The 72,089-nt window shown below is 38.5% G+C and overlaps 3 protein-coding genes across 4 annotated transcripts; 1 reads left to right on the forward strand and 2 right to left on the reverse strand.

Annotated features, from left to right (window-relative positions):
- Positions 1 to 14,019: 14,019 nt before the first annotated feature.
- On the forward strand, positions 14,020 to 17,238 carry LOC104089474 (AT-hook motif nuclear-localized protein 25-like). The gene is made up of 2 exons (XM_009594415.4): positions 14,020 to 15,516; positions 16,281 to 17,238. The coding sequence occupies exons 1-2, from the start codon at positions 14,908 to 14,910 to the stop codon at positions 16,500 to 16,502; spliced, it is 831 nt and encodes a 276-aa protein (XP_009592710.1). The 5' UTR covers positions 14,020 to 14,907; the 3' UTR covers positions 16,503 to 17,238.
- A 5,708-nt stretch (positions 17,239 to 22,946) lies between these two features.
- Positions 22,947 to 36,052, reverse strand: LOC104089351 (AT-rich interactive domain-containing protein 5-like). Of its 2 annotated transcripts, XM_009594245.4 has the most exons (14): positions 35,698 to 36,052; positions 34,353 to 35,314; positions 34,102 to 34,256; positions 33,976 to 34,015; positions 32,843 to 32,895; positions 31,671 to 31,716; positions 30,717 to 30,806; positions 29,073 to 29,174; positions 28,910 to 28,961; positions 28,597 to 28,669; positions 26,600 to 26,666; positions 26,469 to 26,519; positions 24,000 to 24,092; positions 22,947 to 23,420 (listed from the first exon to the last, which is right to left on the reverse strand). In XM_009594245.4, exons 2-14 carry the CDS (start codon positions 35,304 to 35,306, stop codon positions 23,325 to 23,327), a joined length of 1,872 nt encoding a protein of 623 aa, XP_009592540.1. In that variant the 5' UTR covers positions 35,307 to 35,314; positions 35,698 to 36,052; the 3' UTR covers positions 22,947 to 23,324. The 2 variants fall into 2 exon arrangements, with proteins under 2 accessions (XP_009592540.1, XP_009592615.1); XM_009594320.4 differs by lacking the exons at positions 22,947 to 23,420; positions 24,000 to 24,092 and adding an exon at positions 24,453 to 24,594.
- A 4,034-nt stretch (positions 36,053 to 40,086) lies between these two features.
- Positions 40,087 to 41,073, reverse strand: LOC108943991 (uncharacterized). The gene is made up of 3 exons (XM_018768627.1): positions 40,837 to 41,073; positions 40,719 to 40,743; positions 40,087 to 40,598 (listed from the first exon to the last, which is right to left on the reverse strand). Exons 1-3 carry the CDS (start codon positions 41,071 to 41,073, stop codon positions 40,087 to 40,089), a joined length of 774 nt encoding a protein of 257 aa, XP_018624143.1.
- Positions 41,074 to 72,089: the final 31,016 nt, after the last annotated feature.

The following is a 72,089-nucleotide window of genomic DNA, read 5'->3' on the forward strand; positions in this document are numbered from 1 at the left end:
TGAACAGTCATAACAAACATTCTGAAGAGTTGCAGCTCTTCGTTTAAACTCTACATGTTGGCTATAAATAGCAGATCATTCTCTCAGATTTTCCTTACGAAAATTTTGAATTCTCCTCTTCCTTTCTGCATTGTTTTCTTATAAAACAAACAGTAAGTGTGATTTGCTACTGTTCTTTGAGTCCGTTGATCACTGGAGTTTGAAGTACCGCTACACCAGTGATGGTAATCCGCTCTATCTTGGGAGGAAATAATTCACAACCTCGGGTACTAGGAGGGGATTAAGTTACTTAAGGAAACACTATGAATTCAGTGGGCTCAGATTAATTTCTACTTCTTCTACATTTCTGTTTATACGTTGTTTTCTTTTCTAGAATTATTTTACAAATACAGTATAGTTAACAGAGGTACCCCGTAAACCAGGAATTTTTTTTTTTTTTATATATATATAGATAGATAGATAGATAAATTTATTATCGCCTTAAATATTTATAAATTTTTTTATGAATTCAGTAACTAAAACAAGATATGATTAATTTAATGGCAAATTTAAAACCCTTAAACTTGACATGTTTCAGTTTATTTGTACTGAGAGGAAGCTGGTTATATTATGGTTGTGGAATTCTTTAATAATTCATTCCAATATTATAGTTGGCGAAAGGTCGAATGTACACTTCGTAATATTATTATAGTTGGGGAAAGGTCGAAGGTACAGTTCTCATTAGTGATGTAGGATTAGTTTATATTTTTCGGAATATTTATGTACATTTCTTATAAGTGAAACAAAAGTTAAGTGACTAATGGTAGGTTTCGACGTTTCGTGATTGGTTTGGAACTCAAAATATCAGTCAGTTCTTTTAAAAATACGGGCACTACATCCTTCTCTGTCCACCTAATCAGATCGTACTCTTTAACTTTTGTTTAAAATAAACCAAACATCATAAGCCATGACGATATTAACATTAGTATAAATCTTTAGTAAAAGATTACCTCTCTTTCTATCCATTAATTAATGTACTTATAGCTTCTAGTTTATTCTTGTTTCTTTATCCCTTGTTCTAAACAAAAATTAAAACCGTATATTCGTCTGAGGAGTACTTTCATAAATATTTTATCACTTCAACTTCAAATACCAGTATTTGATAATTTGAGAATATTATATCCTGTTACCTAGCTAGCCAATATTTTGTAACATAATGACGTCTGCGAAGGCTCAAGTTCGTTTTCAACGGGGTGGATGCTCCTTTTTTCTGCTTATAATAGAGATTTTAATTTGAATTTCAAATCAATGATATAAAAATTTTATTTTTGTGATAGTTGTTAGTCCCACCAATATTGCAGTATTTGTAAATAATAATTCTGGAAAATATTAGTTATCGTAATGAAACAATAATTAATTCGAGCCCACTGAATTCACAGTGTTTCCTTAAGGAATTTAATCCCCTCCTAGTACCCAAGGTTATGGATTATTTCCTCCCAAGATAGAACGAATCACACACTGGTGTAGCGGTACTTCAAACCCCAGTGTTTCAGCGAACACAAAGTTCGGTAGCAAATCACACTTACAGTTGCTTTGTTTGAAGTTAAAACAATGCAGAACAAAGGAGTAGAAACTCAGAAAATCGTATGGAAATGCTAAGAGAAAGGACTGCAATGTATAGCCAAAGTTGAGCATTTTCAGTTTGGTATTTTTTTTCTTCAACAGCTGCTGCACATATTTATAGCAGTCAGCTTTGAAGATGAACGACCCTCCACCTTCCATGGTGGAGCATGCACTAGCTTGTTTGTGGAGCAAGCACTTGGCCATGGTGGGAAGAGCATTAGGCGGCTGCTATTGCAGCTGGTGGTCAATACACGGATTGGAACATATCCGTTATAAATGCGGATAATCTTACGTTAATATTTACTATTAACAAATAAATTTGGTCCAAAAAATTAATCAATCAATCGATCATTTGACCAAATCCGAAGCCGAAGCCGAAGCCGAAGCCGAAGCCGAAGCCGAGCCGAGCCGAGCAGAGCGAGCGACGACGACGACGGTGCGAGGCTTGCTTTCTTCTTAACTCTTTAAGAGCTACAAGAAGAGCAATTATATATATACCCACCAAAAATCATTTCCTCTTCCAATATGGGACAATGTCTCATTGTCAAGAGAGGGAAACTTAAAATTTTACTCAAAAATTTTATTTTTCCCTCCATTTCCCATTCACCCTCATTTTAAGACTATTTCATCTTAAATAACAAAAATCTCAATAATCTCCCACATAAATGGGGAATGGCTATATCACGGAAGTATGCATGGAAAAACTGTGTGATTTGCAAGCAAGGATTAATCTCATCTGGATAAGTAGGTTTCCCTTTGAACTTTCCGTAGTGAACTTATGTCGGATATACTCGGTCAATCGGTAGATTTGATATCTTTGAACCGTCGATCTTTGGTGTATACCTAGACAACCATAAGTCACACAATCAACCCTTAACCGTCTTTGGTTCTCATTGTTGTGTTCGTTTCAGCCATGAACACCGCCTGGTTTCATAAGTGCGTAGAGAACTGGCCTTACAAAGTTCTCCTTGAAGCGGCTAACACTTCACACTTACATAGGTGATTCCTAAACGTGTCATCCTGTAGATACACTATTTGATATACCCCGTATCAAATTTAAAAATTATTAAAAAATCTTAATGCTTTATCCTTGGTACTGAACATTGTCTCATCACAAGAACAGACTAAAATTTTATTTAACAATGTTGAACCATCATTAATGACTTTGTTTGATCTCCTTGAACCTAGATCTTGGGATCTCCAGTCTTCTAGGTAGAGTTACCGCCACAATGACTTGTTCTCGGCCATAGCCCCATTCCCCTTGATCATTTCTCAACTACCTCTCTAGTTAGGCCTTTTATAAGTGGATCTGACACATTATCACTTGACTTTACATAGTCAATCGTGATAATTCCTCTAGAGAGTAATTGCCTAACGGTTTTATGTCTTCGTCGTATATGACGAGATTTACCGTTATACATAACGCTCCCAGCCCTTCCAATTGCCGCTTGACTATCACAATGTATGCATATTGGTGCCAACGGTTTGGGCCAAAATGGAATGTCTTCCAAGAAATTCCGGAGCCATTCAACTTCTTCACCGGCTTTATCTAAGGCTATGAATTCAGCCTCCATTGTAGAGCGGGCAATACATGTTTGTTTGGACGACTTCCAAGATACCGCTCCTCCACCAATAGTGAATACATATCCACTCATGGACTTAGAATCAGTTGAATCGGTGATCCAATTTGCATCACAGTATCCCTCATTCACCGCAAAAAATTTACTGTAGTGCAAGTCAAAGTTCTGGGTATGTTCTAAATATCCCAAAACTCGTTTCATTGCCATCCAATGAGATTGGCCTGGATTGCTCGTATATCGACTCAGTTTACTTATAGCACAAGCTATATCTGGTTGTGTACAATTCATGATATACATTAAGCATCCCAACACACGAGCATAATCCAATTGTGATATGCTTTGGCCTTTATTCTTTGCTAATGCAAGATTCACGTCAATTGGAGTCATTACAACTTTAAAGCTCAAGTGCTTGAATTTTTCAAGTACTGTCTTAATATAATGAGATTGTGACAATGCCAGACTTTGAGGAGTCTTATGGATCTTAATTCCGAGAATTAAATCAGCAACTCCCAAGTCTTTCATATCAAACTTGCTATTGAGCATACGCTTAGTAGCATTTATGTTGGCAATGTCATTACTCATTATCAGCATATCATCCACATATAGGCAAACAATGACTATGTGATTTGGAACATTTTTAATGTACACACATTTATCACATTCATTTATCTTAAAACCATTTGACAACATTGTTTGGTCAAATTTCGCATGCCATTGTTTGGGTGCTTGTTTTAGTCCGTAAAGAGACTTAACAAGTCTACATACCTTCTTTTCTTTACCTGGAACCACAAACCCTTCAGGTTATTCCATGTAAATTTCTTCCTCCAACTCTCCATTTAAGAAGGCCGTCTTAACATCCATTTGATGAATTTCAAGACCATACACTGCAGCTAATGCTACTAACATCCGTATGGACGTAATTCTTGTAACTGGAGAGTATGTATCAAAGTAGTCTAGACCTTCTCGTTGTCTATACCCTTTGACTACGAGTCTTGCCTTGAATTTATCAATAGTGCCATCATCTTTGTTTTTTCTCTTAAAAATCCATTTAGAACCCAAAGGTTTATTTCTAGGAGGAAGATCAACCAATTAACAAATAAATTTGGTACAAAAAATTAATCAATCGATCATTTGACCGAAGCCGAAGCCGAGCCGAGCGACGACGACGGCGGCGCAAGGCTTGCTTTCTTCTTAACTCTTTAAGAGTTACAAGAAGGGCAATTATATATACCCACCAAAAATTTTTTCCTCTTCCAATATGGGACAATGTCTCATTGTCAAGAGGGGAAAACTTAAAATTTTACTCAAAAATTTTATTTTTCCCTTCATTTCTCATTCACTCAATTCTAAGACTATTTCATCTTAAATAACAAAAATCTCATCAATATTATTGTATTATATATATTTTGTAGTGTGAGAAAAAGCGTATAATTAAGTGGCAAAACCTTACATCTGATCGTGTTTGTTTGTAGCTTCTTTTATTGTGCACAAAAGCCACAGACGACGCCGATGACAATGAAGAATATTCAACATTGACAGCTAAAAATGGAGGCGCCCCCCCTCATGTTAATTGTCTGCATGCTTATCTGCTGACTGCTGGTACCATGAATTCTTCCCATTTCCAGTTAGTACATTTTTCCCGGTTGGGGGGGGGGGGGGGCGGCTACCCACAATAACTTTTTCTCATAGGTTTATATTTTTCTCTTTTTTTTAAAACAAAATTGGAGATGTAAGAGAATCCCGTATGTATCCATTCATTTTCGCCTGCGCTAGGGCCATTTCCTTGCACGTACGCTTGTTTGCGTTTTAGTGTTGTACATTTCCATTTCTTGACAAATGACAAGCCGTTTGAAATACCCACTGTCTTCTAACTCTCATATAGTCAAAATTAGAGAATGCGTCTGTCCCCATTTTCTCATGAGTTAAGTAAATCCTTTTTCTCATATATATATATATATATATATATATATATATATATATATATATATATATATATATTAAGTGATGAAGAATAAATATGTGCATTTTGTTATTACTACAAGTTAACTCATGTACAAAAAGGGTGGTATCATCTAGCTTTAATTTGAAAGGTTTTCTTGCTATTAATGTTGAGACTTGGTAAGGAGAATGCTTTGAAGATTCTTGTTGCTTTTATAATAAGTGTATTTGGAATATAAATTACTTACGAGGATCGATAAGCTTTGCCTCCGAACTGCTAGATTTTCGGTACTAAAGATTAACTTGCACTCTACAATTCAAGAAATTTTTCAACACAGATATTCTAAAGCTCTTTTTATTCTTTCCATTTCCAGCACTACGAAACTACTTTTCTTTTTTCCTATAAAAGGGTGTGTGTACAATTTCGAGTATAGACCAAGTTCCGATGTCCCGACAGACTCCACGTGGTCTGACAACTGACACCACGTCACATGCACGGTCGCCTTCTCCCTTGCTTTGACCGTTTGACCGCACGTGACTGGTGCTTCATACGTGTTCGCTATCTTCTGCTACGTTCTCAATTTGCAAATGCATGCCAGAAAAATAATAACATACCCAATATAATCTTATATTATAATCTGAAAAGGTTAGTGTGTATGTAAACTTTGACCCTATCTTATAGAGTTAGTGAAACTATTTTCAACATCAGTCAAGTATGGTGGCACGAGACGAGAGAGACTTAATTAAAGAGAGAGAGATCGAGAGCAACCCTTTTTCCACACCACTGAATGATTTACTAGTAAAGAAAAATGGCAATGTCACTATGTTAATAAGCTTTTAATGGCTAAAACGATCATTTTCCCTAATTAATTACTGTTGCGTGCGTTACCCAAAGCATATATACATGCGCGCTTAACCCAAGATACTGTTACAATTTATGTTACGTTGAAAACTAATAAAACTCTATGCTTTGCTTAAATTTAGTCATAGATTCGACCAATAGGGAAGCCAGATTTAATGAGGAGATTCAAAATATAAGGAAGTAACCTTGTGAAGAAGCTAATGAAATTCAATGTCTATTATATATATATATATATATATATATATATATATATATATATATATATATAACAATCCAGTAAAATTTTATTAATGGGGTTTGGGGAGAGTAGTATGTACGCAGGCCTTACCTCTACCCCGAAGGAGTAGAAAGACTGTTTCCGAAAGACCCTCGGCTCAAAAATAAATAAATAAATAAATACAAAAGGACAAAAAGGAGACAATATTAGTATCACAATAATAATCATAGGATAAATAGAAACATCATGAAATCCAGAAGAAGGATACAAAGCAAAGGGAGACAATATTAGTAAATATTAGTATCACCACAACAATCATAAGAACAATAAGAACACCATGAAATCTAGAAGAAAGATGCAAAGAAAAAGCGATAACTAGTAAATAGGGCATGCACTGAAAAGAGAAATAGTAAGTCACAACATTGTCACTAGCTATCTTAGACAAAAACCCTACATGGCTAGTCCCACAATGGTACGAAGTAAGGCACGACTCAACTACCTCCTAACCTACAACCCTAATACTCGACTTCCACGTCTATATATATATATATATATATATATATATATATATATATATATATATATATATATATATATTATACTAATTTTTTGATGAATGGATTGGATGAATCCGGCCCCTCTGGGTTCAAAATGACTTTTTATGAAAATTGAGTTAAGTTGAACTCATTGCCGTAATGACTGATAACTATGCCATGCATTAATTAGTCCATTAAGATGGGTACCCCGCGCTTTCCTCATAACTCCAACTTAAACAAAGAAAAGAAAAGGAGTAATAGGCAACTAGTTCTGCTTTAATTTGTGGAAACTACTCAGTGCTCCCTAACTATCAACAGTAGATTATGTTTGCCCAAAAATCCAATACAAACGTAGCTAGTTACAAGAGGATTACAAGAGAACGAAGAATGTTTATTTCATCTAAGATGACAAACATAAAAGTAATTTTAATACTGCCCAAGAGTAACTCGCTAATACGACATTGATATCAAGAATGATTACTCAAATTATAAAAAATAGAATAATAAACAATTCACTGTATTCTAGTTATTAACGCATTTATATTTGTGCTCTTTGTTTTATATTGGACTAGTCTTTATCAATGTACTTAATATGAAACCTGCAATAATGCTAGATAATAATGAGGATAACCCATCTAAAATTAAACTGGACATTAGCAAGTAATATACCTTTTAGACATATTTAACTACTAAGTATATATTTATTTCAATAGCATTAGCCAAGTTACATCAATTAGTTCTCCATATACAATACATAGCTAACCCATCTACAATTAAAATGGACGTTATGGTCATGTTTATTCAAAATTAAAAGTTGAGATTTATATAAGGGAAGAAAGAGCGCATAAAAGCCAAATTGAGCGAGTCCGACAAACACAATTGTCTTGTCTCGTTTGGCTATCTATATTGTCATAAGAAAGAATATATATGCACTATGACGTTTTTTTATTGACGAAAGGGGATTCTACATGGTCTCCGTTGTGGAATTATTAGGTGGCATATATATTAATTAAATAAAGACTACCCGTTGAAGAAACAATTTAAAACAAACATAACTAACGAGAAATTTTAAACTATACTACTCCACGAACTTCACATATGATAATCAAGGGGAGTCAATAATTGAAAAATATACAAATATTTTGCTTCTAGCCTATTTACCCAATAGAGTATAATTTGTAAGGATTTTTATACAAATAGTCAGACAAATTCATTATTTACCTTTTCTAGCCGATATACATAAATTATGCACTGATTATTCATAACTATACATATATTATATGAATTATATTATAAAATAAAGACTGTAAAATAAAGACAAGTATAGAAAGAAACTGATATATTATTCAATTTCAAACTAATGTATTATATGAACTGAAAACTCTTCTATTTATAGAAGAAAGGAAGTTGTTGTGTAAGCTGCTTGTAAGCTGCTACTGCAAGCTGTTGTGTAAGCTGCTATTGCAAGCTACTGTGTAAGCTGCTTGTAATCTGCTATTGTACCAGATATGGATAATCTTCTACCGGTGGTAATATTTATCCATAATGGAGTACCAAAAGGATAAGCTTTTTTAGGAGGCTTATTTCCAATAAAGTACTAAATAGATAAACATATTTACGGCGGAGTCTCATATGGATAAACTTCTTCACGAAGCTTCTTTCTAACGGAGTACTAAATGAACATCCATAATATAATATATTTATAACATTCCCCATTGAATGTTCATTAAAAGATAATGTGCCTCATTAAAACCTTACTAGGAAAAATCTCGTGGGAAAAAAATCCTAGTGAAGGAAAAAGAGTACACATATTTAGTAATACGCATTGCAAGCTGCCTCATTAAAAACCTTATAAGGAAAACCCTGTGGGAAAAAAACTTAGTAAGGAAAAAAAAGAGTACATCGCGTATTTTACTCCCCCTGATGAAAACCGTGTTTAAAATATTTAAGTCTCTGCATTCCAATCTTGTATACCATCTTCTCAAAAGTTGAAGTTGGCAAAGATTTAGTGAATAAATCTGTCAAATTATCACTTGAACGGCTTTGTTGCACATCATTGTCACCATTTTTCTGAAGATCGCGTGTGTAGAATAATTTTGGTGAAATGTGCTTCGTTCTATCTCCTTTTATAAATCTTCCCTTAATTGGGCTATACATGCAGCATTGTCTTCGTATAAAATTGTCGGTCTTTTCTCATATTCCAAACCACATTTTTCTCGAATAAAATAAATTATTGATCTCAACCATACGCATTCCCTACTTGCTTCATGAATAGCTATTATCTTAGCATGATTTGAAGAAGTAGCAACAATAGATTGCTTTGTGGAGCGTCATGATATGACAGTACCTCCACATATAAACACATACCCGGTTTGAGATCTAGCTTTACGGGGATCAAATAAATAACCTGCATCTACATAACAAACAAGATATGCACTATCTTTGTTAGCATAAAACAAACCCATATCAAGAGTTCCCTTTAAATATCACAATATATGCTTAATCTCGTTCCAATGTCTCCGTGTAGGAGAACTATATCTTGCTAGTAAATTAACAGAAAATGCTATGTCATGCCTTGTAGCATTAACAAGATACATTAGTGCACCAATTGCACGGAGATAGGGTACTTCGGGACCAAGGAGTTCCTCATCCTCTTCTGGAGGTCGGAACAAATCCTTATTCACTTCAAGTGATCGAACAACCATTGGTGTACTCAATGAGTGTGCTTTGTTCATGTAAAAGCGTATTAGGACCCTTTTTATATAGGCAGATTGATGGATAAAGATCTCGTCTGCTAAATGTTCAATTTGCAGACCAAGACAAATTTATGTTTTCCAAGATCTTTCATCTCAAATTCTTTCTTAAGATATTCAATTGCCTTTTGGAGCTCTTCCAGAGTTCTAACAAGATTTATGTCATCAAAATAAACAGCAAGTATAATAAAATCTGAAGTCATTTTCTTTATAAAAATACATGAAAAAATAACATCATTTATGTAACCCTCTTTCAGCAAATATTCACTGAGGCGATTATACCACATGCGCCCAGATTGCTTTAAACCGTACAGAGACTTTGTAATATGATTGAGTATATTTTCCGAGATTTTGAATATGCTTCAGGCATTTTAAACCCTTCAAGATTTTTCATGTAAATTTCATTATCAAGTGACCCGTACAAATAAGCTGTAACCACATCCATTTGATGTATTTCAAGCCTTTCACGTAAGGCTAAACTGATGAGATATCGAAAAGTTATGGCATCCATAACGAGTGAATATGTTTCTTCATAATCGACTCCAGGTCGTTGTGAGAATCCTTGTGCGACAAGGCGAGCCTTGTATCTTTCAACTTCATTTTTGTCATTCCTTTTTCGCACAAAAATACATTTATGACCAACTGGCTTTATGCAAGCAGGTGTTTGGACTACTTGTCCACAGACCTCTCTTTTAGCAAGTGACTTCAATTCCGATTGAATTGACCCTTGCCATTTTGCCATTCAAATCTTTGTCGACATTCTTCGACAGATCGGGGTTCAAGATTCTCACTATCTTGCATAATGTTAAGTGCAACATTATATGCAAAAATATTATCCACCGCTATTTCAGATCGATTTAAATTAATTCCATCACCAGTAGAACTTATTAAAAGTTCCTCACTCACTTGAGTCTCGGGTTCATTGATTTCTTCAGGAATCTAAGAACTAATCAGATCTTGGGTCTCTTCAGGAGATCCCTTCGTAGTATCATTTTGATCATTTGTCGATTTTCGTTTTCTAGGATTTCGACTATTAGAATCCAAAGGCCTACCACGCTTCAGGCATGCTTTAGGTTCACTAGCTCTCGTGCTAGTAGATGGTCATGCTGGGACATCAATTCGGATATGCACATTCTTTGCAGGAATATGTGACTTAGTTATCCTTTTCAAATCAGTAAATGCGTCTGGTATTTGATTTGCTATATTATATAAATGGATGATCTTCTGGACCTTTTGATTACATATAGGGGTAAGTGGATCAAAATGAGATAACGATGAAACTTTTCACATAATTTCTCTTTTGATTTCCTTTTTCTCTCCCCCTAATTGTGATAAATTTGTTTCATCAAATTGATAATCTGCAAATCGAGCAGTAAATAAATCTCCCGTCAATGGTTCAAGATACCGAATAATAGAGGGTGATTCAAACCCAATATATATTCATAACCTTCTCTGTTGGCCATCTAACTTCGTTGTGGTGGTGCTACTGGCACATATACAGCACATCCAAAAATTCGTAGATGGGCAATATCTAGTTCATGACCAAAAACTAATTATGACAGAGAATATTTATTACAACGTGTCGGTTTGAGATAGATAAGTGATGTTGCATGCAAGATAGAATGGCCCCAAACAGTAGTGGGCAATTTTGTTTTCATAAGTAATGGTCTTGCTATCAATTGCAGGCATTTAATAAATGACTCTGCAAGGCCATTTTGAGTTTGAACATAAGCTACAGGATGTTCAACTTTTATCCCAACTGATAGACAATAATCATCAAAAGCTTGAAATAAGAATTCTCCAGCATTATCAAGGCGAATAGCCTTTATAGGATAATCTGGGAATTGTGCCCTTAATCGAATTATTTGGGCTAATAGCTTTGCAAACGCCAGGTTGTGAGATGATATTAGTCACACATGAGACCATCTTGAAGATGCATCTATTAGGATCATAAAATATCTAAACAACCCATTTGGTGGGTGAATAGGTCCACATATATCCCCATGTATACGTTCTAAAAAGGCTGGAGATTCAATGCCAACCTTCATTGGTGATGGTCTAGTGATCATTTTGCCTTGATAACAAGCATCGCAAGAAAATTCATTATTTGTAAGAATCTTCAGGTTCTTTCATGGATGCCCACTCGAATTTTCAGTAATTCGTCTCATCATTATTGATCCAGGATGGCCCAAATGACCATGCCAAAGCACAAAAAACATTTGAATCAATAAAATTCTGGTTTACGATAGAGTGTGCTTCAATTGTACTAATCTTTGAATAGTATAAGCGAGAAGATAGAGTTGGCAACTTTTCTACAATGCACTTCTGGCCAGAAACATTCTTTGTAATACAAAGATATTCCATATTCATTTCATCTATCGTCTCAACATGATACCCATTTCGGCGGATATCTATAAAACTCAACAAGTTTCTTCGGGACTTGGAGGAGAATAATGCATTATCTAGAATAAGTTTTGTTCCCTTAGAAATATAGTGGCTCTTCCGGAGCCTTCAATCAAACTTATATTATCAAAAATTGTTGAAACATTTGCTTTTTTCCTATGCAAATAAGAAAAGTATTTCTGATCTTTGAATATGGCATGAGTTGTACCACTATCAATTACACAAGTAGCTTCATGTTTGGTCTTTGATCCAAACATAATTTGAGGATTATCCATATTCTTCAAAATGACATAAACAAAATAAATATGATAGTAAACATCATTATCAAAGCATAACTTTTATGTATGTACAACAATTACATAACTATACTATCTATTACAAACAACAAAAATTAAAATATTTACATTTCTACAGATTCATCACCGATCACATGACTTGTTTCTCCTTCGGGGAGTGCAAAGTAATCAGCTACATCCAAATGCATGAAGTCTAAATTATCTTCAGAAATAAAATTTGCTTCAGCATTTTTCTCCGTCTTCTTCAGGGAGGCTTGATACAACTCAACCAGGTGCTTTGGCGTACGACAGGTAAGTGACCAGTTCCCTTTTCCTCCACATCTATAGCACGCATTTTGCTGCCTTTGCTGCTTGCACCGCTTCATGCTTTTGTTCCTTCCTTTTTCACTGCTGGTGGTAAGGAGGGTTCTTTGGTACATTATTATTACCATGATTAGAATTTCTTCCCCGACCACGGTCATGGCCATGGCCACGACCTCTTCCACGCTTAGCTTGGTGGAAGTTCGTCTCATTTACTTCAGGGAATGGACAAGAACCAGTAGGCCGACTTTCATGATTTTTCATTAATAGCCCATTATGTTGCTCGGCTACAAGAAGATGTGAGATAAGTTCAGAATACTTTTTGAATCCCATCTCTCGATATTGCTGTTGCAGGAGCATATTCGAGGCATGAATAATGGTGAAAGTTTTCTCCAACATATCATGATCAGTAATATTATCACCACATAATTTCAATTGGGAAATCATTCTGAACATAGCAGAATTATACTCACTGATAGATTTAAAATCTTGTAGCCTTAGATGAGTCCAATCATAACGTGTCTGTGGAAGAACGACCATCTTCAGGTGGTCATATCTATCTTTCAAATTATTTCACAGTATGACTGTATCTTTAATAGTGAGATATTCTATTTTCAAGTCTTCATCAAGGTGATGACGTATGAATATCATTGCTTTGGCACAATCTTGGTTTGATGCTTGATTTTTGTCCATGATGGTGTGTGCCAGACCCATCGCATCAAGATGAATTTCAGCATCAAACACCCAAGACATGTACCTTTTGCCCGATATATCTAGGGCTACAAACTCAAGTTTATAAAGATTTGACATTATTTAGAAAAAGAAAGTCCGTACCTCTGATACTTTCAAAGTATTTGCTCGAGATGGCAGAGTCTCGTGTTGATAACGTGTTATAAAATAAAGACTGTAAAGTAAAGACAAGTATAGAGAGAAACTAATATATTATTCAATTTCAAACTAATGTAAATAATGAAGTGAAAACTCTTCTATTTATAGAAGAAAAGAAGTTGTTGTGTAAGCTGCTACTGCAAGTTGCTGTGTAAGCTGCTTGTAAGCTGCTACTACAAGCTGCTGTGTAAGCTGTTATTGTTCCAGATATAAATAATCTTCTACCGGTGGTAATATTTATCCATAACGTAGTACCGAAAGGTTAAACTTCTTCAGAAGACTTATTTCAATAAAGTACTAAATAGGTAAACATATTTAAGGCGGAGTCACATATGGATAAGTTTCTTTAGGAAGCTTTTTTCTAACGGAGTATTAAATGAACATCCATAATATAATATATTTATAATAGATTATACTTATATTATACATTTGATGACTATTTTATTAGTTTAAATTGTTGGATGGATCAGATGATTATTTAGGTTAATTCTTCTCATTTTTAAACAAAAATAATTTTCTTCGTTGGACATAACTCCGCTCCTAACGGTAGTAAATATTAAGTTAACAAGCTTTAGAATGAAAAGTATGATACCTACATAATTAGGGAAAGAAAATGAAGAAGATACTTTTTACACAGCTATCATTCTGAATACACTTATGACTTCACCTCAGCTGGACAACTTAAATGGTAGTGATCTTATAATGTGTAGACTCTCTCATTGAAAAAGACAAAGCCACTGATTTGACTGCGGCCGCAGAGATCCTATTCCAATATACCCACTTGCCTTATTTGCCTGTATACACTGTGTTCATTGTTTCTTCTTCCGCTTTTTGCTACTTGCTGCTGCTTTTCTCTACAACTTGGCCTTTGTTTTCTTCCACATATTAGCATTTAGCCCCTTGAATTGGCAACGGCGATGAGCAGAAAATAATCAGAAGTATTATCCTTGGAAAGAGCACTGTACTAGTGGTGCTGTTTTTTCTTATTTTTGTAACTCCTGATTGGATGTCTTACGCAGCTTCTAGAGTTGTTGGCAATTAGACCCATCTAACTTTCTACTTATGAATAGCTCAAGCACAAGGGCTGCTAAAGCGGGATTATTTAAGTTGAAAGGTTGTTAGTCCGATCGGTGATAATTATTTGCAGGTTTTCTAAATCGACCAACAATAAAGAAAATCTGCACAAATGGTGGACTGCAACTAAGTGGATCCGATCAGGTCGAAATATGGAGTTGAGGTCATTAGAGTCATTAAGCAGAAACATGTACTTTTCGGCATCTGAAGAACCCTAATTCACCTCTGGTAAAACTCTATGTAAATTGATTTTTTACCATATTGACGACGATTCATCAAAGGCTGGTAGATAGTCGATATACAACTGTTTTTAGTCATTTTCACTGCCAATCACTGCGGTTGCAATATACTACTACTCATCCTATTTGTCAAGGGAAAAATTGACTTAGGAAGTATAGTAGTATTTCTTTTATTCCCACTTGTGCTAGCTAGCTAGTACAGAATATTATTACTACTAGATGGATTTTAATTATACTTTGGGACTCGGGGGCGGTGATTCAAAGGAGGCATCTGACAGTGATGCTGGTGGAAGCTCCGGTGGCGGCGGAGCAGCCGGGACTTCCAACCGCCGCCCTCGAGGCCGTCCACCTGGATCCAAAAATAAGCCCAAGCCTCCAATTATTGTTACAAGAGACACCCCTAATGCACTCCGATCTCATGTGCTTGAAGTTTCCGCGGGTGCAGATGTAATGGAAAGTGTGTCCAATTACGCTAGGCGAAGGGGGAGAGGTGTTTGTATTCTCAGTGGTAGCGGCACAGTCAATAACGTCAACATTCGTCAACCTGCTTCCCCTGCTGGGAGTACTGTAATTACACTTCACGGCCGTTTTGAGATACTTTCACTATCTGGGACTATTCTTCCTCCGCCCGCACCGCCCGGGTCGAGTGGACTCTCTATATTTTTGTCAGGTGGACAAGGCCAAGTTGTTGGAGGATCTATCGTTGGGCCTTTGATGGCATCAGGTCCTGTTGTATTGATGGCTGCTTCCTTTGCTAATGCGGTGTTTGAACGGCTGCCGTTGGAGGAAGAGGAGGGGGTTGCTGCTGCTGCTGCTGCTACTACACAGGTACTCTTATAGCAGGTTGTTTGACTTATTTTTCAGAGGTAACTAGTTCCATTTATTATGGATTATTACTTGTAATTTTAAATGATTTAATAATGTAAAATTCAGGTCCGTAGAATTTGAAGTCTTATATATAGATACTAGATTTAATTTTGTCTCGTGGAAATAGTCTCTCTACTCCTCCGAAGCAGGGGTAAGGTCTGCGTACACACTAACTTTCCAGACCCCCCACTTTGTGAAATTTCAATGGGTTGTTGTTGTTGTATATATAGATACTAGGTGCATGTTTGGTTTTATCCATACGACTTTTAGGATATCTTGTGCATGAATTTTATGTTATTTGAGGTAAGTCAAACCTCTCGATAACAACTTCATTACATCCTCATTTGTTCCGATATTTTTTGCTGTTATAGTGAAATGTTGTTATAGAGGATATATATATATATATTATAACATAACATAAAAATCGATTCTGAAAAAAATATGATTTTTGTAGTGAATTGTTATTATATAGGGATGCTGTTATAGAGAGGTCTGACTCTACATTATTATAGTATTTTATACTAGTATTTTCTAGGTGTATTTTTATGTGACCAGGTTCATAGCGTCAAAGTATATATTTTGTAGATATAAGTCTGAAAGTCTCTTTTTGACGCATGATAACACCCCCTTGTAATGTTAATAATGTAAGAATGAAGTTTGCTTCATGTTTACTACCTTTTCCAATATTCTCAAAGAGCGTGCTTAGTTTAAATTTAATTAAACAGGTACATGAGCAGCCAGCTGCATCACAGTCATCAGGAGTAACCGGTGGTGGAGAGGGTGGACATCTAGTTGGAACTGGCGCCGAAGGTGGTGGTACTGGTGGTGGTGGTGCAGGAGGAGGTATGTCGTTTGGGAATGCACCACATAGTAATTACTCATTCTCACCTGAGTTGCTTGGATGGAGTGGCAATGCTGCACCTGCAAGTGGAAGGCCCCCGTTTTAGTATATGAATATTTGCATTAATTGCAAACAATGATGAGAGAGTTAATTAACCTAATTAGTATCCGGATGATTTTCAAGAATGTTACTCATTACATAGATATCATATGATTATCTCAAAATGCTTGAAGAGTTGATCATATTGTTGGTGCTGAAATTGGAGGGTGATGATCTGAATTGCATAGTTGTGGTTCACAAGTACAGTAAAATTTCAGTTTTACTAACAGTACAAGCAGCAATAGCAAGAGGCCATTATTGTGAAAGTTGTGAGGAGAGATTTGCAATTCAAGGGCGCTAACTTTGTATTGAAACTTGAAAGGATGCGTGATACTTGAGCAGTGAGATGAGCATTATTCCAAGAAATTGATCTCAAAGGTGAGTAGCTAAGCTTGCATTTTATGTACATAGTGTTTGTACAAGTATAGGTCACGATGCTTGCATTAGGGTATGCTGCCTACATTACACCCCATATATTGCGGTGTGGCCCTTCCCCGAATCCTGCGTAAACACGGAATGCGTTGCGCACCCGGCTGCCCTTTAGTGTTTGTACAAGTACAGCACGTAACACTGCGCATCTTGGCTGTCTTATCTTGTGCCATTTACCATTGATTTCTTTATCTATTACTGTATTACTTTGCTTATTAGCTTTGTTTTGTTGTAATCTTAGCTAACTAGGTAAGCGTTAATGCTGCACATTACTACTACAAGATATATTTCAGTCTCAACTTCTTTTATTTACATATTGTGTTTCTCATTTGATTCTACCATTTGTGAGAATACCTCTTTGTTCTTGAACAAGATCTGAAGATGTGTGTTATTTGCCGCCTCCGGCGATCATCGCTTTTCATTAGTCACAAAGTTTGAAGGCAATAGGCTATCATGTTGTACCTTTTGTGCTTGGGTTGGTTCTCAATCAAATTAACCAAAGTTGAAAAAGAGACCAATAAAAAAAACTCCTACAGTCCTGCTTATTTAGAAATACACTAAATACCATGTCAATTAGAGGACCTATGATGAGATTTCTGAAAACAGGAATCTGTATTAGTAGGATTGAAGAGGTTACATTGCTTCATTTTTGTATGATTAATTTAATTTAGTCATAGATAGGTGTACTATCACTGTGAGTTCCGAAAGAAATTTAAGTAAAAAAGGCTAGTCAAAACTGAACATCGAGGATTCACGCGACTGCATGTATGTATCATATTCGAAACAAGCGTGGAAAATTGCAGTCTGTAACATCAGGTACAGAACTAGTAACTTCCATTCCTTTAAGGAATAATTATGGTGTTAAAGCATAATTTGGAAATCGGGCGAAATTTAAGTTTTATAATCCTAAAATACCAAAAAATGAGGAACAATCATGGCGAGGCGAGACGATAACTATTGTTCCCTAGGTCGTATATGATGGACCGGTAAAATTTTAAGTGATCTGGGTCCGGTCGTTCGGACTCATGCAGATGGCGTGGACTGCACATGAAAATCTAGGAATCGAGTGAAATTTCAGTTTTTTGGCCTTAAAACGCCAAAAACGAGGAACGGTTATGGCGAGGCGATGACTGTTGTTCCTTAGGTCGCTTCGCCATGATCGTTCCTCGTTTTTTGGCGTTTTAGGGCGACCGGCCGCGAATCTCCTAAAATGTTGCGGGCCATAAAAATGACCTAATGAATAATAGGCATCGCTTCTCCATGGCCGTTCCTCGTTTTTTGGCATTTTAGGGCCATAAAATAGGAATTTAGGATGATTCCCAGATTTTCGTGCGCTATAGTCCACGCCATCTACGTGAATTCGGGCTAACGTTTCCGAATCTCCTAAACTTTTTCGGACATATCTAAAAAGGCCTAATGAAAAATAGTCATCGGTGCACCATGGATATTTCTCGTTTTTTGGCGTATAAGAGCCAAACACTATGAATTCGGGACGATTCCCAGATTTTTGTGTGCTATAACCCGCACCATCTGCATGAATTTGGGCAACCACCCCGAATCACCTAAAATTTTGCGGGCCCATAAAAAATGACCTAATGAACAATAGTCATTATTTTTTCATGATCGTACCTCATTTTTTGACGTTTTAGGGCATTAAAGCAGAAATTCAAGACAATTCTCATATTGTCATGTGCTATAGTCCACACCAACTGCATGAATTCGGGCGACCGACCCTGAATCTCATTTAAGTTTGCGGGGCCATAAAAATGACATAATGAACAATAGTCATCACTTCACCGTGACCGTTCCTCTTTTTCTGCGTTTTATGGCCATAAAACGAGAATTCATGACGATTCCGAGATTTTCGTGTGCTATAGTCCACACCATCTGCATGAATTCAGGCGACCGTCCCCGAATCTTCTAAAATTTTACGAGCCCATAAAAAACGACCTAATGAACAATAGTTATTGCTTCGCCATGACCATTCCTCGTTTTTTTATTTTTGCATTTTAGGGCCATAAAATATGAATTGAGGACGATTATTAGATTTTTATATATTATAGTCCATGCCAATTATATGAATTCAGACGACCGGCCTAGAAATTTTGTCGGCCCATAAAAAATGACCTAATGAATAATAGTCATCGCTTTGCCATGACCGTTCCTCATTTTTTGGCGTTTTAGGGCCATAAAAAAGGAATTCAGGACGATTCCAAGATTTTTGTGTGCTCCACGCCATCAACATGAATTCGGGGACCGCCCTGAATGTTCTAAAATTTTGCAGGCCCACCAAAAGCGATAGTCATTGCTTCGCCATGATCGTTCCTCGATTTTTGGCGTATTAGGGCCATGAAATGGAAATTCAGGATGATTGCCAAATTTTCGTGTGCTATAGTCCACGCCATCTATATAAATTTGGGCGACCGACACCGAATCTCCTAAAATTTTGCGAGCCACTAAAAAAGAATCTAATGAATAATATTTATCGATTTGCCATGACCGTTCCTCAATTTTGGCGTTTTAGGGATATAAAATAGGAATTCAAGACGAATCCCAAATTTTCGGGCGGCCAGCTTCGAAGCTCCTAAAATTTTGCGGGCCCATCTAAAATGATCTAATGAATAATAGTCATCGTTTCGCCTTGACCATTCATCGTTTTTGGTATTTTTGGGCCATAAAATAGAAACTCGGGACGATTCCCAGATTTTCGTTTGCTATAGTTCACGCTATCTGCATGAATTTGGGCGACCAGCACCTAATTTTCTAAACTTTTGCGGGCTCATAAAAAACGACCTAATGAATAATAGTCATCACTTAACTATCATTGTTCCTTATTTTTGGAGTTTTAGGCCATAAAATAGGAATTCGAGACAATTCCAGATTTTCCTGTGCTATAGTTCATGCCATTTGCGCGAATTCGGGAGACCAACCCCGTATCTCCTAAAATTTTGTGGGCTCATAAAAAACGATCTTATGAACAATAGTAATCCGTTCACCATAGCCGTTCCTCATTGTTTTGGTATTTTTGGGCCACAAAAGAAGAATTCAAGACGATTCCTAGATTTTCTTGTGCTATAGTCCACGTCATCTGTATGAATTCGGGCGACCGGCTCCGAATCTCCTAATATTTTGCAGGCCCATAAAAAAGACCTAATAAACAATAGTCATCGCATCTCCATGACCGTTCCTCAATTTATTCATTTCAGGGTCATAAAACAAGAATTCGCGACGATTCCCACCCGATCACAAGGAGAGGTTCACTATGATGGGGATACTTTTTTCCAGATGTTCGTGCGCTATAGTTCACGCTATCTACATGAATTCGGGCGACCGGCCTCGAATCACCCAAATTTTACAAGCCCATAAAAACGACCTATTGAACAATAGTCATTGCGTCGCCATGATCGTTCCTCATTTGTTGTATTTTGGGACCATAAAATAGGAATTCAGAACGATTCCCATATTATCGTGTGTATAGTCCACGCCATCAAACATGAATTTGAGTGACTGGCCCCGAATCTCCTAAAATTTTGTCGGCTCATAAAAAATTACCTAATGAATAATAGTTATCGCTTCGCCATGATCACTCCTTATGTTTTGGCGTTTTAAGGCCAGAAAATAGGAATTCAGGACGATTCCCATATTTTTGTGTGCCCATGCCATCTGCATGAATTTTGGTGACATGGCCTCGAATCTCCTAAAAATTTTCGGGCCCATAGAAAATGACCTAATGGATAATGTCATCACTTCGCCATGATCATTCCTAAATTTTGGCATTTTAGGGCCATAAAACAGGAATTCAGGACGATTCCTAGATTTTCGTGTGCTATAGTACACGTCATCTGCATGAATTCGGGAGACCGGCCCCGATATCCTAAGATTTTTCGGGCCCATCAAAAATGATCTAATGAATAATATTAATCGTTTATCTATGATTGTTCCTCATGTTTTGGTGTTTTAGTGCTACAAAATAGGAATTCGGAACGATTCCCAAATTTTTGTGTGCTACAATCCACGCCATGTGCATGAATCCATGCCATCCGCATGAATGTGGGCGACCGACCCCGAATCAAGAAGATTCCCAGATTTTCGTGTGCTATAGTCCACGCCATCAACACGAATTCGGCGACCGCCTCAAATCTTCTAAAATTTTGCGGGCCCATTAAAAATGACCTAATGAATAATAGTCATCACTTCGCCATGCCCATTCCTCATTTTTTGGTATTTTAGGGCCATAAAATAGGAATTCAAGACGATTACAAGTTTTCGTGTGTTATGGTTCACGCCATCTGCATGAATTCGGGTGACCAGTCCCGAATCTCCTTAAATTTTGCGAGCCCACAAAAAACGACCTAATGAACAATACTCATCGCTTCGCCATGACCGTTTCTCATTTTTTTGGCTTTTTGGGGCCATAAAACAGGAATTGAGAACGATTCCTAGATTTCGTATGTTGTACATGCAAATTTTGTAGAATTTTCTGACGGACTCTGATTGGCCTAAATTTTCGTAGGTTCATAGTAACGGTCGAGTGACCAATACTCCTTACTTCGATATGGCTTACGCGTGCACGTTTCGAGGTCAGGTAACACAAAATTATGACTATATTTGTTTTTTGGTGTGTATTAGTATATACTGATTTTGTAGAATATTATTTTCGGACTCTAATTGGCCTTAAATATTGTATGTCCATACGAAACAGCCTAGTGACCAATACTCATCACTTCACCATAACTTTCGCATTCATTTTTTGTTGTTTTGAGCTCATGCAACCCAAATTTGTGCTTATATCTACTTTTTCGTATGTACTAGTACATGCTGATTTTGTAGTACGTGTTGGTTTCGTAGTATTTTTTGGACGGATTTCGATTGGTCTGAAAGTTCGTATGTCCATTAGAAACGGTGACCAATACTCATTGTTTCGTCATGACTTTATGGTTCATTTTATGGCGTCTTGTGGTCATGCAATACGAATTTGTTATTATATTCACTTTTTCGTGTGTATTAGTACATGCAGATTTTGTAGAATTTTTTTGATGGACTCCGACTGGCCTAAAATTTCGTAGGTCCGCATGAAACGACCTACTGACCAATACTCATTGCTTCGCAAATTTTTGGGTTCATTGTTTGGTGTTTTGGGTCATGCAACATGAAATTGTAATTTTATCTTCTTTTTCGTGTGTATTAGTATATGTTGATTTTGTAAAAAGATAAATTACGGACTCTGATTGGCCTAAAATTTTATATGTCCATAAAAAAAATTATATATAAATATAAGCACATTATCTCAACTTATCGTCCAGTTCATTTTGCGGTTGCTTATATAATAAGACGGATGGCAATGAGTTGAGCACCTCCACCATCAACCAATAGTTTGAAGTTCAAGTAGTGCGGGTTTAAATTCCAACGAACTAAGACGGAAGGACCAATTTATCTCGGTTTTAGAGGTAGCAAAACGGTTAAAAGAAAACAGTTATTCACCCATATTATCCATTAGAAAATGAGTTGGATAATAACTATTTTAAAAACGGGTCGAATATGAATAAGAACCATATTATCCACTTAAAAAATGGATAACCTTAAATAAGAACCATATTATCCGTCTTATGAATATGAACAAATGAGTTTAACTTTTATATTTCTAAAGCCTTAAATTGGGGGCTACTCAAGGTTGGGAGACTAAAAATTCTCCCAAAAGTGATTATATTCAAGAAACTATGGATAATATGAATAACCATATTATCCGCCGGATAACCCACTTTTTATCCATATTAAATTTGTTAGGTCGAGTCGGATAATTTATCCGTTTTTTGAATTACATGTTTTCAACCCACTCATCCGACCCAACCCGCCCGTTTACCAATCCTACTCGGTTTCTTTTCCATGTTTTTCCCCAAGGTTGTTTGGTGAATAGAGGGGAAGAGTTGAATGACATTTTATCTAGAATTAAGCAACTATACTACTACAATGCTTTCTCTTCCACATGCTGTCATTTGGTTCCTTTTAATCCAAGATAAAGGTGTTAACAAATAAAGGTGTCAAGTCAGGCTTGACATATCAGATAGGCACTGACAAATGCTAACTAGAAAATGAATTAGTATCGACATTAGCATCAGAACAACAAACTAAGTTCTAGCTATTCCCATCATAAATTACCCCAATCCCAGAGTAAAAAATGTGTTAGGGCGGCTTGATGTGCCTCCTTTGCTGTTAGGGCCCTAGCTTCAAGTTTTGACCCACAGAGCGTCAACAACTAATTTGATTCAACTAAACATACACAACTCCAACAATCTAAGGCCTATCATTCACAATGTGACGACTCAGCAACATTCGTCAACTACCAGCATCCATGCTTTGTCAGGTTCAGCTAAATGTTCAAGACTTCCTCGAGTCAAATATTTCACTGTGCAAATGGTACACGAACAAAGAGCCGTCCATGAAGACTTACAACAGCAGAAGTCTGGAGGGGATCGATTCTAGCAGGTAGGCTTACTACCTGAGAAAACCAACTCAAGCCATAAAAAAGAACACTTGGCAGTACAAGTATTTACATGTCACAGGATAATGGAGATCAGAAGTGCTATTTTCAGTAATACTTAGATGAAAAATCATACTTCATCCACCCAGAGATCTAACAGCCACCGACTTCAAAGATATAAACAGAGAATGTACCTACTGTTACTATTGCTCCCATGCCAATAAAAAGGATTAGTGAAATTAAAAAACATTACTCTTGCAGTAAACATGACACTCACACCAGTAAGATAGATAGGAAGTTAGTTTTCAGTTTATGAATTGGAATTCATTTAGCTTATTTGTGCTCCCAGAATAATTAAATAGCTCTCCTATCGATGAAACATTTGAGACTCCATTCAAAGAAATATTAATTGAGAAACTTGAACACGGGAAAATTTTCCACCTTCTCGTGGCACCACTAAGCACACTAGTTTCTCTTTTCCTAGAAAACCATCAGTTCCAGCACATGCAAAATATGACGCAAAAGCATGATAGATATAGATCGTGGATCACTGAATGCCTCTGTTAAAGTCAACATTAATAAAATAGGAAAATGTACCTTTTTGAAGGCGGTAATACCCCAAGGGTTGTCAAGTTGCTCTGGCTGACCAGTTATGACCAGACGGCCAGCAGGATCAGATTGAACCCGCACCTGGTCACACAATAAATAAGGAATGAAAACTTTTAGATCATTATCAACTAGAATCTAATAATGACTCAGATCAATCAATAGCCGCTCATTTTTATGTCCTTGGAATGTAACATGGATGGGTAAACAGAGGGAAAATGAAATACACTGTAACAAGATTAGCCCAATTCTAAATTGAAAAAGGGAAGCAATAGTAGATTACCATATCCCAAATTAACATCTTAAACCTGTCAAAGTTTGAATAGTTTGGTGAAATTAAAGCTAAAATTGCATTAGCCATATATTATATTCCACAAATTCCCTGGTGTCAAACCAAAAATTTCTTATAGTAAAGTCACCAACTTCAATGAAACCTTGAAAATATCTCTTTAATTTCTTTCACTGTTGAACAACTGCAAAACGTGAGATGAGGGTTTTATCAAGCAATAATATGTAAGTAACTTCCCTGCTCCTTTGCTTAATCCATCCTTTGAAGCAATCGGGTAAAACAGAAACAGCTCTACGCCTACAAAAACCAAGCCTCTGATTCTCATATACAAAAACCAAAGCCCAAAAAAAGGAAGAAAAAGAGCCCAGTGGGATTTATTAAGTGAAGGGCTTGAGGATGATGTGCACATGATGTGAAAAGTAGGGCTGGCAAAAGTGACCCAAACCCATTCAACCCGCCCAGCATTTAATGGGTTGGGCATAAAGAATTTTCCTGATGGGCTGGTTTGGGCAGAACCCATCCTAACCCATTAAATAAATCAGCCCAAAGCTGATCCGTCAAACTGCCCATAGCAGGACTGCTAATTGAGAATATGTACTCTTTTTAAATGTGGACAGCTACTAACCAATAAATTGCTTTTTCTCTTTTTTCTTCCTAATCTTATACTAGGCCCTTTTTTAGTTACACAAATTTATACTCCCTCCGTTTCAATTTATGTGAACCTATTTCCTTTTTAGGAAACAATTTACCTTTATGCAATGATTTATAGCCACACAAAATATATGTGCCTCATTTTACACCACATGTTTAAAAGTCTTCTCTCTTTTCTTAAACTCCATGCCCAGTCAAATGGGTTCACATAAATTGAAATGGAGGGAGTATATCTGAACGTTTTCATTACATAACTTTTATGGAAATAAGTCATTATTTTATAACATACTAATAATTTCTTAGCAAATTCTAAAAAATTTGCCTAAAATAAGTTTGTGCTTCCTATGTATAAAATTCTATTTGTAATTAAATTTCACTAACCAGCCAATTAAATACATTGAGTTTTATTTGTAATTAAATTCAATATCCTTCACTTCTAAATAAAAAATTAAAGTACAATTCTATCAAATGTAACAAGATAAATAAAGAAGCAACCAGATCTAATTTATACCAATTGATGAAAGAAACACAAAAAAAATTAAAAATATAGTAAATACATTGAGTTTTATTTGTAATTAAATTCAATATCCTTAACTTCTAAGTAAAAATTAAAGTACAGTTCTATCTGAGATATATAAAGAAGCAACCAAATCTCTTTATACCAATTGATGAAGGAAACAGAAAAGGAATTACGTAGTAAATTTATGAGGAAATGCTTACAGTGAATATCTTTATTACTTTGAACCAGCTTTGAGTTTTTCTTTTATATCCAGAAAGTACAACAAATTAACTCCATTTGGAAAAGCATGAGTGAAAACATTTGCAATTAAAGAAGAGCATCTTGATATTTTAAGTTTCTCAAAAATATAGTACAAAAGATGGTTCAAATTGGGCGGGTTGGGTTATGACACATTGTTTGGCCCATCTTGACCCAACCCATCTTAGCCCAAATAAACTTTGGGCAGGGTTGGGCAAGCAATGACCCATTTATTGCCTCAGCCCATCTTGACCCGCCCAAATTCAGCCCAACCCGCCCATTTGCCACCCCTAGTGAAAAGATTTGGTCACAAATGAGTTTTCTTTTTGTGTAGCATAGAGTCAAAGTACACAGGCTACTATTTTGTTCAGGACCTAATTCCTTCCCAAAATTAAGCTATTCTCCTCCCCTAAGTTTTATCAGTTTAAGAAGTTGTTTCGCCCCTTATAACTAACGAAGCTTGCAATGAAGGTCTAGCACGCATATTAGTCAGAAGCATAGGTCTAGCATGCATTCCTTACAAAGTAGGAATTCCTTTTAAGTGGTTCCGACTGACATGGGGTTTCCATCAAAAGAGATGGTATTCAATCTAATCCTGAGATCCATATGTTTTAGAAAACTATCATAAAGCTGACATTTGTACACTTTTACTTGATTCCCCCCCCCCCCCCAAAAAAAAAGAAAGATGACATTTGTACACAATAAAACATAACAAAAGAGTGAAATGTACTTGAAGAAAACACGTGGCACAAGAGGTACATACCTCCTCTCTCAAAAGCCCAGGCACCAAAGCATAGACTTCAAAGCAATCTTTCTGTTTGCGAAGGATCCTTACGAGTCAATGGGAGAGAGTACACATAAACTAGAAATACTTGGAATCTGAGTGGAACTTACTGTTTCTCGCACATTGATTTTTACCCAATCAGCTGGAGGTCCCAAATCAACAACTGTTGTTACCAACCTGGCAAATGAAATTAATTTAGTTTCAAAACAGAACAAGAGGACAGAGGAAAAGAAATGGCAGAGCAGTACTGCTCAATCAACAGCATAATCCATTTACAACCCACTTTTCCAAGAAAAGAAATAGGAGTATATTATTCATATGCCACAGGAAGCATAGTCAATTTTGAGACAGCAGAGCCATGCTAATTGTAAGGTTGAGTTGATCTTTACAGTAAGTGAAGCTTAGTGTAAAGTACAAATTGTTTAAGAGAAACTTCATAATATACATCATCAGTCATGAATAAGCTCCCTAACACCATGATCAATAGAAGAAACGAGCAGTGCTTGGATTACAATTTGTGAGATAACATGGAGATGGCTAGTGCTAACATGATATTCACCTTAGCTAGACAACTTCTCAGGAGGAGGCAGACAAGGGGTAGACAAACGATGCAAAATCTTATAGGATTTATCTTAAGCCTTAAAAAGAATGCTGCTATGTTTGAGAATCATTCACTCCCTGAAGGATAACACAGTACCCTTTCTTATTCATTCAGTCAATGTTGAAAATAACTTAAACCAAACCTTCCACTAGAGCTTTTCTTTTTTCAAAATAAAACAAGCCATATCATCAGGCAGGTATTGTGACTTCGTTGATGGATAAGCTTTCTGTCAAGGCCATAATGAGAAAAAAGAGGAAATCATCTCTTAATAGGGTGTGAAAGCACTGAAGGGACAGTTTTGCAGTTCCATGGATTAACAGACCAATGTTAAGCATTTTCTTAAGCAAGTTCCTGGCAACAGCGTACTAAAGTCTAATGGTCAACTAAAAACTCAGAGACCCTTGCTTTTGCAGAAAGCTAAAAGTTGATAATTAACATGGTAGATCTTGGGAGAATACCTAGAAAATGGTTGAACCATCATGGTGCGACCGTTAGATATGCACCACTGGTAGAGTCGGCAGAAAGCAGATTGTGGGAATTAGTAGGGGTTTAGTATAAAATGAAGAACTCTACAGGTACGCCTTTGCTAATTCTAGAGATTAGTGTGCTATCAAGTTCCTGGCAGCAGCTTACTATAGTCTATTGGGTAACTAAAATTCCGAGACCCTCGCTTTTGCAGAAAGCTAAAATTTGATAATTCACATGGTAGCTCTTGGGGAGAATACCTAGAAAGTGCTCGAACCATCATAGTGCAAAAGTTAGATATGCACCACTTGTAGAGCCCGCAGAACACAGGTTGCGGGAATTAATAGGGGTCTGGTATAAAATGAAGAATTCTACAGGTACGACTTTGCTAATTCTAGAGGTTAGTGTGCTAGCAAGCAGTTTAAAGAGGGTTACTCCTTTAAGATGGGAGGACAACATTTTTGTATAATTTTCTCCACCTTGGTATTTCTCTTCCCTATGTACACCTATGATCTAGCCATGTTCTCACGCTTTTTTATCTGTCTATGACCCCACTAAAATAGAGAATTTGAGCATCCTTTAAGAGCAAAATATAACAGATATTGGTTGTACAACTTAGGAAAGTAGGTCTGTCACCCATAACCTACGTAACTACAGTCCACAACCTAATATAACACTACAAAGGTTGTATATAAATGTACCAAACTACAAAATCAAATCTAAGAAGCCAGTGATAATCAACTTTACCCATAAAAAGAACTATGTGGGATCGACACATCAGGTGCAATGATACGACAACTGAGCAAATCAAACACGTCCGGATGCTCCAAGGACAAAGTTGATAATTGAAATCTTTTACAACCCAAAAAATAATAAAAGAACATGCATGGAGATGAAACCAAGTAACCAACATATAGCAACTTGCAAATTATGGAGTTTGAGTAGCTACATCAAACTAAGATATTTAAACCAAGCGAGTTCCAACAAGATAAACTAATTTTGACTAAGAAAGATGTTAGATGAGAGGATCAAAAACTTAACTGCTTAGATGTTTCAGTTCGTGCCGCTTTCGCAGGATTTTCCACTTCATTTGGTCTCTTGTGTTTAAGAGAACCTGAATGCAAATATAAGATCAGAACTATGTGACTTCCCAAAAGAAACGAATATCATCAGTTCTTTCATACTCCCTGTATCTGACAGATGCCTACAAGTAATATTATGTCCTTGATAGCCACTACCAGCCACAGATATGCTGAATATGACACTTCAAAATGAACTATCATAACCAAAAACGAGCTACACCAACAGAAATATGAAGGGCTGAGGTTGGTAAAGAAACCAGAAAGAACATTACCAATGCTTTTGAGATTCTTCTCACGCTTTGGCGTACTGTTGGCATTTTTGTCCTATCAGGAGATTCGTAAAAAAATTACATATCAAGAGACATGGTCAAAGGTAAACACGACGAAAAAATGTTTCTAGAGTTCTATAATTTCAGCTACAATTGGCTCGCCAACCTCGCCACAACCAAGAAGACGTTGCTCATGCCATCCTTGCATAGCACGAGCGGCAGCATCTCTTCTCGCCCTGCCTGATCCAGGAGCTTGATAAGCATTTCCCTGGAGTATGGTTCACTTTATACATCAAAATATGCCTAAGAGGGCCCATTGGTTTGATTAATATGGAGAAAGATAATATAGATGAAACTATCTCTATCAAAACAGCTACACAAAGCTATTCACAATGACTCATCAACGCTTTATTTTTTTTTATTATTATTATTATTATTATTTTTTTAAATTTTTTTTGGGGGGGGGGGGGAGGGGTTTGAAGCAGTCATTAAAAGTTGTGCAGAGCTTAAGACATCAAAACTTCAAAAGCTTCTTCATTCACAAATAGTTGTCCGAAGTTTCTAAAGAAAAAAAATAGAGAAAAAAACCTATAAAAGTTAGTATGAATGAGAATAAAGAATAGTTACAGCTCTTTCTCGGAATTTTTTTTATGTCAGTAGATGCTCTTTCTAGAAAATTGGAAAACCAATTGTATTCAAGTTAGGATCACAAAAGCAACAAGATTTATTTTCGTAGAGGTCCCACGTTCTTACCTGGGAGTTCGACACTAAGCTGTGGAACATGACTCAGTTGGGCCAATTGGAATTTATATCTTAATAAATTTTTAACTAATTATATATTGAATAATCGACCCACTTGTGGGATTTCACTGGGTTGTTGTATATATTGAATATATATGACATACTTGATGCTCAGACAATAATGCACATTCCAAGATATTGCACTGTCTATTGCCTCATTTAAAACCAGATTTATAGAAAAAGCATACATCTCTGACTTTGCATCTTTGAAGCTAAGACACTCACAAGCCAAGACTTTTTAATGTTGATACTGCAATCTGTTATCCTCAGTTATCGATTAAAACAACCCGCAAGATTTATCTTCCAAATTAAAGGAGAAAAAAAAGGCAGGCTAGCAATCTTCTGGCAATACATGTGTCAATCTTCAAGGGAAGAGGTTCTGATATGCTTAACTTTTTATTTCTGCATCCCCAATGACTCGGTAGGCTTGGTGGATATTTTTGATAACCTAGAGTTGGTGCATTTTCGCTTGCCCTTTTGGAGTAAAATGGGTAACGCCAAGCAACTTAAATGAGGCCATTAGCAGTTCGAGAGGATAGAATGAAAAGGCAGCTCTCAAGGTCCTACGGAGTACAATCTGAATGTGCATGGCATGGACAGTGTAGAAAAATCAAACTTTAGATGTTTTGAAGGAAAAGCAGTAGCAGTTCTTGGATAAAATATAAACGTCCACAGTTTTTGACTTTTTGGTGTAATATGAAAAACATATCGTTGGGGTGCGGCCCTTCCCTGGACACCGCGTGAACGCGAGTTGCTTTGTACACCGAACTGCCCCTTTTTGAAACAGGTTGGACCTTATGACTTCTTGCAATGGATAGAATCTATAGTCATTCAGTCTTGTAAGATTTCAGTGCTTAAGTGATGCTGTTTTTTGCAATAGTCATTGCCAATTGAAACACTAGTCAAGTCAAAAATTCTTTCATGACTCAACAACCCTGTTTTCCTGGTAGATCAATTAGAAGGTGCACAGCTAGTAAAACGAGGAGCGGAAATGTAAACACAAGCTTACCTCATTGTCAACACCTGCCTCAGGAAGAGCAGAAATAGGAAGTCGAAGCTTGCCACTTTGCGTCTTATGCCTTTCATATTCTAAAAGGGCCTATGATGCAGAAAGCATTGGATATGAAAAGAAGGTATATAATTTAATTATTTATGGTAATTTATTTTTCTTTCTCCAAAAAAAAAGTACATAAAGTGATAGTAAGAGATAAATAGTTATTCCAGATGATAAAACTAATAAAATTATAAATAAATAAATAAATAAATCAAATATGCAGAGACAAGAAAAGATATTGTTCAATTAGACTTAAATATCCAATATTGGTTTAAAAAAGGCAAGACAATGCAGAATGGCTCCACGTAGGTTAGCGAGTGATTAAATTCCAAACAAGCCAAAGGACATTGAGCTGCCTTCCCACAACCATGCCTAATGTCACACCAAAAATGTATAAATATTAGTTTATAAAATAAAACTAGGAGTAATACCACATTATTCTCCATTTTCACTATCTTAGTTTGAGTAGGCATGCATCTTATCAGAAGTTTTAAGTTTATACTGTAGATTAAAGATAAGTGGATCCAAAATGGGATGAAAAGATATTATTAAGTTTGAAATCTTAAAAGAATGAAATCAAGTTCTTTGTAACTTGATGAAGTGTAATATTAACAATATTACCATTTCTCAAAAAAATATTAACAATATTATGAGTAGTCAATACTAAAGGATTAATTTAAAGAAGGTCCGAGAAGCAAGACAATATTGTGGTCAGAGGGAGCAACATTTATAGACCTCAGCAAACAAATTATCACTACTGTCACTACGTAGTTTTACAAAGCTCCGGTGTCACAAACAAACATTGGAGATTATTTAATGTCCAAAAAAATCACTTATCACAAGCTACGCAAAATGGACAACAATGGCAAAAATATGCTATTAGCTATCAAGGGAACCTGGGTTTATTACCTTCTCATAGAAAATGCGGAATGTCCAGGACACAGTTGTGCAAGTCCTGAAAGAGAAGATAATCATATCCAAAAAGGAAAAAAATTTAAAATTACAGATACTACAATAAAAACTGACAGAAGCTTCTGTTTTGTTCTCTCTTTAAGTTGACCGTCAATCAAGTAACTTCTTATCTTATTTGAGCATCAAAAGAGTTCTGGTCATTGCCACCTCTCAATTTATCCTTGTTAGCTCTCACTCATTTTTTTGGAGACATACAGACATCTATGGTCATTTGCGAGGTCTAACTACATGGCGGCTTTAACATAATAACACCCCAATATCTGTAGATGTTGAGAATCACTACGGGCTTAACAAATATTAGGCTTCAAGTGCCACAGGATTCCAGCACTGATACAGATCAGACACCACTCAAGAGGCACGCATATAGAGCTATTATACTCTTAATTAGACCACACCTATCATTGTCAAATAAGAACAAGCAGTGCTGTATTTTATCAAAAGAAGAACAAGTAGTGTTGTATTTTGGGTTTAATGAGTATTTTCCCCTTTTGGTATATTATATATGTGTTTGCATGGTATCCTCATGTATCACAAGTTTCAAAATTTACATATTCATGTTCCTCTGATGAAAGACCATAGTCCTTTTTTCTTATGAGGTACAAAAGAAGAGACCATTGTCCTTATCCATACAATCTAGACTCTGTGATGAAGCAGAAGCTCAATGACATTTTTTTTTTACTTTTCTGATAAATGTGAATTCAAGTTGATGAACATATGGGCCCTCTATTCCAGCATTACTCTGTGTTGAGCTGATCCCAATTCTTGGCCCGAGTTCTATTTCCTTGCCCACAAGACCTGTCTTTATAAATTGCAAATCATTAATATTAATTATTAAACTTTAGCCTCTATCCATATGGTGCATGAGTGCCGCTTCCTGAATTATACCTCATAAATAATCCTCAGCTGAGTACCTTAAATTTTGGATGAAAATTTCTTATCTCACTCGCAAACAAAAATCTAATGTCTGATCATCAATGCCTTATCTCCATTTCATACACTAGGGAACTTGACACTTGAAAAGGTAGGGGCTACATTCTTCATTGTAAGGGTGGAAGATTCATGCTTTAAGTTCAACTCTCATAATGAAATAGGATTCATCAGAAGCTTACTTGGGGGGATTAAACGACTCGCCAACTTGCCGCCACAACTTGGATCCAGTCACCTAAAAATTAAATTAATTTAATACTAGACCATCAAAAATAGCATGATAATCCATTTCAAAACATGAAATTCATCTCTCAGTAGTACAAGATACGCACACAAATCAGCAATTAGTCATCCTAATTCCTAGCAGCAGAAGAAAAAATAAACAACTGGAACCTTTTCATTGAAACCAACTAACATATAAACAGTTTAATTTTAAGATTGTACAACCCACCTCATGTAAAAGCTTAAACTGCTAGAAAGGGGACACTTTTGACCATTTATTTTAGGTTTACAGAACGGCCCCACATCCTGATTCTTTATCTTGGACTAGGCACATTGAATAATTTTTGTGATAGGTAGGTGGCAATGAGACTTGACCTTAGCAATCAACCTACTTTGATACCATGTAAAATTGTGTGAACCACCTCAAGCTAATGAGCTATCACAAGAGAGCAAGTTCAGTTGAAGGGTTCACCTTTTGCCAGAGGTGGAATTGTATTTGTAGTAAAAAAGAAAGGCTTAAATTATCAAATAAGGGACAGTTTTATGCATTGAATATAGGTCTGCAAACAGCCCCCTACTATCAGCTGAACCTACAAACCCTTCACAAGGCTTACCAGACCTAAATGTTGGCTCACGACCCCTGGTTAGCGGAGGACTGGCTAGGAAGGTCCGTTCATTTTAGAAAATAATCCTCACTCTTTAGTAATTGACCCAAGTCGGATGGCATGAAGCCATCCAATTATGCTTCAAGCTAACTAAAGAAATTTCATTAAATAGCAATTGAGCTTCCGGCACATTTTAGCAGTGGATTGATTTGAAGGAACTAGAGAACACCAAAAACTGGAAGATAGATAGAGGAAAAGAAAGCATGAATCGGGAAAGAACTAAGCACTTTGAATGGACATGAACCAGACAGCTCTTGAGGAAAAAAGCTCCAGAGCAGAACAGAAGACAGAGAGAAGAAAAAGGAATTCATCTCCTGCTGCCATTTGAGCTCTTCTTCCCTTCTACTGTACAACATGCAGAGAATCTATAAACTCCTATAACACAAATACAAAATTGTCACGTGCAAGTGAAGAAGACAAAGACCTACCCGGTCATAGCCACCCAATCTGATCACAGATCTCCATAACCTATCAGCCAATATCATGGAAAGAATCTTATATGTACCTGAAGCAAAATGTAAGATATGGACAATCGAAAAACATTGGACACTTACTTCAGGCAATTAAGTTGATGCCCATAAAACTTAGGTGGTTTAAATTCCATCGCCCTCTCCCTGTAAAAACTTTCAAGTTCTATCATAAATGCTGCTTGGTCCTCGGGTGATCCATCACCACTCCAATCCTCATCTTCATCATCCTCATCCTCCATCTATAATTTACAAAGATTATTGATCAATCTGGAAAGATGAAGTAATTGCCACAACATTTACAGATCAAACCTTTCCTCGAGTATCAGTGCACGAACCTTTGCTTCATCAAAGATTTTATTTGATGCTTCCCCAGTATGCTGTCCAGCTTTTGCAGTGGCAGATTTCACCGGCAAATTTGGAGTTGCTGGCTCTGGCATCTTTGCAGTAGCAGTATTCTTAACATCGTCTTTTGTCTCTGACAACTCATTCGATCTCGCACCACCATCAGTGATAACAGTTGCAGTATTGTCTTCCACTTCCTTGTGTTCATCAACCGTCATATCATTCCCATTTTGATGAACCTCTTCGATCGAGTTCTCAGCCTGAGGAAGTTCCTTCACCTCTCTTCCACTCTCATTTACTTCATTAGCAGGTAGCCCCTCATGTACCTGCATGTTTACACATCCACTATCATGGTCAGTAGCATTTCCAATAGATTCTTCATTCTTCACGGCCACATCTGCATCAAGATCGCCTTCTTTTTTCTCAATTTTGTTTTCTCCTTCTGTTCGACCGGTAGCATTGTTTTGGTCTAGTGATTCTATTCCAGATCCGTTCTGGTCATCACCTACTGCAATGCCTTGACTCTCTGGCTGGCTTATAGCGTCATTTTGTTTCGGTGTCTCACTTGCAGCATTCCTCTGGTCCTCCACCTTGCACTTTGCATCAAATTCCTCTACCACACCCTTTGAATCAGTCTGGCCCACTGCCTCATCATTAACGTTGCTTTCACTTTCCACTATATTACTAGCGGTCTTCTGCTCTCCGTTCCCATTTTCAGCAGGCATTCGGCTCTTAGCCCCACTCTCAGAGTAGTTATTTTGATCTTGTGTCTCTGGTTTAGCACTGTCTTGGCACTCCACCAATGAGTCGGTGGACTGTTGGCCATCAAGAGCAGGCCCTTCACGTTTCAGAGTGGAATTGAGCGTATTAGTTTCAGACTCAGCCATATTCTCAACATCTTGGGCATTCTTCTCGGCATCCTCCATCTCTACGTCACTCTTATCCATTCTGACAACTAATAGCATGCAGCATATTATGTGGATCAAGAATTACATTCTAGCAATCAGCTCTAAAAACAAGCTCAAATAACATATTCTACATAATACACCGAAATGGAAATCCAATGAAAAACGAACAAATGAATAAAAGAAAATGAACGACATGTCGGTTCAAAAAACAAAACCCTAGTTTCGTCATATAAGATTTATGAAGAAAAAAAATCCAAAGAATTCAAAAGGCAAGAAAAAAGATTTGCTCGCTTCTTTTCAAGCATAAACAAGTGTCATCGATCAACAGAAACGGAAAAGGTCAGAACTTGTCGCATAAATAAACAGAAAAAATAAAAAATAAATCATTTCTATGGAAAAAAAGGTGCAATGTAGGGAAGAAAACGCATACCTGGGTGAGGGGGGTAACGGCCAGAACTTAAAAGAACCGGAATGGGCGTCTAGGGTTTGGTTTCAGTCGGAGATTAAGGAGAAATGTATTGTGTATGGTGTATAAACCGCAATGGCCCAAAAAAGGAATTATAAATGAGTTGTAATAAAAAGGAGTGGGAAGGGTATTTAAGAAGGGAAGTGAAGTTTAACAAGGAAAGTAGTAGAGGTGGATTGATTTGATACGAGGAGACGATAGCTCAGTATTTGAATTTCTGAAGTCTCAACACAGCGCCGGGCTCTGAGGGAGAGAGACACAGAGAGAGAGCCTCTGCTTCTGCGCTTTAGTAGATTCAAACCAACGCCCAACGGGATTGGCTCAACCGCTTAACACCTGGACAATCACCATTTCAATTCATTCCCACTATTATTATTATTACTTTCATAATCTTTTTGTATTCATATTTAATACTGTCATTTTATTTTATTCTTGGAAAAAATCGTTTTACTTTACTGTCACATTCTTGGCCAAACCCATAAACCGCCCCTTAAACTCGACTCCGCTTTTTATTTTGACATATTTACTTTGGTATTTTTCATTTTGATACTCCAACTCATTCCCTCATGTGCCACTTAAACACAAAATATTGACTTGTCACATTGAGTGAGTTTCCACACCCAGGTCACGCGTGAGTCTCTAATTTCAATCCCATTTTAACGCTGACAAAATCTTACCGTTGGGCCCCCTTTTATACCCGCTTTCCCTATCTCTTTCTTCATTAACAGTTACAAAATAAGCCTTAAATCTCAAAAGCTCCATCTCCATGAATATTCAAAGACTGCATTTTTTCTTCAATTTGTTGAATCTTGCGTTAAATTTATAGGAAATTGTACTAGTTGTCTTTTTTTTGTTCTTCATCCCAAATTTAGAGTTTGAACTTCATAGCTGTTGTAGCCATGTCGCAAAGAGAAGAGAGATGTCAAAAGGGATTGAATTTTTGTTGTTGTGGTTTTAATGCAAAGCTGAAAATTTCATGGTCCCCCAAAAATCCAGGTCGTCGATTTTATGGGTGTTAATTGGACAAAGTGAGCCGGCCATGTTTTTGTACTTATGCTTAGCAAATTGGGTTACTTTTTTTTTTTTAATTCTGATTCATCCTTCTTTGAAGGATCGAGGTGCTTGCGACTACTTTAGATTGTATGACAAAGACTTTTCCGATCAAGCTAATAAGACCATTAATGGTTTGCTAAAAAGGGTCAAAGAAAATGAAGCAAAATTGGCTGGAGAGGCGTGGCTGGCATCCGGTACCGTACTGGCCCGAGCGAACCATTCTGTAACCTTTTTTTTTTGTAACTATCATGAGCAAACATGGTCACAACTCATAATGATTAACTATAAGTGAGAAAATATTGTATCAATGAACCATCGTTCTTAAAACATTAATACATATGGGTCATCAAGGCCTCTGACATACTGTACAAAATAAACTTATGGTCTACAAAGCCTTTAAGATTATTCGACATCAAATGAGACAAGGCCCCTGCCTAATAATAAGTCTGTAGCAAAACTCTGACACGATGACTTATAAACTCGGCTGCACTCCGAATGAAGTGGAGTCTTACCGATCCTTCGCCGAATGCTAACCTCGTCTACTATGAGGGCTCGTCAAACTAATTACATATACCTGCAGGCATGAATGCAGCGTCCACAACAAAAGGACGTCAGTACGAATAGTGTACCGAGTATGTAAGGCGGAACTGAAACATAATAATAAGTCAACATTAATTAAAGAGATATAAGAATCAACCAGAGTCTCTGTATATGCGTACTTATTATACTTATATATATAATGCTTCTCTTTGAGACTCTTATCCATATCGTATGATGCATGACTGCCCAACTGATCGGTGGTAACTGCCCGACTGGCCGTAGCGCGGTGGTAAATGTATGACGGCCCGACTGGTCATAGCTCGGTGGTAAATGCATGACTTCCCGACCGACCGTAACTCGGTTGTAAATGTGTAACTGCCCAACCGGTCGTAGCTCGGTGATAAATACATGACTGCCCGACCGGCCGTAGCTCGGTGGTAAATGTATAACTGCCCAACCGGTCGTAGCTCGGTGGTAAATGTGTAACTACCTAACCGGTCGTAGCTCGGTGGTAAATGTGTAACTGCCCAACCGGTCGTAGCTTGGTAGTAAATGCATGATGCACATAATACCATTATGAACATTAACATATTTATTAAATACCTTAATAGAGAGTTAGGACCATGCTTAGGCATGCTTTGAATATCATGTTACACGAACGAACAACGTAGACCTTCTTAGTTACTAAGAGTAGAACCATTTATGAAATAACATTACGTTTATGTATCGTTACTTGGATCGTGCCAAAAGAAAATAAGAGATAGTCTTAACATACCTGAGCCGATTCTCTTGATAATCCCTATAACACGCGTCTTTGCGAAAAACACGTAACGACGGATCGAAGTAGGGAAAAATCCGTATAATATTCTTGAGAAAGATTGTACCGTGCTCTCTTAGAATTGCATCTCACGCTGCTATTACATAATATCATCTTCGTATGAATTTGATGAAGTTTTCCTTCATTATCACTTAAGAGAGATACTTGTATCTCTCTTAAGTGATTTTGAAAGATTTTTAATCCTAGTGGGTGTGGGGCCCACTTATTTGATGACTGAGCCACCAAAACTCCCTAAATGTGCCATCTTGCTCTATGACTTAAGAGTCATTTATTGGGCTTTCCTTGGCTGCCACGTTGGGAGCCCTTTAGGCTTATCCAATTTTCTTAATTAGCTTAATTACTTAGTTAATCTCCCACTAAAAATTTATAATTACCCAATTATCCACATAATTAAGAACTATCTCAAATTACTTAAAATACTACTCACTTTTAACATACTTTATACACCTTACTATCATGGTCATGTGGTACCTTGTATGTCACTAGTCTATAAATACCGGGTATTATAGCTTGGACCATATTTTATCCCAAATTGTCAAACTTCGGCGATACTCAATCTCTTCGATTCGTTTACCCTCTGACCTTTATAACACTTACTTATCACTTGTTTGACATATCATAAATACTTATAACCTCGAAAATAGTCTTGTCCTCATCCTAAAGTACTACTATTAAAATATTAAAATATTAATAAATCATGGTACCATATAAAATCAATGCATACACTATTATTTTATTAAAATATCCATATAAAAATACATATATTTTCTCAACTTCTAATTTTTCTAATCTCATATAAAGAGCACAAATTTTCCTACGCTTAATTCTTAAAATGGTAAAAAGATAACCTTCTTTTCTTGTGAAAAAATAATTTCTATCTTTACAATAAAGAAAATCTCATAAACTTTCTCATATAATGTGTATAATTTAAAGCATGTTCGAAAGTAGTAATATTAATAACTATATAAAATTATATTTTTCAAACTTTCGTTTTACAAAAATGTTCCACTCAAATTACCATATCAAATGCATATAACGGTATCAAGGTTGTTAAACTTACGGGGTCTTACAATAACATAGTCACAAATCCTCTATAATTTCAAATCATTAGGTGCAAATCCAAGGTCTATATTAGTTGCAGATGCATCCCTATTTGTACCGGGTGATATCACCCTCTCCTAAAGGGTTACCATGCTGCAAAATAATAGAAGATTAGAGTCTGCTATTAACTTAAACAAAAAAATTATAACAGAGGTATAACTTACATTCATGACAGTTCTTCCAATCATTGTGTCTTGATAAACACCAAAACCAGCCTGCCTAGGCCTCTTATATCCTATTGTTTGTTGAGTTTCATATGCTGCTTGTGTGTCTATGCCCCTTCCTTCCATAGAATTAGCTGTTGATCTAAATTATCCCATTCCTAGGCCATTTTCCCTTCCTCTTCCTCTTCCTCTTCCTACAGAACTAAACTTACTCTGACCACATCTTTTCACAGCAGATGTGTCCTCACAAATTGAGGATGGAATGATAGGCATGGTTGAGGTTGGCTGACTTCTTTGAGTTGACTGACTTGCTTGAGTATCTCATATGTTAGGCTAGAAGCATAAACAACTAGTGTGGATTATAGAATGCTAAAATCATAGAAAATTATTTGATCTTACCCCTTATTGGCATGCAGTTTTGTTGTGACCTAACTGATGACACTTTGAAGAAGTCATTTTCACTCCTTTCTTTGACATCTTGCCGTGTTTCTTTCTTGGCTCATCCTTTGCTCTTCTCCTACATCTTTTAGGCCTTCTTGGCATTGGTTTTGGTTCAGGTAGCTCAATAGAGAGATTTGATGATTCTGGCCACATCTTCATGTTGGGAATAGGTTGTATAAAATATTGGTAATCTTTCATAAAGGTGGTCTTTCTGTATCAATGTTCAACCAAGCCATCTGGATTCTGTCCTAAGTGATATAAGGAACAAATAGCATGAGGGCATGGAATTCCTCTCAACATCCAGGTTCTACAAGTGCAAGTCTTCTCTCTTAAATCAACAATATGCCTAATATCACCATCAGAAATTTCAAAACCATTATCCCCATTCCAAAGAACTTTACATCTCCTAAATGCATCTTTATTTTCTTCTAAATTCATTCTTGCTATTGGGGATATATCTGTTATCAAAGTTTCAGCAAATCTCCTCATATCAACAGTTCTAGTCATCACTTTGTGTTTGATTTCCTCTAACATAGTTATAATTGACTTGTGCCTAGGTACCACTATCCATGAATGAAATGCCTCACACATATTATTTTCAACAACATCACATTTAGACACAGGACTAAAATAAGCCCTTACCCATAATTCTTTGTTGTAATCCAGAACATACTCACATATGTTTCTCCCCAGCATTCCCAATCTTGCAAACTCATCCTTGCACTGCACTACAAAGGAAGACTTGGCACATCTCCAGAATTGTATCCTTCTTTCTTCACCTTTCCATTTCTTTGCCCAGTTGGACTATATATGTCTAGCACATATCCTATACTATGTCATTGGTAAACAGTTTTCAATTGCAGGTATTAATCCCTGTAAAAATAGCAGACAATAGTAAAGTTAATATCATTTAATTGAAGTTAAGAATAGTAGACAATAGTAAAATAAGTGTAAGCTGGAGTTTACCTTTTGACTGTCTGACGTTACTGTTAAGTTGAAACCATCTCCTAACTCCAAGTCAGCACTCAGGTGTTGAATGAACCATGTCCAAGAGTGTTTTGTCTCCACAACTGCCCATGCTATTGGAAACATCTGATTGTTCCCATTTTTGCCAACAGCTACCAGTAACTCACCTTTACACATCCCTTTCAAGAAGCATCCATCAAAACCAATAATTCTTTTGCAACCTTCTAACCAACCCATTTTAAGGGAATCAAAATAGACACAAAAGTAAACAAACATGTTCATCCCTGGTACAGTATGTAGCACCCCGGAAATGTTTTTTGAAATACTTAAGCGCATTTAAGAAAGTTGTTGTGTGCTAATTATATTATTTTGTATGTAGACGAGGATTATTAATATGATGTATATTAATTGGATATGATAATAAGTGTACGAGGTATATTTGAAATGATATAGGGCATAATGAGAGCCCTTGGGACAAATCAAGTTGGAAAATACATGATAGACTAAAGTTTCAAATGAGTACGCACAAGATCTAACTTTGGACGAGAATATATACATATATATAAGGATTTATGTGATGGAAAACCTATCAAATAAAATATCTTTGAGTCTAGTTTCTAACGCTTCAAACTGTTTGTCATTTGGACATTCCTACAAGAAGTTATGACCAAATTACCAAAGGTTGGCAGAGGAGTGAACTGCGGATGCGAAGCATCCGGGGCAGCGTCCGAAAGAAAGGCTGGCAGTGAAGTGATGCCATAGCATCCAGGTCCACGTACGAGCTTCGAAGAGGAGTGAACTGAGGATGCGAAGCATCCGAGGCCGCGTCCGAAACCCAAAAATCTGGGCCTATAAATACAAAGTCGGGGGATGAGAGTATTTTGAGTATTGGGGTTAGGGTTCTTGAGGTGAATGGGCGATTTTAAGCTCAAACTAAGTCCAATCAACCAAGGTAAGTTATTAATGAGGTTTTGGGTTGATTCTTACTCAATATAAATGAGTTCTAACATCATTATTGCATCTAAATGCTAGATTTCATCATCAAATCCTCAAAAACACTAAAATCACCAAAGTTGTGATTTTTCAAGATTAAGCTACTAGAGGTAATTTTAATGTTTCAAACTTGTTTATTATGAGTAGTTAGAAGTATTCGAAATATTTGTTACAAGTTTTGATGGTTGAAAGATTGGATTATAAAACTCTAGTTCATGGCATAAATAGTACTTTTGAGAAAATAAGAGAGAAGATGAGTATTAATCTTGGCAATGAAATTGATGAATACAATGAACCTATGGAGTTATTTATTAGTAAGAGTTGTAAGTGATCAACTAAGTAATCACCCGAATTGTATATTTTGCAAGTGTTGATTATGAAAGATGATGAATAGTAACTTGGTGGCTGTCACAACCCAAAATCTATTATAGATCGTGATGGCGCCTAACGCCGCCGTCAGGCAAGCCAACGGTAATTTACTAATTCAATTACCCATCTTTATTACCTTTGAAATCAAAATTTCCATTAACTAATTATTATAAAATAGGATTTACAGAGTGAAACAATGATAGTTATGTGAACTACCGTACCAAACGTCCAGTAGGAAATCCCAAAACCCAGTGTCACAAGTGCATGAGCATCAACTAGGAAAAATATGATAAATAAAATATCTGTTTAGGATACAAATTAGACAGGAGTATATAAATAACTTTGATGGAGACTCTGTAGCTGCTGATTCGTAGCATGGAATGCAGCTCACCGTAAGTCCCCGCGATAGCTGCGCCTCTGCGCCCAAAAGATCACTAGACATATATGTACCTACACAAAAATGTGCAACAAGTGTAGTATGAGTACACAAACAACGTGTACCCAGTAAGTATCAAGCCTAATCTCGAAGAAGTAGTGACGAGAGGGTGACTTTGACACTCACTATGGGTCAATAATATTAAAATAGAAATATTTAAATATACATGATTTATGTGAATAGTAATAATTTTCTTAACAAGCGAAAATAAATGATTCTTTCAAATTCAATAATTTCTAATTAATAAATTAGCTTCACAAGTTGCAATAGAAGGTCAAGGTATCGTGTAATTATTATTATTAGGCATGATTTCTGCCGAGGTCGTACGGCCCGATCTAGAGTATTGTGTACACTACTGAGGGACGTGCGGCACGATCCATAGATGCATCTATACTACCGAGGCGTTCGGCCCGCTCCACAAGAATGGAGGACATTTTCTTATGAACCTCCTAAATGAGAAGTTATCACAAGGTTAACACATAAGGATGTACAGTTTCTATTAACGGTCAAGTAATTTGCACAAAAATTCAAGTGTGTGAAATTTCGGTCTTTTACTATTTTCTCTAACAATTTCCTATATAATTCCAGTACTTTAATTAAATAAAGGATACAATTATTACAAGTAATTCATGATTTGAGTCCTAAACTACCCGGACATAGCATAATTAGTAGCTACGCACGGACTCTCGTCACCTTGTGCGTACCTAGCCCCCATAATTAGCAACAATTATTAATTTAAATCAGCTATGAGGTAAATTCCCTCTTACAAGGTTAGATAAGAGACTTATCTCGCTCCGAAGCTCCATAGTCGGCTCCAACGCCACTCTAATACCTCAAACTGATGCTTGTCGATCCAAAGCTATGCAAACAATGTGCAAATAAATCAATATATGTTTTAATACCCATAACTAATCAATTTAAACAAATTTCCAATTTCGCTCGAAACATTAACGGTGGGGCCCACATCTCGAAACCCGACAAGACTCATAAAATCTGACAACCTATCCAATTACGAGTTCAACCATACTAATTTCACTCAAATCCGACTCCGAATCGACATTCAAAACTCGAAAATTCATTTTTATGAAATTATAGAAATTTCCTTTGATTTCTCTTGAAGATTCGATAATCATACACCAAAAATGAAAATCAATTCATGAAATATAATTACAAGGGAGTCAAGAACACTTACCCCAAGTTGTGTGGTGAAATTTCTCTCAAAAGTCGCCCAAACCGAGCTCCAAAATCCGAAAAATGGGTGAAAACTATCGAACCCTCGAACTTAAAGGGTTCTGCCTAGTCGCGATTTCCGCTTCTGCAGCCCAGAATGTCGCTCATGCGATAGCCGTTTCTGCGTCTCCAAGTCTCGCACCTGCGAGAACCCAAGTCCAGGTCATCCGTCGCTTCTGCGCTGCCCACTCCACAGGTGCGGTCCCGCTTCTGCGGTGATATGATCGCATCTGCGATCCCAGCACTGCCCATGGAAACCCGCTCCTGCGCTTGCCTGGCCGCTTTTGCGGCGTCGCACCTGTGGCCCTTTTTTCGCAGGTGCGATTGCACCAGCAACCAAAAAAATCCCAGCATTCCCTTAGTTCAAACATCGACTTGTTAACCCTCCGGAATCCACCCGAGGCCCCCGGGACCTTAACCCAATATACCAACAGGTCCTAAAACATCATACAAATAAAGTCGAGCCTTTAAATCACATCAAACAACGCTAAAAACACGAATCACCCTCCAATTCAAACTTAATGAACTTTGAAACTTCAAACTTCTACAATCGATGCCGAAACCTATCAAATCACGTCCGATTGACCTCAAATTTTTCATAGAGGTCATAATTGACATTACAGACCTACTCTAACTTCTGAAATCGGAATCCGACCCCGATATCAAAAAGTTCACTCCCGGTCAAACTTCTCAAAATTATCCAAATTTCCAACTTTCGCCAATTGACGCCGAAATGACTTACGGACCTCCAAATCAACGTCCGGACGCGCTCATAAGATTAGAATCACCATAAGAAACTATTCCCATGCTCGAAATCCCAAACGGACATCTATAACATCGAAATCCATTCCACCCCAAACTTAGGAAAGTCTTTTACCTTCAAAATGCCAACCTTCCGTAATAAGCGCCGAAATACTCCCGGGCTACCCGGCACTCAACCCGCACATACGCCCAAGTCCGAATTTATCATACGAACCTATTGGAACCTTCAAATCCTGATTCCGAGGTCATTGACTCAAAAGTCCAACCTCAGTCAATTCTTCCAACTTAAAGCTTCTGAGATGAGAATTTTCTTTCCAAATCAACTCCGAACTTCTCGAAATTAAATTCCGATCACACGTGCAAGTTACAATACATGAAGTGAAGCTTCTCAAAGCCTCAAACCGTTGAACGACGCGCTAGAGCTCAAAACGACCGGTCGGGTCGTTATATTCTCTCCCACTTAAACATACGCTCGTCCTCGAACTTGCTAAGAACTGCTCTGGAGTTGCCCAATATCACTGTTTAACACCTTGTGCACCTACCCGTGCCATCACAATTCTAGTTTGTCACCTCACCTCGAGCCGGACTGAAGGTCCTCTCTTTTAATCAATCTATAAGCCTTAGACCCAAATTCCAACCTCTGAATTTCTTTACAATACCTTATTCTAACATACGAACACCATATCAATCACTACACACTATGCTAAAACACGATTGTGCATCTATGCAGAAATCACACCACGTACCGCATAACTCATTTGCCCAAGGCAACATCCTCCGACCACAATAACTGGAATTTCACGAACCTGATGCTCGCAATACACCTCATAATACAAATAAGCCCAGTTTCAATCCTCACAATACTGCCATGACAGAGAAGATGTGTTGAAATTCATAACCACCTATTAAATCAATCAAATCATGGAGTCGCTTCTCTTGACAAGGACCATAGCCTCATTCTAGACCGAATACCGATATTCTCTCTTTAATGTACTTATATATATCCGATTGCACCGAATTTCAGGTCCAATAGTCTCGTCTCACCCGGTATAAGTTACACAGGTAATAAGCCACCTCAACCACTGACCAAGATCTCATATGATGCCAAAAATGCGCCAACAAGCTATGAACTCGAATGCGATATATAAGGAAAATAAACTCTGGAATGGAGCTTCCCATCCCGCATAACGAATAAAATGGTCGAACAGACGCTATGAACTCTCCTCAGAGAATGAGAAACAAAAATACACCGAATCAAATATATGTAACTGTACTCAACATCTCACTGTTGCGGCGTGCAACCTTATCCACACATAATACCGTAACACTTATACTTACAAAATGCCCGAATATCGACCACAAGCACACCCAACACGTAATACAAATCCTGGGAAGGCGAATAGTGCCACACGCTACAAAACTCAAGCACACCAAAGGTGCGATAAATGACCTGCATCTTGAGAGCTATCCTGCTCATATAACACCGCAAACTACACGGGACCTCAACATATGTGTGAATAATCAATCTATCTCACAACCCACATGGCACGATATAGGCTACACGGAAAAGCTGATGACGGAAATAACATCCAATGCCCGACGACTCCTTAGTAAGGAATGTTATGACGAATGAACATGTCCGACCTTACGCAGAGCACACATTCACATTAGTTCCACCAACAGACCTCAAATCGATTCTGATCATACCATACTAGGCTAATAACCTTTGAAGGATTCACAATGGTCCTATTCATGACACACACAAGCAACCATCCCAATCCGTAACAAACTCTCACATTAACGATGGTACCCAAAAATCTCCATACCTAGTTTTAAATCTTTAGTACTCAAGTGACCAACATATCACACTTATACATATTTTCCCGTGGGGTACGCTCCCACAACCTCCCCCATGTAGCAAATTCCGCACATCCATACCACAAATCGTTAAATTTCCGTAAAATAAATTTAAAATCCTCAATTCAATACACAAGGCCTCTCACACAATACGTCGTCTTCAGGTGACAGTGTGACACTAAAGAAAATGCTAGCTTACTCTGAACACCCGCTCATCCGAGCTCGTGACATTCTAATCAACACCGAACCGCAACCTTGACCTCCAACTTCCAGTTCCCATGCTGATCACTGCACCTATCATGTTGTTACGCGATAATACATGTATTCACCATAACCCTTGAACTACTAGTGAAATAAGTCACTCCATTGGCTAGAAACCTTTCACTTAGCTCATTTTCGGGGAACCAATCCAACACGTAACTGAATTTCCAGACCGCGGAGATATACAAACCTCAAGTCGCGATCTAAACTGCCATGACTTTTTCGGAATCCGTTTACACAACAAAACCATTTGAATTAAATACCTCCCGAATCAATCAAGTTATGGTGGCTGTAAAGCCCACGAGTACAACCACAAACCATATGTTATAACTTCACACACCGAATGAACCGACCATTGCCACAATCATGCTGATTCAGCCATTATAACCGACCAAACTTCTTAAAATTTACCCTTGACATACCTTAGAAATAACATTAGCTCCATTCACAACATATCAAACTCAATCCGTACTCATCTCGAGTGACCCGAATCGCGAGACTACATCGTCTCAATACCCATGAATTACCTCATACCTTTCTCCAACGCATAATAGCATCTCCGACTGGTATACCCATTATGAAGAACCTCCCGCAAATTCGAAGTCATTTCTTCATTTCCTCCAATACTGCACCGCTTACCCGATAATAACACAAAACACTCCAAGTTCTGTTCGCAATCCACTACAGAAATCAATCCAAAACCATACAGCGGACCCGAAATCTTTAAGTACCGTACTTAAATTCTTGAACTCACTGAACCGTTATTAAGAGTCACCCACTCTGACCTGGTCTCGAATATAACCAAACTCCATTGCCCTGCTAGTACATTAATAGCCTCGTAAAGAAGCATCCGGCTAAATCCTCGCACATTACCTCCATAAGAAGCATAACTTTGAGTCTTCCCAAAACCTGCACCTGAATCGATAAGATGAAATATAGCACACATTTATCAATTTCTCTGCTCGAATTACCCCTGATGTTTCCTTTTTATTAGTTACAAATAATCCACCATTGCGCCGATAATCGGAAGTTACACAAGCCGACAACCACGCGATCTAATCATAGACAGTGAGGCTCTCCCACTTAGCTTTAAGATACCATCACATAATATAGAGCCCACAACTATTCCTCCTCCTTTTTTGCCCTGATCCCGCGTCGTTAACCGCCAATTTTCTGAAGTCTTCTTTTAAGCTTTTCATGAACATTCTGAATCATGCACCCATCTCATTTTGACCTCTTACCGGGCAACAATTAAAATCCTTCATAGCAGCTTCATCAACATCATGCAACCACTAGCCTGTTCACAGGAGACAACTGATCTCATCCAAGTCACACCTCTATTTGGGGTTGTAAAACAGTCGATTGCAATATTAATACCCAACAAGGAGTCAGAATCGAATCCACAGGGAGCTGAGATGGGATTATTGGTATATATTTGGATAAAGCACGTGAAGTAGCTTGGTTGTACTTCTACAAATATGGTTTTGTTTTTATTTCTAAAATTACGTTAAGGATTACAATTCTAAAGATATAAAACTAGAGAATATTGTGTTTGGATGATTTTCAAATATATAAAAAGTACTAGGGGTATGACCTTCACCTAGGTGTTTGCCGAACAGATTGTAAACTTTAAAGCTTGTTTTGTTGGCTGGGGTGTATTATAGCAATCAACACTCAAATACCCACTCAATACTTCTCGGTAAGAGAGTGATTTTTTCCAATTTGGCTTTCTCAAGTCCAAATGGGTATTGAACAAAACAGTGGATAAAATGCTCAAGTCGGGTTTTACTATCTCTAGGTTCAACCCTTTAATTGGGACTATCAATCTCTCGATTTTGTACCAAATTCTTGTTAGCCAACTTTTCCTAGACTAAGTCTCTCTTTCTCAAGTAGAGACCAAGTCAAATAGGCATAAACTAATGTTTGCAACCATTAATTCTACAATTAAAGGCAAGAACAAGGCTAAATAATAAACACCCAACCATAAACAAGTCATAAATCAAACACCCATTAGGTTCACACACTAGGGTTGGGTCATAACCCTAGCTAAAAATCTAGCTACTCATAATAGGTATAGAGGAAAATAGAGAAGAGAAGATGATAAAACTCATATTGCAAGATTAAAAAATAAACATCCAATGTTAAATCACCAAAGCAAGCTAAAGTTGCCTAAAGGGGTAAAGAAAAACGGCTACAGTACTTTTAATATTCAAAACTTGACCTAATTTCGTGAACGTAGTCTATTTATACAAAGCTGAAATTTTCGGACAATATTGCCCCTTCGGTGGTTCTGCGGCTGCACAATTATATGTGTGGTCCGCACTTCTCTTCAGATCTTGACAGGAGTTGACTCTGCGGCCACACAATTATGGATTGTGGCCGCATCTCTCATGTTCTGCGATATACACAACTCTGGATGCGGCCGCACTGGGCTCTTCTGCAGACCGCACATTTCCTGAGTGCGGTCGCATAGCTGTTTCTGCTGCCGCACAATTATTGTGCGGTCCGCATTTCTTCTTGAGCTTGAAATGAAACTCTCTGAACTTTGGCTCTTACGTAGCTTCTGCGGCCGCACAATAATTGTGCGGTCCGCATTTTGCACTGGGGCTCTGTTGATTTTCCTTCATATTCTGCGACCGTAGATAGAAATCTGCGGTCCGCACTTGAGCTTCTGTGCCCGATTTTTGTCCTTGTTCAGGTCACTCCCCTTGAGTTGTATTTCATAATAGTGGCTCATTTTCCAATACTCCTGCAGGTAAGCATATTTTATCAGTTTTTGGAATACAATTAGACACTTTTGGAATAGAATGAAAGCTAAAAGGCGCAAATAAGTAGTCAAAATTCCCACTTATCAACTCTCCCAAACTTAAGCTTTTGCTTGTACTCAAGCAAACAAGGTAATTCCCACCTCCACAAGATAAGAGCTATTCCAGCTAATCTAAGGTGAATCCAACATACATCAATTGGGACCAACAATTACCCACAACACTTATGAATTATCAACAAAGAAATGATTTGAAGTTTTAAGTACAAATAGTTCTAATGTGACACTAGAGCATCAAGAGTTGACTTTACTCATCAAGGAAGTTCGCTCTTTCATGTAGGTCATTGTGGATCCCAAACTCCTCCTTCTCTACTCTCCGTTAGCATATCTCACTTAAGAATGTAGCACTCACTTCAAAGATTTGTGAAAAGTTCGCTCATCTCTCTCAAAAGAATGTCACAAGTACGACTCTAAGTACCATATGCTTGCCCCTCATGTAAATCACCACTAATGTATATTAACTCGGCTTGAAATCACGCAGGCTTTTTCAGAATGTAATGAAGGCTTTTGGACTAAGGTAGGAAATGTTGGAATAGAACGGGGTCCTCTTTCCTTAAGCACTCCATTTTCTCTTTTTGGCTCATGCTTTCCCGACTCTTTGAGTCATTTTTTTTTTCCTTAGGGGAACTAGAGAGACTTAATATCACTCTTTCTTGGTCATGATATTCGTTTTCTCCTTCTTTGTTTTCTCCATGCTTTGCATTTTTGCTTTTCTTTGAATCCCTTCAACTCTCCAACTTATTTACTTTTTTTTTTGTATTTTGCCTTTCTTTTTTTTTTAAATTTCTTTTCTCTTTTTATACCTTGATACCACTTTCAAATTTCTCGTCTCTCCCTCAAACTTATGTTTATCCAATTGTTTCTCAAGTGTGTTAAGAAAAGCTCGGGTGCCAAGAGAGGATCACTACAAAACGGGTAAAGGCTTGTAACATGGTTATCAAATGAGAAAGGTTTTAGGCTAAAAAGGGTTGACTAGGGCTAGCAACATTGGTGGGTCGTGGAAAATTTCAAAACGGGTCAAGGAGAGCCTACAATCACTTCTCAAGCCAAGCAAAACTTAGAATTTCTCCTCGAGACACATTTGGGGCAAGTTCTAGACCATTCGCACGGGTACTTGGACTTGCAACAAAACATATCACCTCTCACACAACTGGATTGTTCAAAAGGATAGAGTCGAGGGCCCACAACAACCATATTCGAGATTGAAAATCACTAATGGTTCAACTAAACCACTCGATGATTGCTTAAGTCAACACAAGAGTCAAAAGGTCATTAACTAGAGCTATTTCTTTCCAAGAACTTGTTTTTAATCATAATCATGTAGTTAAGTGTGTTGGTACCAAGTGAAGCATGCTTGACTCTTCTAGTTCGACTGAATTAGGTCCTCTTATTCATTATTACTACGGTTCTTACCTAAACATAAAAAACGGACTCAATCCCTTAAGAAGGTTGTCATGCCATCCATCGTTGGGAAGAGTCACCCGGTTCACACAAAAAATCACCTTTGGAAAGAACCGTGGCATTAAGAAAATCAAAGGCTTATTGATCTAAAAATAAACTACTAAATTAAAAAGAAGCTATTAAAGTAGATGAGAAGCTATTAGACTAAACACTGACTACTGAGAAAATAAAATAAAGAAGCTATGAAGTAAACTGCTGAAAGCATAAATGAATATACAAACTGAGAAGAATATGTACATAATGAAAGTAAAAATAAAAAGAGAATGTTATCATTTATTACATGCCAATGTCAAATGTCAAATCAAAATAGACTCCACCCCTTGAATAAAAATAAGCATTGTCCTCAATGCTTAACAAAATAAAAATAAGGAAGGGAAAGAGTAGAGAGGACTCCCTATGTGGTCTCAGTGTCCATAGCAGCATCACCTCCCTTAGGCTCCTCCAACTGGATCTCATCATCCTCTACTCGGAGAGTAGCTGGATTGGTGAACATCTGTAGCACCGCCTCAGCAGTGTGGGTAGCGCAATCTGGTTCCTCAAACTGGCCAGCTGATGCCACTGATGTTACTGGGTTTGCTGGTACTGATGGATCTGTCTCCATCAGTAAGTTAAAATGCTGCCCCCTTTTTCTCGCGAAAACGGGTTTCGACATTATGACATATTTTTTGAGTGGGAGGTAAAGTGTTAAAAGAAGAAGAGTCGCTACCTAACAATTTTTAAGGTGCGTTAGGGCACCTATTGTGCAGATAGCTCTGTTTGACTAGTCAACGTCACCAAAGATTGGGTAAGGGCTCAAATTACCTCAAAGAGAAGATGTTAGACACTCTTCGAGGTCCACAACTGTGGGTCCCGACCGAACTTTAAACTATGTTTATTATAATTAGGCAAGATGATCAAATAAACAAAGAGAAAAAGGGTCAAAGAGTTTTATTATGACACAAGGAGAATTGATAAAAATCTACAAGGGCAAAACTATAACAGTCTATATTAGATGACTAAGTGTATAAAGAGAAGGGATGAGGGGGGGTCCTAAGTATTTTAGCCTAAAGGATCACCCTGTGCAACATAAATAATACTTCGCAACTTTCTTAAGATAGGGATGTTACAACCCAAATTCGCATACCATAGATCACGCCGTAAGTTAGTCGACATAAATCCAAGAAGAGATTATCTTTGAGATGATAAGAAGTTAATCCTATTGGTCTTAAACGATACAAGGGTGTATAAGAGTGGTTAACAAGTATTTGAAGTTAAACGAATCAAGGATGTTGTAACCCGTATTTTCGGGTAACACTAGAGGTGATTAATTGTCCCAAGAGGTCTTGTTTTAATGTATTTGAATCATATAATATCCGCATCATAAGTCTTGAAGTCAAGCGAGTTATGAAACAAAAGTCGATAAAAGTTGTCGCAACCTAGGTTTATAATTTTACTTAAACTTTAGGTCAAATGTTACTGCATTTTTCTCCCAATGTGCTTGGAATTATGGGGTGATCTACCTATAAAATTGAAGATCTATGAGTCTAGTTTTCAACTCATTAAACCGTTCATCGATACGATCTCGGAATAGAGAGATATTCGCGTTTTCGCGAGAGTGCGCCAAGCTGCTCTCTATGGGGCCCACAAAGGCGGTTTAAGACATATGGACATATATAAGATACCTCAACCCCGTTTTAAGTCATTATTTTTCAGTATATTCAGACCTTATAACCCTAAAAACAGTCTCTCAAGGTTCTCTCATGATCCAAGACCCAAACAAAGGGCAAACAACACAAATCAAATGTCGGGAATCCCGTGGCGCTAGTAAGTTTCTTGTTCTTCTTGTTGTTGCTGATTTTTGTGTTGTTCCAGCTCGTGTGGGAGGTTGTTTTAAGTGTTTTATGTCCTGTAAATACACCTTCAAGTTTTTAATATCAACCCTAGGTGATTTCAAGTCTTCTAAAGTAATTCTAGTGCCGAAAAACCCGAATTAATTGCTAGTTTCGCTTCCTTGTTCTTGTGGCAGAATTGAAGGGATATTTCGTGGAAAATTAAGGTCAAATTGGAGTTGTTCTTTCTGTTTAAAGGTAAGGAACCTCTTACTCTATATATATTTAAGATTATCCAAGTTGCAGCTAAGTCGTTGAAGCTAGAACTTGTAAAATATATATCGAAAGGCTTGGTAGTAATGTTGTTGGTTGGTGGACTATTTTGGAGGCTCAATATGATTATTAATGATGTTGTTTGGGCTGTTTGGTGATTGTATTGACTTGTGGAAAGTCATATAAATAGGGGAGGTGCTGTCCGTTTCATCGTAAAATAGGTTGTGGTCGATACATAATAGTTACGACGCTTAAACGATAATGATAGTGTCATTTGTCTTATTGTAGACTAAGGAGTCGTGACATTTGCATAGCTTGAGGTTGGGAAGTATATACAAGGTATGTGAGGCTATCCCCTTCATTCTTTTGCATGACTCCGATTGTACATAATGTAATGAACGAACTCCCAAAGATACTCTACTCTTAGAAGCTAGCAGTACTTACATTGCTGCCCTTCTTATGAAACGATTGATATTGATGTTACTTCTCTTATTCTTATATTATCAATGTTGTTGGTAGTTCCTGATTCTTATAAGATTCTTGATGAAGAGTTAATCCTAATAACGTGTACGAAGGATACCAACCTTATGTCACTCCGAAAGGTTCAAAATGTGATTCCAATGAGTCCAGCATGCATCATATATATGTATCTATTTTACTCTACTGAGCCGCGCTATAGTCGGCCGGGTACGGCACCTATTGTGCAACCATTGATCAGTTGGGTTTTACCGAGCTCCACGTGGCCGGGTACGATTCTACCGAGCCCTATGATGGCCGGGTACGTTTTACCGAGCCTATTATGGCCGGGTACGATATGATGATGGTGATGCCCACAAAGGCGTATGTTTTAAAAGTTTATGTATATATATGTATGTATCATGTATTTCATGTCAGTAGCCCTCAGAGGTACCCAGATGTCACAGGTTGTATATTCTCTATCCCTGTTTACATTACTGTTCTTACTTATGCTTTCTTGCCTCACATACTCAGTACTTTATTCGTACTGACGTCCTTTTTATTTGTGGATGCTACATGTCGTGCTGCAGGTCCTGATAGACAGGTAGACGTAGCTCCCCCACCACAGTAGGCTGTCCAGTTCAGCGGTTATTGGCGAGATCCCTTCTCCGGACTTGCCGTGGTCTTGGTATGCATTTTTGTTATAGACATTATGGGTATGTCGGGGCCCTGTTCCGGCAATGTTGTAGCACTTATGTTCCTTTAGAGGCTCATAGACAGGTGTCGACTTATGTATGGTTTAGAATGCCTTTTCGGCTGATTTTTGTTGTATAGTCTTTCATGGCATCATGATAGCTCGTACCTTATATATAGTTTCTTGACAGTCTTGTCGTCCCATGTTATGTATGTTCATGACATTATCTTTCATTGTTGGATGTTCATGATCCATGTCTACTATTTATATTGATCTTGTCGGCCCTTAAAGATAATAAGGAAGGTTAGATAAAATGTACGTTGGTGCTCGGCAAGTATGGCCCGGGTGCTAGTCATGACCCTCCAGTTGGGTCGTGACAAACTTGGTATCAGAGCAAGTCTGTCCTAGGGGATGTCTATGAGCCGTGTCTAGTAGAGTTTTGATTATGGATGTGTAGCGCGCCACATTTATAATCAGGAGGCTACGTGACATCTAGGGTTGTTACCTTCTTCCTGAATCTAGATCGTGCGTAGAGTTGAGTAGTAAGTGTTCATATCTAATATTCACCTTGTTTTCTTTCAGCGATGCCTTCGACTAGGAAGCAAGCAATTAGTAAACGGCTTGATACAGCTGTGGGAGAGGGTAACATTCAGGTGCCTCCAGCCAGAGCAGGCCAAAGTGAGGCTCAGAGTGAGATGCCGTCTCATACCTCTCCGTCTCCTCCAGAGGATATTAGGAGGCACCCAGTACATCCAGTTCCTCCGTCTAGCACTACAGACCACGATATGCGCAGTGCGGTGCAATTGTTGACTAGCTTGGTAGCTGCTCAGGCTCAGAGGCAGAATACCGGTGCTGCTGATAAACCGGTTAGTGCGAGAGTTCGTGATTTTATTAATCTAGACCCTCCAGTGTTTACCGGATCAGACCCCAAGGAGGACCCACAAACATTTATTGATCAGATTCATCGTACATTACGGGTTATGCATGCTAGTGATACGGAGGCAGTAGAGTTGGCTTCTTATCGATTACAGGATTTAGCGATTTTCTGGTATGATAGTTGGGAGAGATCTAGGGGTCCGAACGCTCCTCCAGCCGTGTGGAAGGAATTTTCTGAGGCCTTTCTTCGTCACTACTTGCCAGTTGAGATACGACGAGCTAGAGCTGATAAGTTCTTGAACCTTCGACAGGGTAATATGAGTGTACGAGAGTATAGTATACAGTTTGATTCTTTAGCAAGGTATGCTCCCCATATGGTGGCCGAGATGAGTGATAGGGTGCATCTGTTCGTGAACGGGTTGGGACCACATCTGATAAATGAGTGCACAACAGCCTCCTTGGTAGAGGGCATGGATATTTCCCGTATTCAGGCTTATGCCCAGACCCTAGAGGATCATAAGCGCCAGCAAAGGGCAGATAGGGAGCAGGATAGGGGCCAGCATAAGAGGGCGAGATTTGCAGGGTATTCTGATGAGTTCAAAGGCAGTATTAGGCCCCAATCTTCGAGGAGTTCGGCGCCACCTGTAGCTAGTGCTCCTCCAAAGTTTCAGAGGCCTCAGTATGATCGATTTACCTATTCTGGTTCAGGTCAGAGTTTGAGGGCATCAGGCTCACAATTTCATAGAGATACTAGTCAGATGAGACCCCCAACACCTCGTTGTGATCAGTGCGGCAAGGCCCACTTTGGACTGTGCCGTCGAGGTTCCGATGCGTGCTATTCTTGCGGACAGCGTGGCCATATAATGCGGGATTGTCCTAATAGAGGAGGTGGTGGTATGGCTCAACCGACTGGATCTGTGTCTGGTTCTTCCTCATCAGTTCGACCTCCAGTACAAGGTTTTCAACAGTCGACAGGTCATGGTAGAGGTAGAGGTTCAGTGCCGAGTTCGAGTGGTTCTCAAAATCGAACCTATGCTCTAATAGGTCGACAAGATCTCAAGTCATCTCCGGATGTTGTTACAGGTATATTGTCTGTGTTTTCTTATGATGTATATGCGCTAATTGATCCAGGATCTACCTTATCATATGTTACACCCTTTGTGGCTAATAAGTTTGGCATTGAACCTGAATTGATAAGTAAACCACTTGCGGTATCCACTCCGATAGGAGATTCTGTGATTGCTAGAAGGGTATATAAAGGTTGCACTGTGATGATTTGTAGTCGTCAAACCTCGACAAATTTATTTGAGTTAGAAATGGTTGATTTCGATGTGATAATGGGAATGGACTGGTTGGCCTCATGCTATGCAAATGTTGACTGTCGTACGAAGATGGTTAGGTTTCAGTTTCCTTGTGAACCCGCCATTGAATGGAAGGGGAACATTGCTACGCCGAAAGGTAGGTTTATTTCCTATCTTAAGGCAAGGAAGATGATCTCAAAAGGTTACATTTATCATCTTGTTCGCGTTAGGGATGCGTAGGCGAAGCCGCCTACTCTACAATTAATCCCCGTGGTCAATGAATTTTCAGATGTTTTCCCAGATGAACTCTCAGGCCTTCCTCCTGAAAGGGAGATTGAGTTTAGCATTGATGCATTGCCTGACACTCAACCGATCTCTATCCCTCCATACAGGATGGCCCCGACAGAGTTGCGAGAGTTGAAGGCACAGTTGAAGGACTTGCTGGATAAGGGTTTCATTAGGCCTAGCACTTCACCTTGGGGTGCGCCAGTCTTGTTCGTGCGGAAGAAAGATGGGTCGTTAAGGATGTGTATCGATTATCGACAGTTGAATAAGTTTACAATAAAGAACAAGTATCCACTTCCAAGAATTGATGACCTGTTTAACCAACTCCAGGGTGCCAAGTATTTCTCCAAGATTGACTTGCATTCAGGGTATCATCAGGTGAGGGTTAAGGAGAAGGATATTCCAAAGACGGCCTTCCGGACAAGATATGGGCATTTTGAGTTCTTGGTGATGTCGTTCGGGCTAACAAATGCCCCAACAGCTTTTATGGATCTCATGAATAGTGTATTCAGGCCCTATCTTGATGTGTTCGTGATCGTATTCATTGATGACATTCTGGTGTATTCTCGTTCGGAGGCGGAACATGCGGGCCACTTACGGATAGTATTACAGACCCTTCAAGATCATAAGTTATATGCTAAGCTCTCTAAATGTGAATTCTGGCTGAACTCAGTAGCATTTCTTGGCCATGTGATATCTGATGAGGGTATTAGTGTCGACACTCAGAAGATCGATGCAGTGAAGAATTGGCCGAGACCTACAACACCGTCAGAAGTCTGCAGCTTCCTAGGGCTAGCAGGATATTATAGGCGGTTTGTAGAAGGGTTTTCCTCTATATCAGCACCATTGACTAAGTTAACACAGAAAGCTACCAAGTTCCAGTGGTCTGATGCTTGTGAACATAGTTTTCAGGAGCTAAAGAATCGATTGACATCCGCGCCAGTGCTCACTCTCCCAGAAGGAACAGAAGGTTATGTGGTATATTGTGATGCCTCAGGTATAGGTTTGGGGTGCGTATTGATGCAACGTGGGAAGGTGATTGCTTATGCATCAAGACAATTGAAGAAGCATGAAAAGAATTACCCGACTCATGATTTGGAATTGGCTGCAGTAATATATGCTTTGAAGATATGGCGGCACTACTTATACGGCGTCCATGTTGACATCTACACAGATCACAAGAGTTTACAATACATCTTCAAGCAGAAGGAGTTGAATTTGAGGCAGCGTAGGTGGCTTGAATTACTGAAAGACTACGATGTCGAGATATTGTACCATCCCGGTAAAGCTAATGTTGTGGCAGACGCTCTCAGCCGTAAGTCAATGGGAAGCTTAATACATATTGAGGCAGGTAGACAAGGGTTGACCAAAGAGCTTCACCAGCTGGCCAATATGAGAATCAGATTGTTGGACTCTGATGACGGAGGTGTTACTGTACAGAATACAGCAGAATCATCTTTGGTAGCCGAGGTAAAAGCATGGCAATATGAAGATCCTACCTTAGTAAGATTGAGAGAGGGAATTCAGCAGTGTAAGATTACAGCTTTCAAGATCGGAGGAGATGGGACACTGAGATACCAGGGCCGATTATGTGTACCTAGTGTGGCAGGGTTGCGAGAGAAGATTATGATTGAGATTCACCAGTCCCGATATTCTATCCATCCTGGCTCGACAAAGATGTATCATGACGTTAAGGAGCAGTATTGGTGGGATAACATGAAGAAGTCTATTGCAGAATTTGTAGCCCAGTGTCCTAATTGTCAACAAGTAAAGATCGAGCATCAGAAACCTAGTGGATTGATTCAGAATATAGAGATTCCGACCTGGAAATGGGAGGTAATTAATATGGACTTCATTATTGGATTACCTCGCTCTTATCATAAGTTTGACTCCATCTGGGTGATAGTTGATCGACTTACAAAATCTGCCCATTTTCTGCCAGTTAAGACAACTTACACGGTTGAAGATTATGCGAAGTTGTATATCAAGGAGATTGTTAGGCTTCATGGTGTGCCGGTATCTATTATATCAGACCGAGGAGCTCAATTTACGGCTAACTTTTGGAGGTCTTTTCAGAAGGGTTTAGGCACACAAGTAAATCTCAGCACTGCATTCCATCCGCAGACTGACGGACAGGCTGAACGTACCATCCAGACGCTTGAAGATATGCTACGAGCATGTGTTCTAGATTTCAAGGGGAATTGGGATGACCATCTGGCACTTATAGAATTTGCCTACAATAATAGCTACCATTCCAGTATTAAAATGGCCCCGTATGAGGCACTGTACGGGAGGAGATGTAGATCACCAGTTGGATGGTTCGAAGTCGGTGAGACAGAATTATATGGGCCAGATTTGATTCACCAAGCCATTGAGAAGGTGAAAGTGATACAAGAGCGACTGAGGACGGCACAAAGCAGGCAAAAGTCTTATTCCGACGTCCGACGTCGTGATCTGGAATTTGAGGTTGGTGATTGGGTTTTCCTGAAGATCTCGCCGATGAAGGGTGTTATGCGTTTTGGGAAGAAGGGTAAGTTGAGTCCGCGGTATATTGGGTCGTACAAAATTCTTCGACGAATTGGACAGGTTGCTTACGAGTTAGAATTGCCATCTGAATTGGAATTTGTTCACCCGGTATTCCATGTATCTATGTTGAGGAAATGTATTGGAGACCCTTCTCGGGTCGTCCCTATCAAAGATGTACAAGTTACAAAGGATCTATCATATGATGAAGTGCCAGTGGCTATATTAGATCGACAAGTCCGCAAGCTGAGAACAAAGGATGTAGCTTCCGTGAAAGTATTATGGAGGAACAAGAATATAGAAGAAATGACATGGGAAGTAGAAGAGGAGATGAAGTCTAAATACCCTTACCTATTCCAGAGTGAAGATAACGAGGATGCCGGGGGAAAGAAGGATGCATTATAAGGTGAAACGGCTCTATGAGGTAAGCAATAGCTTGTGAATACTCTTTTTTTAATACAAAATGGTAATATGCAGATAATGTACATATCCATAATGCTTTGTATAGTCTTGTAAGGCCATAGGTTAGGTTTAATTGCTTGCAAGTTTGGCTAGTGTCCATTTTATAGGGGAAACTCAGCCGGAAATCTCTGTCGGAATCCACAATGAGTTAGACACCCCATAAACCCTTACATTCGAGGACGAATGTTCCTAAGGGGGAGAGGGTGTTACAACCCAAATTCGCATACCATAGATCACGCCGTAAGTTAGTCGACGTAAATCCAAGAAGAGATTATCTTTGAGATGATAAGAAGTTAATCCTATTGGTCTTAAACGATACAAGGGTGTATAAGAGTGGTTAACAAGTATTTGAAGTTAAACGAATCAAGGATGTTGTAACCCGTATTTTCGGGTAACACTAGAGGTGATTAATTGTCCCAAGAGGTCTTGTTTTAATGTATTTGAATCATATAATATCCGCATCATAAGTCTTGAAGTCAAGCGAGTTATGAAACAAAAGTCGATAAAAGTTGTCGCAACCTAGGTTTATAATTTTACTTAAACTTTAGGTCAAATGTTACAGCATTTTTCTCCCAATGTGCTTGGAATTATGGGGTGATCTACCTATCAAATTTAAGATCTATGAGTCTAGTTTCCAACTCATTAAACCGTTTGTCGATACGATCTCGGAATAGAGAGATATTCGCGTTTTCGCGAGAGTGCGCCAAGCTGCTCTCTATGGGGCCCACAAAGGCGGTTTAAGACATATGGACATATATAAGATACCTCAACCCCGTTTTAAGTCATTATATTTCAGTATATTCAGACCTTATAACCCTAAAAACAGTCTCTCAAGGTTCTCTCATGATCCAAGACCCAAACAAAGGGCAAACAACACAAATCAAATGTCGGGAATCCCGTGGCGCTAGTAAGTTTCTTGTTCTTCTTGTTGTTGCTGATTTTTGTGTTGTTCCAGCTCGTGTGGGAGGTTGTTTTAAGTGTTTTATGTCCTGTAAATACACCTTCAAGTTTTTAATATCAACCCTAGGTGATTTCAAGTCTTCTAAAGTAATTCTAGTGCCGAAAAACCCGAATTAATTGCTAGTTTCGCTTCCTTATTCTTGTGGCAGAATTGAAGGGATATTTCGTGGAAAATTAAGGTCAAATTGGAGTTGTTCTTTCTGTTTAAAGGTAAGGAACCTCTTACTCTATATATATTTAAGATTATCCAAGTTGCAGCTAAGTCGTTGAAGCTAGAACTTGTGAAATATATATCGAAAGGCTTGGTAGTAATGTTGTTGGTTGGTGGACTATTTTGGAGGCTCAATATGATTATTAATGATGTTGTTTGGGCTGTTTGGTGATTGTATTGACTTGTGGGAAGTCATATAAATAGGGGAGGTGCTGTCCGTTTCATCGTAAAATAGGTTGTGGTCGATACATAATAGTTACGATGCTTAAACGATAATGATAGTGTCATTTGTCTTATTGTAGACTAAGGAGTCGTGACATTTGCATAGCTTGAGGTTGGGCAGTATATACAAGGTATGTGAGGCTATCCCCTTCATTCTTTTGCACGACTCCGATTGTACATAATGTAATGAACGAGCTCCCAAAGATACTCTACTCTTAGAAGCTAGCAGTACTTACATTGCTGCCCTTCTTATGAAACGATTGATATTGATGTTACTTCTCTTATTCTTATATTATCAATGTTGTTGGTAGTTCCTGATTCTTATAAGATTCTTGATGAAGAGTTAATCCTAATAACGTGTACGAAGGATACCAACCTTATGTCACTCCGAAAGGTTCAAAATGTGATTCCAATGAGTCCAGCATGCATCATATATATGTATCTATTTTACTCTACCGAGCCGCGCTATAGTCGGCCGGGTACGGCACCTATTGTGCAACCACTTATCAGTTGGGTTTTACCGAGCTCCACGTGACCGGGTACGATTCTACCGAGCCCTATGATGGCCGGGTATGTTTTACCGAGCCTATTATGGCCGGGTACGATATGATGATGGTGATGCCCACAAAGGCGTATGTTTTAAAAGTTTATGTATATATATGTATGTATCATGTATTTCATGTCAGTAGCCCTCAGAGGTACCCAGATGTCACAGGTTGTATATTCTCTATCCCTGTTTACATTACTGTTCTTACTTATGCTTTCTTGCCTCACATACTCAGTACTTTATTCGTACTGACGTCCTTTTTATTTGTGGACGCTGCATGTCGTGCTGCAGGTCCTGATAGACAGGTAGACGTAGCTCCCCCACCATAGTAGGCTGTCCAGTTCAGCGGTTATTGGCGAGATCCCTTCTCCGGACTTGCCGTGGTCTTGGTATGCATTTTTGTTATAGACATTATGGGTATGTCGGGGCCCTGTTCCGGCAATGTTGTAGCACTTATGTTCCTTTAGAGGCTCATAGACAGGTGTCGACTTATGTATGGTTTAGAATGCCTTTTCGGCTGATTTTTGTTGTATAGTCTTTCATGGCATCATGATAGCTCGTACCTTATATATAGTTTCTTGACAGTCTTGTCGTCCCATGTTATGTATGTTCATGATATTATCTTTCATTGTTGGATGTTCATGATCCATGTCTACTATTTATATTGATCTTGTCGGCCCTTAAAGATAATAAGGAAGGTTAGATAAAATGTACGTTGGTGCTCGGCAAGTATGGCCCGGGTGCTAGTCATGACCCTCCAGTTGGGTCGTGACAAGGGAGTTGCTCATATTATTCAGTGGGCACAAACTATCATCTCCTGCTACCCAATTACTATGTTAAAGTTGTTTACCTAAAGGCTCTCTAATTCAATTCTAAGTTGAACCCTATGCGTGCATTACCCATCCCATGCCTATGGTCCAGGAGGCGTTGGACCTCTATTTGGGTGGTTGTAGACTTTACTTAGGCTGCTCAAAATGATAAAACTAAGCGCCATTCAAAACAAATAGGACTTCACTTAAGGACAGTTAAAGGCTCAAGTTAGCCTCCACACTTAGACAACAAATGCACGCAAACAGATTTCTACGTTAGGCATTAGACAGTTTCAGAATTGAGACAAATTGAAGTCATTAAGCTCTATATACATGGTTTCTAAACAACTGCTCAGTTTAAGAGTATCTGGTACTGCTACATTATTTATTGAGATTACAGATTATAAGTTATTAAAACCTATAGACATGATCTATAAGTGATTTACGCAATATGGGGGACTGAAAACCATTGGGAATACTCAGAATTACTTGTGTTTGATCCTATTGGCATGCTTTCTAAGCGAGTAGCAGTATTTTATAGCTAGGTTCTAATAGTTGGCAGTTGAAAACTGATTCTGTAACACTTCGTCCCTATAGGCATGTTTTCTAGGTGAGCGATAGATATAACAGTAGCTGATGAATCAATTAAGAACCTATGGACATGATATCTAGATGAGGACCAGTAGAGCATAAACTAGTATAATCCTATAGGCATGGTATCTAATGAACATGCTGCCGTTATGCAAATTGAGGGATGGTTATTGGCATTTGTTTCCTATAGGCATGTTGTCTAGTGACACATAGAAATAGACATGGGAATAAATAGAGTACTTAAGCTCATGCTTTGATAGTAAACAAGTTGTGTGAGTGTATGATTCCCCTAATAGCATGATTTCTACTAGTGTACATGAAAATTTAAATAGCATATATGGCAGGTTGGATAAAATAACAAGTAAATCATACGAACCCTATAAGCATGTTTCTACCCTTTCATGTGAACATTAGAATATACCGTTCCCCAATTTCACTAACACCCCAATTGTTTATTAAAAATTATTACAGACCAGATGAGGAATATAAGTACAAATATTACACAACTCACTGAAGAAAGAGAATTGCTTGATCTGTGGCTGCACACACTTTTCTGCGGCCGCAGTTGAATTTCTGCGGACCACACAATTTTGAGTGCGGTCCGCACAATCAATGCACATATTTGACCTAGCCTAAAGATCTGCGGACCGCACAATTTCTTGTGCGGACGCACAATTTAAACACCAACGGCAGTGAACTTAGGGCTTTTCAATTTAGCACAATTTAGACATGGTATTGTCAATTTAGACATGATACACAGTTTACCCATCCCCCAATTAACAACTAGGAAGTTACCCGCACAATTTTAAGCACACACGATGATGAATTTGACATTAGGCCTAAAAATAACTACACTAACTATGAACAAAATTAAGAAAATTGAAAAATTTGAAGATGAATTGAACCTACCAGTAATGTAGTGATGCAAGGAAAAATCAAGGAAGATGAATGAGTGTGAGATGCTTGAATCAGTTTAAGTGCCCTGTGCTGGCCTTTGTGTTAAGTGTTCAGAGTGTGTAAAGTTTGACCAGTGTGATGGGGCTGCTATATATAGTTTGACAGACTAGGGCAAAAATGCTAAGCTAAGTGCGGCCGCACAATTTTATGTATGGCCCGCACTCCTTACCTGTTACCAATTACCCTTTTTGACGATCTGCGGTCCGCACATTTTTGAGTGCGGCCGCAGATGTTGGTGCGGACCACAAAATTCCTTGTGCGACCGTAGATCGGCCATTTCTCTGACATGCAAACTTCAGAGAGTTTGCAATTTCTGATCTCCAGTTGTGCGGCCGCAGCCTCCTTTCTGCTGTGGCCTTCAAAATTTCGCAGTCCGCACATTTTTTCACACTTAGCCATTTTCACTGAGCACAGTTCCTACAAAGCACGCCCATTCTTGCAACACACTTCAAAACCAGTTAGCACAAAACAAGACCTATATAAAAAAGAAGAAAAATAACAATAAAAAGAAACATGGGTTTCCTCCCAAGAAGCGCCTGATTTAACGTCGTGGCACGACACAAATTACCATCAATCAATTCCACGACGTGGCCATCATCAAAATTTCCAAGATAATGCTTCACCTAGTGACCATTGACTCTAAACACTTTATCATTTTTATTCTTCAAGTCCAATGCACCAAAGGGTGTCACACTCACAACCTTAAACATGCCACTCCATTTAGACTTCAACTTTCCCGAAAATATCCGTAATCGAGAATTGAACAATAACACAAGATCACCTTCTTTAAACTCCTTGTTCCGAATGTACTTGTCATGGAGATACTTCATCTTCTCCTTGTATAAGGAAGAACTTGTATATGCATGGTACCGTAATTCATCTAGCTCATTCAATTTGGCCACCCTTAAGTTGGCGGCAACATCCCACTCAAGATATATCTTCTTCAAATTCCACATGGCCTTGTGCTCAAGTTCCATCATAAGGTGACATGCTTTCTCGAACACTAACCGGTATGGAGACATCCCAACCATCCTATAAGCCCATAAAGCATCATCAAGTTTCTTTGATCAATCCGTCCTGTTGGCATAAACTGTTTTTGACAAAAAACTCTTGAATGTAAGTTATCCACTTGCTTGAGGGTGATAGGGGGTCGTGACACCATACTTGGTAAGTAAGGTATCGAAAGCTTTGTTGCAAAAATGTGATCCCCCATCACTTATGACGGCCCTTGGAGTACCAAATATTGTAAATATGTTCTTTTTCAAAAATGTCACCACACTTATAGCTTTGTTGTTGGGTAGAGCAACGACCTCAACCCATTATGACACATAGTCCACAACTACCAAAATGTAGGTGTTTTCACAAGAGCTTACAAACGGTCCCATGAAATCAATGCCCCACACATCAAAAATATCAATTTCCAAGATGGTGGTGAGGGGCATCTCATTTTTCTTTGAAATCCCACCGACCCTTTGACATTCATCACAACGCTTGACTCACTTGTGTCCTTGTTGAGATTAGGCCAATGGAATCCACAACTCAACACTTTGGCCGTCGTTCTTGCTCCACCATGGTGACCATCATATGGTGAAGAGTGGCAAGCCCTAAGAATTTTAACTTGTTCCTCTTTCGGCACACATCTTCTAATCACGCCATCGGTACAATTTCGGAAGAGGTACGGTTCATCCCAATAATAGTCTTGGCAATCCTGTTTGAGCTTCTTCCTTTGATTTGAAGAGAACTCATCTGGGATAATACCACTCACAAGATAATTTACTAAAACAGCGAACCATGGCATCTAGGTCATTGAAATGGACAGAAGTTGCTCGTCGGGGAAGGAGTCATTGATTTCAAGGCCGTCATGTGGCCCCCTCCTCCTCCAAGCAAGATAAGTGGTCTGCTACTTGGTTTTTACTGCCTTTGCGGTCTTTGATGTCTAGATCGAACTCTTTCAATAAAATCACCCATATCATTAACCGAGCCTTTGAATCTTTCTTGCTCATAAGGTATCAAAGTGCCGCATGATCCGTGTGGACAATTACCTTTGTACCCATCAAGTACGGGAGAAACTTCTCCATAGCAAAAACAATAGCAATGAGCTCTTTTTCGGTCACAGTGTGATTGACTTGGGCATTATTCATGGTCTTACTAACATAGTAAACCGGATAAAATATCTTATTGACACGTTGCCCTAAAACTGCTCTGACCGCCACATCACTAGCGTCACACATAAGCTTAAAAGGCAAGCTCCAATTCGGGGCGGTGATAATAGGAGTGGTTGTCAATTTGAACTTGAGCAATTCAAATGCCTTCATGCAATCCTCATTGAAATGGAATTTGGCATCTTTCTCCAAAAGTTTACACAAGGGGTTCAACACTTTGGAAAAATCCTTGATGAAACGCCGGTAGAACCCCGCATGACCCAAGAAACTCCTCAATCCCTTCACCGATGTTGGAGGTGGAAGTTTAGAAATCACCTCTATTTTCGCCTTGTCGACCTCAATGCCATTCTTTGAAATTTTGTGGCCAAGACAATGTCTTCCTCAACCATGAAATGACATTTCTCCCAATTCAACACCAAGTTCGTCTCTTCACATCTTGCCAAGACCTTATCCAAATTTTTCAAGCAATAATCAAAAGAATTCTCGACCACCGAAAAGTCACCCATGAAGACTTCAAGGAAATCCTCCACCATGTCCATGAAGATAGCCATCTTACACCTTTGAAAAGTCGTTGGTGCATTGCATAACTCAAATGGCATCCGTGAGAATGCGAAAGTAACGTAACGACATGTGAAAGTAGTCTTCTCTTGATCCTCCAGAGTAATAAAAATTTGATTGTAGCCGGAATACCCATCAAGGAAACAATAAAAAACACGACCGTCCAACCTATCAAGCATTTGATCTAGGAAGGGAAGTGGGAAATGATCCTTCTTTGTGACTTTGTTGAGCTTGCGATAGTCCATACATACTCTCCACCTGGTCACCATTCTTGTAGAAATTAACTCATTCTTGTCATTGGTAATACCGTCATGCCCCCTTTCTTTGGGATACAATGCGCCGGAGAGGTCCACGAACTATCGGAAATGGGGTAAACAACCCCTGCATCTAACCACTTGATGATCTCCTTTTTGACCACCTCTTGCATTGCTTCATTTAGCCTTCTTTGATGCTCAATGGAGGGTTTGGAATCTTCCTCCAAATTAATCTTGTGCATGCAAAATGCGGGGCTTATTCCCCGAATATCTGCCAATGTCCATCCAATAGCTTTCTTCCTCTTTTTTAGCACCGCCCATGTGGAGTCTACCTGCACATTAGTCAAACAAGAGGAAAGATATCCGGTAAAGTAGAACAATGGCCAAGGAATTCATACCTGAGATGCGGAGGCAATGACTTTAACTCCAAAGTGGGAGGCTCCTCGATTGAGGGCTTTGTTGGAGGAGTCTTCCGATTTTCAAGATCCAAGGACAATTTGTGGGGTCCATAAGTGTACGACCTCATTCCTTGCAATGAGTTCACGCATTCCACATAGCCATCCATCTCGTCACCATCAAGGTTAAGCAAAACGGCCTCCAGAGTATCATCAACATTCATCGTGGCACTAGTATTATCAATAATCACATCGGTCACCAAATCCACAAACGAAGACACTTCATTGCTATTCGGTTGCCTCATAGATTTGCACACATGGAAAACCGCATTTTCATCACCCACCCGGAAAGTGAGTTTACCGGCTTCCACATCAACAAGAGCCTTCCCCGTAGCAAGGAAAGGTCTACCCAGAATAATCGGCACCTCATAGTTCACTTTACAATCAAGAATGACAAAATCCGTCGGGAGAATGAATTTATCAACACAAACCAACGCATCATCAATTATACCCAACAGTCTCTTCATGGTACGATCCGCCATTTGTAATCTCATAGATGTGGGTCTTGGTTTCCCAATTCCCAAAGTCTTGAAAACCGAACAGGGCATCAAATTGATACTTGCCCCAAGATCACAAAGAGCTTTAGCAAAGTCGGCACTTCCAATGGTACAAGGGATTGTAAAAGTGATGGGATGTTCCAATTTAGGAGCCATTGAGTGCACAATATCACTCACTTGACGAGTCATCTTTATAGTTTCATAATTCATCGACCTCTTCTTTGTCACCAAGTCCTTCATGAACTTTGCATAACCGGACATTTGCTCTAAAGCCTCAACCAATGGCACATTAATAGATAGACTCTTCATCTTATAAATGAACTTTTTGAATTGATTCTCGCCATTTTGCTTGGCAAGCATTTGAGGATATGGAGGAGGAGGCCTTGGCATTGGTGCCTTAGCCTTTGGCACTACCAATTCTAGTATGTCAACAATGTGCTCCCTAGACGGGTTCATTTACTTTTGAGTCTCCCTAGAATTCCAATTCCCTTGATTACCACGAGGTCGCAATTGTTGTTGATTCGGGCCTTGAGAGTTGTTTCTTTGCCCGTTGAGGTTGTTCACATATTATACTTCCTCCTCTTGTTCATTGTAAGATTCATCTTAATCAAACCCACTATCTTCTTGCAGATAATGTTCCGCACTATTTTGCACTTGAGGACCCTTTTGCCTTCTCTTGTTTACCATCATATTAACTCCCTCCATCACATTGACTTGCTTAGGACCTTGCACTTGTTGAAGTTGTGCCTTGGATAATTGATTCATTATGGTGGTCAACTCGACAATTGCGTGCCCTTGATCATGCAATTCTTTATGTAGGTGAATCACGTTCGGATCACCTTGAGGAATATTTACTCTACTTTGCCATGCCGATAAAGTATCCACCATTTCATCTAAGATCTCACAAGCTTCCGTATATGGCGTTGTCATGAAATTTCCACCGGCAAGTTGGTTGACCACGCATTGATTGGTAGTATTGACCCCCCTGTAGAAAGTTTGTTGAATCATAGCCTTTGTCATGTCATTGTTTGGGTACTCTTTCACCATAGTTTGGTACCTCTCCCATATTTCATGCAACGACTCATTGAGTTCTTGTTTGAATGCTAGAATCTCGTCTCTAAGAGTAGCCATATGCCCGGGAGAAAAGAACTTGGAAATAATTTTCTCCGCCAATTCATCCCACGTATGGATGTAATGGTTTGGCAACCTTTCTAACCAATCCAAGGCTTTCCCCCATAGAGAGAAAGGAAATAGCCTCAACCTTAAAGCATCTTGGGATACGTTTGTCTGTTTACTCCCCCAGCAAGTGTCCACACATCCTTTCAAGTGTTTGTACGCATTTTGATTCGGAGCCCCGATGAAGAATCCCCGTTGCTCTAGCAATGTGAGCATAACATTTGTGATTTGAAAGTTGCCCGCCCTAATGCGGGGCAGGACTATGGCACTTGCATACCCTTCATTCGGAAACACCTGGTGTGGAGCCGCTCTTGGTGGATTTGGGGATGGAACGAGAACGTTGTCTTGAGGCGGTCGGCCTCGTCTATTTGCTTGAGGTTCAGGAGGAACCTCTTCCACTTGGTAATCTTCCACGTCCACATCCCCCAAAGGCATGTTTCCGAGAGGATCATTGTTGTTGAGAGCCATTGTTTCACCTTCAATTGGTTCACCAAAAATATTAGTAACTCGGAAGGAAAAGAAGATAATTCACACACAAAACCAAATATATAGCTAAATCAATTTTTATGCTCCCAGATAACGACGCCAAAAATTGATCTCGTCCAAGTCACACATCTATTTGGGGCTATGAAACGGTCGATTGCAATAATAATACCCAACAAAGAGTCGAGAACGAATCCACAGGGAGCTGAGATGGGATTAGTGGTATATATTTGGATAAAGCACGTGAAGTATCTCTGGGCTATGATTTTGTTTTTACTTATAAAATTACGTTAAGGATTACAATTCTAAAGATATAAAACTAGAGAATATTATGTTTGGATGGTTTGCAAATATATAAAAAGTACTAGGGGTATGTTCTTCACCTAGGTGTTTGCCGAACGGGTTGTAAACTTTAAAGCTTGTTTTGTTGGTCGGGGTGTATTATAACAATCAACACTCAAAAACCCACTCAATACCTCTCGGTAAGAGAGTGATTTTTCCCAATTTGGCTTTCTCAAGTCCAAATGGGTATTGAACAAAACAATTAATAAAATGCTCAAGTCGGGTTTTACTATCTCTAGATTCAACCCTTTAAGTGAGACTATCAATCTCTCGATTTTGTCCCAAATTCTTGTTAGCCAAGTTTTCCTATACTAAGTCTCTCTTTCTCAAGTAGAGACCAAGTCAAATAGGCATAAACTAATATTTACAACCAATAATTCTACAATTAAAGGCAAGATCATGCTAATTAATAAACACCCAACCATAAGCAAGCCATAAATTAAACACCCATTAGGTTCACCCAGAAGAGCCCAGTGCAGCCGGATTTCTTCAGATTTTGACAGGAGTTGACTCTGCGACTGCACAATTCTGGGTTGCGGCCACATCTCTCATGTTCTGGGTCCACATAATTTTGGATGAGGCCGCAACAGACCGCACATTTCTGGGTGCGGCCGCAGCGGACCGCACATTTCTGGGTGCGGCCGCACTGGGCTCTTCTGCGGACTGCACATTTCCTGAGTGCGGTCGGATAGCTATTTCTGCGGCCGCACAATTATTGTGCGGTCCGCATTTCTTCTTGAGCTTGAAATGAAACTCTTTGAACTTTGGCTCTTACGTAGCTTCTGCGACCGCGCAATAATTATGCGGTCCGCACTTTGCACTGGGGCTCTGTTGATTTTCCTTCACATTCTACAGCCGCAGATAAACATCTGCGGTTCGCACTTGAGCTTTTGTGCCTGATATTTGTCCTTGTTCAGATCACTCCTCCTTGAGTTGGATTTCATCGTAGTGGCTCATTTTCTAATACTCCTGCATGTGAGCATATTTCATCAGTTTTCGGGAATATAATTAGATATTTTTAGACTAGAACGAAAGCTAAAAGTCCCTAATAAGTAGTCAAAATTCCCACTTATCAACAACCTACATGTGAAAATTCCATGCCGACGTCTTCCAATGACGTTGCACTAGGTGCAACTACCACACATTCAGTAACCCTCCCGAGCCCATGCTCGTCCACGAGTTGTACAAGTGTGCTCCCTTCTATTGACATCAATTGAAAGTTCAACCATACCTTCCGGACTCAAGTCATGTTGCATCTGAAATGATAATTAGATCTCAACCCCCTTCCTTCCTTCAAGCAAACTCCTTTCTGCCATATTCAATCTTTCTTCGTACATTGACCACCACTCCAAATAAAATCCGTAGGTCAAATCACCCTCCATCACGATTCCCAAATCGCTCTACACTTTCTCAAGGTGCGTGGCTATCCTACCACAGAATCCATATGCTACTCTGCCTCTCACACTTCGGTCAAACCATCTCCTTTAAGCAACTTCCCAACTTCAGCTTCTCATACTTGACATGCTAGTAAATTAACCACCGCAAGACACCTCCCACATGTCCTTCCTCATTCTTCGTTACCCAATGTTGTATCAAATAAAAACAAAATCCAGCTCCGTAAACCTGAGCTAATGAGTTGCTACCAACTTTAAGCCTCCTGGAAGATCATCTTCCTCGAGCTGTCACATTAGAAATACCAATTCGACCCTGAACTGCAGTGCACCGCAGCTCAGGCACCATTCATAATACCCCGCCCCGAAGGCAAAAGTAAAAAAGACCCTAGTAACGGCAAACCAAAAATGCGTTTAACCAAGGACGTCGCCGCCGCATCACAATGAAAATTTTACCACGCTCGAAAATACCAAGTCTCGTTACTCCATCAGCCCAAACCTGAACATTCATAATCCAATCGCCTTTCGTTTACTGGAATTAAATACTGAACCTTTAAATCATGCACTGAGAAATCCTCATTTCGAGTTATTCACTAGCTTGACACGTAGACAGGCACCCTACCATTACACCAAAACCGTGCATAGCCTCAAACCCATAGGAATTACCGATACTGAGCTGAAATGATAGAACCTCCTCTCGCAAGAAGACGATAATAACTTGTTTGAATGCGCAAGGAGAAACATCCTGCTCCACGTCTGTAGTACCA

Source organism: Nicotiana tomentosiformis, chromosome 4, assembly GCF_000390325.3.
Source record: "Nicotiana tomentosiformis chromosome 4, ASM39032v3, whole genome shotgun sequence".
Lineage (NCBI taxonomy): Eukaryota > Viridiplantae > Streptophyta > Magnoliopsida > Solanales > Solanaceae > Nicotiana > Nicotiana tomentosiformis.

What these genes read in the sequence shown, in the direction of transcription:
- LOC104089351 (XM_009594245.4), bottom strand. Translation starts at nt 35,306, where the DNA reads ATGGATAAGAGTGACGTAGAGATGGAGGATGCCGAGAAGAATGCCCAA. An exon ending in GATTGGGTGGCTATGACCGG is followed by an intron (nt 32,896 to 33,975) that starts GTAGGTCTTTGT and finishes TTTAATTTTTAG; the next exon opens with GTGACTGGATCCAAGTTGTG. An exon ending in AGGCAGGTGTTGACAATGAG is followed by an intron (nt 29,175 to 30,716) that starts GTAAGCTTGTGT and finishes ACCATACTCCAG; the next exon opens with GGAAATGCTTATCAAGCTCC.
- LOC108943991 (XM_018768627.1), bottom strand. Translation starts at nt 41,073, where the DNA reads ATGGGTTGGTTAGAAGGTTGCAAAAGAATTATTGGTTTTGATGGATGC. An exon ending in TAACGTCAGACAGTCAAAAG is followed by an intron (nt 40,744 to 40,836) that starts GTAAACTCCAGC and finishes CTATTTTTACAG; the next exon opens with GGATTAATACCTGCAATTGA. An exon ending in AATACCTGCAATTGAAAACT is followed by an intron (nt 40,599 to 40,718) that starts GTTTACCAATGA and finishes CTTCCTTTGTAG; the next exon opens with TGCAGTGCAAGGATGAGTTT.
- LOC104089474 (XM_009594415.4), top strand. Translation starts at nt 14,908, where the DNA reads ATGGATTTTAATTATACTTTGGGACTCGGGGGCGGTGATTCAAAGGAG. An exon ending in CTGCTGCTGCTACTACACAG is followed by an intron (nt 15,517 to 16,280) that starts GTACTCTTATAG and finishes TTAATTAAACAG; the next exon opens with GTACATGAGCAGCCAGCTGC.